The 60,948-nt window shown below is 43.8% G+C and overlaps 2 protein-coding genes across 3 annotated transcripts; both read right to left on the reverse strand.

The window, feature by feature from the left end:
* Window positions 1-20,202: 20,202 nt before the first annotated feature.
* Window positions 20,203-33,280, reverse strand: WDR55 (WD repeat domain 55). Its single transcript, XM_044281037.1, is given in 10 exon segments — window positions 20,203-20,734; window positions 22,312-22,481; window positions 24,961-25,060; window positions 25,464-25,567; window positions 25,569-25,644; window positions 26,621-26,708; window positions 27,555-27,655; window positions 28,237-28,397; window positions 29,926-29,976; window positions 32,589-33,280. Coding segments are annotated over 10 exon segments (1,212 nt in total). The 5' UTR covers window positions 32,607-33,280; the 3' UTR covers window positions 20,203-20,391.
* A 15,728-nt stretch (window positions 33,281-49,008) lies between these two features.
* LOC122926450 (toll-like receptor 2) lies at window positions 49,009-54,803 on the reverse strand. 2 transcript variants are annotated; one of them, XM_044277827.1, is made up of 3 exons: window positions 54,684-54,796; window positions 50,528-50,595; window positions 49,009-50,423 (listed from the first exon to the last, which is right to left on the reverse strand). In XM_044277827.1, the coding sequence occupies exon 3, from the start codon at window positions 50,419-50,421 to the stop codon at window positions 49,033-49,035; it is 1,389 nt and encodes a 462-aa protein (XP_044133762.1). In that variant the 5' UTR covers window positions 50,422-50,423; window positions 50,528-50,595; window positions 54,684-54,796; the 3' UTR covers window positions 49,009-49,032. The 2 variants fall into 2 exon arrangements, with proteins under 2 accessions (XP_044133762.1, XP_044133763.1); XM_044277828.1 differs by lacking the exon at window positions 50,528-50,595 and having other exon boundaries at window positions 54,684-54,803.
* Between the last annotated feature and the right edge of the window lie 6,145 nt (window positions 54,804-60,948).

Here is a 60,948-nt window from a genome sequence, read left to right on the forward strand (position 1 = left end):
TCATGCCAATATTATGATACAGTAAAAAATGGAATCAGGAAAATTAAGAAAACAAATCAGTAAAGGTAACATTTGTTTAAATGTCTGAAAAAAAAATTGCTCCACAAACCATTCCAGAAAGCCCACAAACTAAACAGAAAAAAAGAATAAATTGACTTCCTGAAAAGTCCCCCACCGACCCTTTTTGGTATTAAATAAAATTATTAATTAGCAACTGTGTGGTACGTCTCAAAACAGGGGTAATTGCAGAGGCCTGGTTGTGATGGGCAACTGGAGCAGTCAATTCGGGGGTCCCTGCTCCTTCTGTGTTTGCTACACGCCTGGCATCGTTTCTGAGGATATGTCTTGCTGGTGGTGGCAGGGATGGGGTGAGGAAAATGGTGTTTTGAAAGCCTTCGAACGTCCTCAGATTCAAAGGCTTGCCCAGGTTCGGGGGACTCAAACAGGAGACTCTCAACCACCTTCTCCTGGAACTCAAGGAAGTTGAGGGTTCCTTGGGCCTTTATAAATAAAACAAAACTATTATAGGTAGCAATCTGAATGATGTAGCCTTTTTATCCTAGGTCCTGTTTTTTCGCTTCACCAGGTAGGGTTGAAGCGCTTGGTCCAAGAGGTCTACACCTCCCATAAATTTATTATAGTCTGTCACACAGACCGGTTTGTGTTTGTCCGCAGTAGTCCCCCTCTCTCTAACTGCTACTGTGGTGTCTGTGTGCACTGTGGTCAGCATGTAGACATCCTTCCTGTCCTTCCACTTCACTGCAAGCAGCTGGTCACTTGCAGGGGCGAAGGATGTTCCTCTCTCCAAATGCTTGGACACCAGCGGTTGTGGGTATCCCACTCTTTTTTTGCTCACTGTCCCACAATCCCCTGTGTTTGCAGCATAAGTGGGATTTAAAAAGGGGTATACTGCTATAAAAATTATACGTGTATACGTGGTACCCTTTGTGTAGGAATGGAGCCAATAGATCCCACACAATTTTTTCCGATGTCTCAATATTTTTGGGGCAGATAGGGGGGTTAAGTTGGGAGTCTCTGCCCTCATAAACAGACAGACTGCAGGTGTAGCCGGTTGTGCTCTCGCACACCTTGTATAATTTTACCCCATATCTGGCACGCTTGGAGGGAATAAATTGACTGAAGGAAAGGCGGCCTTTAAAAATATAAAGGGATTCATCGACAGATTTTTTTTCAGGGGTATATAATTTTAAGAATAAATTTATTTAGGCGGCCGTAGGCTGGGGGGGACTTGGGAATTTTCCTAAAAATGTGTAAACCGCATTAGGACTTAATAGCGGCTTTGGGACATAACTGCTGCAAACACAGGGGTTGAGTGGACAGTACTCGCAGCCCAATACGATCAGACAGATGTTTTTTTTTCCAATGCCCATGTCCAGGGTAAGGGTACTTTCACACTAGCGGCAGGACGGATTTGACAGGCTTTTCACCCCGTCAGATCCGTCCTGCCGCTATTTCGCCGTGCCACCGGACCGCCGCTCCATCCCCCTTTGAATATAATGGGGATGGGGAGGAGCTCCGGCGCAGCACGGCGAAAGGCCGCTGGACTAAAACTACGACATGTCCGACTTTTTAGTCCGACAGCCTCTCGCCGTGTACTGCCGTGCTGCGCCAGAGCTCCGCCCCCATTATAGTCAATGGGGATGTAGCGGTGGTCCGGCGGCACGCTGAAATAGCGGCAGGACGGATCCGACGGGGTGAACAGCCTGTCGGATCCGTCCTGCTGCTAGTGAGAAAGTAGCCTAGGCCCCAATTTTTTTTACATTTCAGGGACACTTGGCTTTTGTACAGAAAACTGTGTGGCGTACAGATTAATTTGCTGCACAATTAACTCAAGGACTTTATCGTCCACAAATAAATGAAAAAAATCACAAGGGGTAAAATTGGTGACGTTCACATTAATTTGGGGAGTGGATAAAAATTGCGGTACTTGGGGGGGAAAATGAAAGGGCAGGAACCCACATAATAGAAGGGACGGGACCACTGGATTGAGAATGAGATGAGGTGGCGACTTCTACCACCATAGGACTCTGGGGTCTGGAAGCGGAACTAGAGTCCCCGCTATCTGAAAATATTTCTGCCTCTGAAGCGTGTCAGACTCAGAGTGATCAGAGCAGAGACATTCATATGCCTGCTCTGCACTGAACAATCTCTGGCCCATTTTTTTTTTATAACAAGCTTAGAAAGAAATTAAAATAACTGACGTTCCTAATAGACTAGTGACGGACACCCACTGACCGCCAGTAACAGATGGACACAGGGTCCCTAATGAAAATAAAAATTGACCGTCGCTAATAGATGTCTAATGATGGATGCCTAATGACGTGCACCCACTGACGGACACCCATTGACCGCCGGTAACAGACAGACACAGGGTTCCTAATGAAAATAATTGACTAATAGACGCGCACTGACGGACGCCCACTGATGGACACCCACTGACTGCCAGTAACAGACGGACATGTTTATCATGGAGACCACATGAAAAGGGACCATTATTATTGGTCCCTGATGGTTACTGTGCTGAAGGTCCATATTAAGGACAAGGATCGGACTGTTCTATTAGAGTCCAGCTGTTCCGTTCCGCAAAATATAAAATGCACACGGACGTCATCCATATTTTTTGCAGATCCGGTTTTTGCGGACCACGAAATACATACACTCATGTGCATGAGCCCTTACCCTAGGGGCTTATGAACACAAATGTATGTATTTTATGGTCCGCAAAACACGGATCCACAAAAAATACGGATGACGTCTGTGTGACAACCGTATTGCTTTTTTTTTTTGCGGATCCATTGTAACAATGCCTGTCCTTGTCTGCAACATGGACAAGAATAGGACATAGCTACGCTAAGGCCTCTTTCACACGGGCGTCATGGTTTTGGGCCGGATAAGATGAGGGTGCATCGTGGGAAAACATGGTTATAAGGGAAAATAATAGCATTCTTAATACAGAATGCTTAGTAAAATAGGGCTGGAGAGGTTAAAAAAAAGAAAATAATTTAACTCACCTCTTGCTATCACTGCGCTCATCACATGGTCCATCACATGATCCATCTGGTGATGGATCATGTGACGGACCATGTGATGAGCGCAGTGACATCACCACAGGTCCTTTTCCTACTGCACAGCAGAGATGAAGACAGAAGAGAAGCCGGGCTGCGCGAAAAGTGGATTAAGGTGAGTTAAAAAAAAAATGTTTAACCTCTCCAGCCCTATTTTACTAAGCATTCTGTATTAAGAATGCTATTATTTTCCCTTACAACCATGTTATAAGGGAAAATAATAATGATTGGGTCCCCATCCCGATCGTCTCCTACCAACTGCGCATGAAAATCGCACCGCATCCGCACTTGCTTGATTTTCACTAAGCCCCATTTACTTCTATTGGGCCTGCGTTGCGTGAAAATTAGAGCATGCTGCGATTTTCACGCAACGTACAAGTGATTCGTGAAAATCACCGCTCATGTGCACAGCCCCATTGGAGTGAATGGGTCCGGATTCAGTGCAGGTGCAATGCATTCACATCACAAATTGCACCCGCGCGGAAATCTCGCCCGTGTGAAAGAGGCCTAAAGCTGCATTCCTGGCCAAAGGTTGCTGAGCTCTATTGTAGGCCATCAATACTGATCATAGGGGTTCTCCCACCAATCAGCACAGTGATGCCAAGGATGCGCCACGTTTCTGCAAGTCATGCGCCCTGATTTACTAATCGTTTTATGCCACTATAGTGATGTAAAAAAGTCACTGATTATGGCGCATGACATGTGTACCATAATTTGAGACTTTTTAAGCTTCTTGGTACTTTTCTGGAGCAACGTCCACCATGTCCTCAACCAAGTATGGCAGAGCAGATTAACCCCATAGATGCTGCCGGTGATTAGGCACCACGGCATCTAAAGGGTTAAAAGGGCAGCAGAGTTGATGATATAATCATAATCCTAGTATAATTCACTCCTCAAAAAGAGGGCACCATCTATTAGAAATACAAACTACAAATTGGTGTGGTATTAAAAAGCAGGAAGTGCTCAACCCCATATGCAGTGGTGCATCTATACAGTGGCGTAACTACCGGGGAAGCAGGGGAAGCAGCTGCTTCGGGGCCCGGGCTGCCAAGGGGGCCCGGCGCCCCAAGCAGCGTGTGTGACAGTTTATTTTCAAGTTAGATAAATATCGTGTTCAGGGCCCCTTCACAGCCGCTAGAGTGATCTAATTTTACTGTCTGCTAAAAGTCTCCTGGTCTGGGATTCGAACCCACAACCTCCAATCTATAAGTGAATCAGTGGCAAAGCATTTACCCTCACAGCCATAAAGGCTGCATTACAACTGACTGTAAAAAAAAAAAAAATACATCTATACACATGACAGCTGCCCAAACACACCTAGCACTGCTATATCTGTATATGACAGCTGTCCCTGCACATTCAGCTCTGCTACATCTCTATATATGAACAGCTGCCATGTGTATAGATGTACACTTAGCCAGCTATAACAGTAGAAGTCTCATATTTTTTCACTCAGCCTCAAGGCAGCTCTTATGGTCTAGTGGATAGCTGCTCTGCCTCTGAAGCAGAAGGTCCTGGGTTCGAATCCCAGCAGACTCTTTTCTGAAATACAAGCACTGACTCCATATAAGGGCATACAGGGCGGGACAGAATACAAGGCGGGACACAGGAAGAGGCTGCATCGCATCGCTGACATGGAGGTAAGTAGAAGTGTTTATTATTTTTTTTTTAATACCCGACTGTTACTGCCATGGGGGAGCGGAAGGCACCTGATACTGGCACATGGGGGGAGGGGGGTTGGCACCTGATACTGGCACCTGGGGGGGGGGGGGGGTTGGCACCTGATACTGGCACATGGGAGTGGGGTTGGCACCTGATACTGGCATGGGGGGGGAGGGAGAGAGGCACCTGATACTGGCATTGGGGGGGGGGGGGAGGGAGAGAGGCACTTGATACTGGCACTTTTTTTGTGGTGGTGGTGGGGGGGGGGGAGATGGCACTATGATACTGGGACATAGGGGGGGGGGGAGGCACCTGATACTGGCACCTGGAGGGGAGAGGGGGGGTTGGCACTTGATACTGGCACATGGGGGGGGGCACCTGATACTGGCACATAGGGAGGGGGGAGGGAGAGAGGCACTTGATATTGGCACTTTTTAGTGGGGGGGGGGGGGAGATGGCACTATGATACTGGGACATGGGGAGGAGAGAGGCACTTGATACTGGCACATGGGGGGTGGGAAGGAGAGAGGCACTTGATACTGGCACATGGGGGGAGATGGCACTATGATACTGGGACATGTGGGGGGGGGAGAGGCACTTGATACTGGCACATGATAGGGGCACTTACTGGCACATTATTGGGGGGCATTATGGGGGACACTAGGCCGGCAGCCTATCAGAGGCCGGACACTGAGCGGCATCTACTGGGGCACTATATATGGGGCATTTTATACTGGTACATTTTGGGGGGGCACTAGCAGGAAGGGGGGAGAGGAGCACTATGGGGGAAGTTACTGGGGGCACTATATAGGGGTATTTTATACTGGCACATTTTTTGGGGCACTATGGGGACATTAGCTCAACTGGGGGCATTACAAGGGGGTATTTTTTGCACTGTCACATTATAAGGAGAATTATTACTACTGGGGGGGGGGGGCATTATGGTGGGTTTTATTACTGCCCCATGGTATGACCCCCTAGTAGCGGCACCAGCCTCTCCCTGCTCTGCTATCCCTCTGCCCCTTCTCCAAATCCTTATTATAAAATCTTTCTCATTAGGATAAAACACAACATCAGCTCCGCCGAGCCCCCGGCCAAAGTGTGGAAGTGGTGTCCGAGATCCCCAAGGACCAAGCCATGTAACTGTAAGTGTTCATGTGGAGTATGTTTATGTTATACACATATAGCCTACACTGTGCCACACAATATACAGTATACCGCTACACTGTGCCACACAATATACAGTATACCTCTATACTGTGCCTCACAATGTACAGTATACCGCTACACTGTGCCCCACAATATACAGTATACCGCTACACTGTGCCACACAATATACAGTATACCTCTACACTGTGCCTCACAATATACCGCTACACTGTGCCACACAATATACAGTATACCGCTACACTGTGCCTCACAATATACCTCAACACTGTGCCACACAATATACAGTATACCGCTACACTGTGCCTCACAATATACCTCTACACTGTGCCACACAATATACAGTATACCGCTACACTGTGCCACACAATATACAGTATACCTCTATACTGTGCCACACAATATACAGTATACCGCTACACTGTGCCACACAATATACAGTATACCTCTATACTGTGCCACACAATATACAGTATACCGCTACACTGTGCCACACAATATACAGTATACCGCTACACTGTGCCACACAATATATAGTATACCTCTACACTGTGCCACACAATATACAGTATACCGCTACACTGTGCCAAAGGAGTGGGGTTTACACAGGAGGAGGGAGGTGCGAAGCGCGCTGAGGGGGGCCCTTACAAATATTTGCTGTGGGGCCCAGTCACTTCTAGTTACGCCCCTGCATCTATACCAGGGGGGGGGGGGGGGCAGATCCTGCACTTGTGGCCCACTGCTAATGGCAATCCCCAGCAAAAATGCATACAATGGAGGATGCCTGCAGCGGACCACAAGTACCACAATGGACATCCTACACAGGATAGCAATTGTCTGGATGTGATAAACAGTAAAAATAATATAACAAATGGCTAATCTCTCAATTTTAACACCAGTTTGAGGGCTTAGTAAGACTGCAGAGTGCACCTGTCTTTGTTTTTGTTATATTATTTTTACTGTTTATCACATCCACACAATTGCTATCCTGTGTAGGATGTCCATTGTGGTACTTGTGGTCCGCTGCAGGCATCCTCCACGCAGGCATCCTCCACCGTATGCATTTTGCTGGGGATTGCCATTAGCAGCGGACCACAAGTGCAGGATCTGCCCCCCCCCCCCCGGTATAGTTGCACCACTGGATATGAGGTTGAGCACTTCCTGCTTTTTAATACCACTGCCAATTTGTAGTTTGTATTTAGAATTTTTTGAGGTGTAGAAACTCCTAGTCTGAATGTGCCTTTATTTCCATCTACAGGCAGCATTCTGGTGCACATGTGAGGCCCGGGCTATATCTTGGGTGGGGCTCAGAGCTCTCTGCCTCCTCCCACTCTATGCATGGTCACATGCTGAAGGTTACTGGGAGATTGCTGTGAGTCAGACCTTGCACTCCTGTAATTCGCCCACTGGCTCCTGGTATTGCCCATACGGCCCAGGTAGGTTTAGCGTTAGGTCCCGAGCTACTTGAGAAACCTTGGCGCGGTGCTCGGGCTCAGACATGTCCTCATGTAGGACATGTTGGCTAATCTCTCAATTTTAACACCAGTTTGAGGGCAAAATAAGACCGCAGAGTACACCTGTCTTTGTTTTTGTTATATCACCATCTATTAGACTCTTAATATTATCCTAAGCATTCAGCACAATACTAAGTTTTCACTGTCACAGTGCCATCTATTGGAATTGTAAACTTGATCCTGTGTTAGCTGTTGGAAATGTGGAGAAGCACAGCTCCCTCTAGTAGACATACAGAGTCACTGTCTGTTCAGTCAGGAATTAAATAACAACATTTTGCATGCTGCACCACGCCCACTGCTGCTCATTTACATGAATCTGAATGTTAGTACATCGTTAAAATAGAAATTCAAATGGGCTGTCTTTTTTATTTGACTTTTGGCAGGGAAAATGCCTGCAAGAGATGAAATTGGAATCTCAATCTACCATTTTCAGCTTCTACATGGTGTTTTCATTTGATTTATGATTTTGACATGAAAAACCAACTATAGGAAGAGGAGGATTAATTGACAAAGTGGAAATTTAAAATGAAAAGGGCTATTTATTTTTACATTTATTTTTGGCACTTACGACCCACACTGAAGTTAGAAAAGAAAATTCAAATGGAGAAATTGAATTTTCTTTTTAATTTTGGCATGCCTTTTGCAGACACTAGATGCAATTAAAATGTTAAAACTTTATTTTAATTATAATTTTAGGTTTTTCAATTTCACTTTAATTTTGGCAGGTTTTACCTCCTGTAGCAAACAACTCCCCATAGCTCAACTTTCTGGATTCCTGTATGATTTAGGGATAATGAGGAGACTGTGTCCAATACATTATAAAGTTACTAGTACATTATTGTATATTAATTTTAAAGAGACACTTTCACAGCCTTTAAGGTGCCTTAAAGGAGGGTGGCATAAAGTAGTGACTAACATGCTGGTTTCAGTGGTCTCTCACTCATGAGCTAATATGGGGTGGTTAGAACACCAAAAAAGAAATGGGCTGGCACAAATAGCAATAGATATAAACTTTATTATAATCTCAGTACAAGACGAAATGCAATAAAATACAAATAAGGGACAGTACAATGGTGAATGGAGAACACACAGGACAAAATGGGACCCCACTAGTAAATCAATGTATCAAGGCTGGTAAGATCATATAAATACAACATAATATATACGTACCCCAAACAAGGTGTCTAGTACATATAACCAGCCAGGGCTATCAGGACAGAATAGGAATCCAATACAGTATATAGAAGTATAAAGTGCAGAGTGCAAAAATGCAGAGTACATAAATCTAGCATACTGAACTGTCCACTATAGAGCCATAAAATAAGTACTTGAGTGGAGAACCAGAAAACCCCAACACACATTTCGCGTAAGCTTCCTCAGGGGGGAAGGAGTGTGTACTTACAGGTGGTTGCCAAGTACTTACAGTTTATTGCTGGCAGTACACACCGAGAAGACTCATGGTGTGCACAAAAAGAGTCATGGTACTAATGAGCTGCTTATCTCCACTTACACTTTATTGATATAGATAGATGTGATTGGTTGCCTTTTACATCTCAGCCTGACCTAAAAGGATTCTTCAAAAACGATGTTCTACACATTCAATCAGTACAGCTATATTTTCATGATTGTATAAAGCAGTGAGACTCCTTGTGTACAGGACCTCTGTGCACCTGCGTAGGTTCCACATATTTATTTGTTCCTCCATATTACAACTTGGTGTACAATGCCCTGATGACACTGCTTGGGTCCTAATTTTCAAGCTAAATCATCATAAATTTGTACCTAGACCATGCTGTGAATCATCCTGAGGAGGGTGGTGGTGGCCTTGTGGCATTAACCCTCTTTTTAATTTGGCCCATAAACATAACACGTATTTGACCAAAAAATGACGTCGAATAAATTTAGGCCACAAAGAATTTACCTTTGTTTCAGTGTCGGTTTTATCTCTGAAAATCACGCTTTTGTGGTCTTCGTGAACACAAATCGTTTTTTCTTGTTCTGCAACTGAAGCAAATACGTGTCATAATCTGAGAAATCAATACACAGTGAAGTCCTTTTAATCTAGGATCTAATAATCTACAAATTCTGGTACTTGCAGTACAGAACTACAGTGTGAAGTATTGTCCCCAGAAACTTGCAAGCTCTGAAGAAATCAAAAGTCAAGCGAAGACAAGAAACTATGTAATGTATCTTATTACAGAAATTAGCCTCTTATTCCACTTATTAGCCACTTCTTCCCTCCACCTGCCTCCTACACTGATAATTCACACTCAAGTAATTGCTAAATCCATCTTGAAAGAGGCAGAGATGAGATGGGTTTTCAGCTTCATTGAGGGATCAGTTTACAGCTGATGGCATAGGAGTCTTCTGTCTATGGAGAAGGGGGAGGAGGAAAGAGTAATTTCAAAGGAATCTGTTAGCATATTATACAAGTCTTTATTTTAAGAGAACGGCGGCAGGCAGGGAGTTATAAAGCATACTGTTATGTATTCCTGAAATTAGGACATCACTAATGTCAGTCAGCTACATAACAATTTTTCCCATGACAGAAACCCTTTAAAGAGGACCTTTCACTTGTATAAACTATGTGAACTGAGTATGCTGCCATATAGAGCGGCGCCCGGGGATCTCACTGCACTTACTATTATCCCCGGGCGCCGCTCCGTTCTCCCGTTATGCCCTCCGGTATCTTCGCTCTGTAAGTTATAGTAGGTGGGTCTTCCCTTGTCCTGTGGGCGTCTCCTTCTCCTAGGCTGCAGCTCTGGCCAATCGCAGCGCACAGCTCACAGCCTGGGAGAAAAAAACCTCCCAGGCTGTGAGCTGTGCGCTGCGATTGGCCAGCGCTGCAGCCTAGGAGAAGGAGACGCCCACAGGACAAGGGAAGACCCGCCTACTATAACTTAAGGAGCAAAGGTTAAGTGGTGGTGTAATAATTAAGTTGCTATGCTATACTATATTATTATTACTATTCTATGCACATCCAATAATCCAGAATATTTGATAATCTAATTAAGGAGTTCCTCTCCATAGTAACATTATTTGTGAACTGACAGGTATGTGTTGTTTTGGGGTGAACAGGGTGAGGAAGGGATATACTGTCCCTATTGTTTTCATTTCAATCCAACCCCTCTGTCGGAAATCATGATGTGCGGGTTACCTTCCGTCTGCCAGAGTCCTACAACAGCCTTCACACACACTTCTTGTCCAATCTGTAAAGGAATCAGTTTAGAGACTTTTTGATGTTTTTGTACATGGATCAATAAAAAATATCAGATTTATTAAAATCAAACAGTTTAGAGACTGCTATCTTAATGATTCAGTGTCATCTGTATGGGTCTGGAAGCACTGGAGGTCTTGGGCTACCACAGCACACTCTTGTCTTTTGAAAGTGATATGGATGGGTAGAATATTACAGGAATAAGACATTGCCAATTCAGAGATGGAATTTACATATTTTAATGGATTATGCCCAATTCTAACATATAAGGGATAACGTACCTTGCTGCCAACATCACCCATGTAGAAAAAAACAGTGGCACCTAGAGGTGGACTTACTATTCAGACATTAGTTCAATGCCTTTTCCATGGCCAGAAAGGGGCCCACTAATGTAATGTATAAAATACTTGTTTGGCCAGGCTAACCTCCAAAACTCTGATGTATTTTTATAATCTACCTTAATCTATACAAGGTAAAATTTACTATGAAAACATATGAATTTCTCATATTCAACCAATACACACTGGAGAAAGCTCCTACCTGTCCGATGTCCATCTTGCTGTGAGAGAAAGCTGCCAGTGATCCTGTCTACAATTACCCTAAATTATTAATAAAAGTTTCTCATTTGAACTGATGTCAGATGTTGAGTTCAGGTTGCTTTTGGCTTAATCAGAAAAGCTTAAAAGACAAACTCTCTGTCTCTGGCTTGTGCTAGTGAGTCAATTTATGAAATGGGGCACAGTAGTAATAATTCTGGTGCAATGTGGTATACGTCTATATCTTTTAAAGAGGTATTCTGGTTCTAATGATTACATTTATTTGTTTAGATAGATAACAGGCAATTGTACAATATTCTAATATACATGTTTTTTAAATTTTGCTTACAGACCTTTATTATAGTAGTCGTTTCTCGCTAAAGAAAAAAGAAATTGTATGGCCCATTTTACTCCTGATTGGAGATCAGGGCAATCAGTCATGTGACCCACAAGCCTGTCATGTGATCTCTGGCATTCGTAAAATGTCCAGATATCTAACAGGTGAATAGCAGTTTACTGAGATGCAGCACGAACATATATCTATATATAGCTTGCCAGCTGTCCGTTATTCCACCAGCCTAGCTGGTATTTTGCTCAGACTGCCGATACCAGTATTTTCTCTGTGCTGCTTGAGAGTCCCTGTTCTGACTCCATATATGTCTGTCTCTATGACCCTGAATGGGGAGGTATTTGCAAATACTGTCACTTAAATACCCCTGTGTATTTAACATTTATTGAAGAGGTTATCCAGGAATTCATACTGATGACCTATTCTCTGGATTGGTCATCAATATCAGATCGGCAGGGGTCTGACAACCAGGAACCCCAATGATCACCTGTTAGAAGAGACTTCTCTTTCTAGTCCATTTGATGCCACCGTATATCATCACATCGCCTACTTGCAGTGCAGCCCCATACAAGTCAAAGGGGCTGAGCTGCAATACTAAGCACGACAGCTATCTGATGTATGGCGCCAAATTTGGAAAGCTGCCGGGTGCGCACAGAGGCATCCGGAAACCGTTGATCGACGGGGGTGCTGGGACTCGGACCCCCGATAATGTGATAATGATTACCTATCCTGAGGATAAGTCATCATTATCAATTCCTGGATAACCCCTGGATAATTTGTAAATTGTCTCTGCAGGGATTGAAACCCACAACAATGTCAGCAAATGGAAGATTTTCTATGACTAAAATCCTCATTAGTATTTTCCCATGTATTCAGGTGTACAATGTACGACTATCTGTTTTGCAGTCTACAAACCACGGATCCGCATCGGTTTGTCCGTCCTGCAAATTATAGACCATGTCCTAGTCTGGCCTGTAATTAGCGGTCTATGGATCCAATGAAGTCAATGGATTGGAGAAAAAATGCAGATGGCACATGGACAGTATCCCTATCTTGCGGATCTGATGAAGGCACACTGAAACACAAGTCGGGGAGGGCATCATCATAGACTGTAGGACATATCATGGTTAATGGTTTCTTTTGATTTTACATGTGTACAGGGGAAACTCGAGAAATTAGAATATCGTGCAAAAGTCCATTTATTTCAGTAATGCAAATGAAAAGGAATTGTATTAATGCAGCTTAAAATTAGAATTTTGTGAAAAGGTTCAATATTCTAGGCTCAAATTGTCAAACTATAGTCAGCTAACTAATCCAAATCCCCTGAACAAAAGGTACCCTTAAAATTGAGACTTTGGGGTTTCATAAGCTATAATCATCCAAATTATAACAAATAAAGGCTTGAAATATCTCGCTTTGCATGTAATGAGTCTATTTCATATGTTAGTTTCACCTTTTAAGTTGCATTGATGAACTAAATGAACTTTGCGCGATATTAAATTTTTTCGAGTTTCATCTGTATGTTCTACTTTGCCAACATTAGTTGGGCTGAGTTATTGTTCTTTATACATTTTACATTGGATCTTTTCCTTTCATTGTGGAGCTCATATATATAATTTTACTTGCTACTGCCATTCCTGTAGATGTGTCCCCTCTCCAGTAGTTGCAATTTTTCAAAGCTATTTTTAATTATGTGATACAATAAAGGTTATGGGAGCTGAACCCGGACATACCCATAATTTCACCCAGGCAGTCCCCCCTGACTTGAGCATCAGAGCAGTTCATGCTCCCCTTTGCCCTGCGCTAAATCGCACAGGGAAGCTTCAGCCCGGCTGTGTGTTCGGTGACGTCACCGGCTGTGATGAGCATGCTTTAGCGCTGCCCTAGCCGTTTTACTGGCTAGGGCAGCGCTAAAGCCTGACTATCAGTGCCGGAGATGTCGCTGGGCTTCCTGGCAGACCCATGGAGAGCCCGGTATGTCACCGGATCTCCAAAAAATGCCTTTGCCTTGCCCGATTTAGCACAGGGCAAAGGAGAGCATCAGAGCATGAACTGCTCCGATGCTCAAGTCAGGGGGGCTGTCTGGGTGAAAATGGAGGTATGTCCAGGTTCAGCTCTGAACCCGGACAACCGCTTTAAGTCTTTCTTTACTTTATGTGCCTGTTCCAGAGTACAACAGGGGGTTGCCTGGCGTAGATTGCAACTTTACATAGTAATGAGCAATAATCCAGGTCTAATCTCACTTTTAGCTCTTAACCCCTTCCCGACCAGGGGTTCCCGGGGCTTTAAAGATGGTGTGTGCTCGTGAGTGCAGCATGTTCCACAGCCACCAGGTATCTTTTTTAAACAGCAGAGACTAATGTATGTGATTGACGATAACCTCGATTGCATACATTTAAACTCTTGTGGTCAATTGTGACCACAGCATCTGCAAGTGCAAAAACCCAGAAGCGCATGCATCCAGGGGTGTACCGGTTCCCCATATCAAAGATCAGGGGAGCCACAGTGTGTGTGCAGCATCCTCTGTAGTCCTGAATGATACGAGGCTTCTGTAAATTAGTTCCTATGGAGCCCCTGCCCATGGCAGGGCTCCAAAGGAACATAGTAAAATCCTCATAGACTCTAATGCTAATGCAATCTGATGATTGCTTGTTATAGTTCCTTATAATGATTTTAAAAATAAACTATTAAAAAATATAACAATTCAAATCACCCCCTTTCCCAAAAATCTAAATACATAAACAATAAAGAAAATAAACAGTGTGCGAAAACACCTGTACTATTAAAATATAAAAATATGTATCCCATACGCAAAAACTGATTTGCCGTTTTTTGGTCAATTCACCTTCCACAAAATATGAAACAAAAAATGATCAAAAAGTATACAAACCCCAAAATGAATGGCATCAAACCGAAGTACAGATCTCCCTGCAAAAAATTAGCCCTCACACAGTTCCGTACACAAAACCACAAAAAAGTTAGAGGGTTCAGAATATGACGACGAAAAGAAAAACAAACATTGTCAAGGTTTTTATTTTTTCTCATTATTAAAAAGAAAAACTATATATATTTGGTATCGCCGTGATTGTACTGACCTGGAGAATTAAAGTAACAAGTCAGTTTTATTGCATAGGGAACGCCATAAAAACAAAACTGATTAAACTGTTGCAGAATTGCTTTTTTTCCAATTTCACCCTATTTGGAATTTTATTTTTGAAAAAATAAAAAAATTATGACTCTGGAAAGGCAGGGAGCGAAAAATGAAAACGCAGAAAAAAAAACTTTGGGGCTGAAAGGGCTAAACGTAGAGCAGCAAGCGCCAAATGTCGCATAAAATTGCCATGACTTTTGACTATTTTAAGCCACAAAACTGACATATCTGATTTGATAAATGTCCCTGTATGTATTTTGTGTGCGGGCTAGCTTTTTCTTATAGGTTATGGTATATATTCCTGCAGCCATAGGCACTGTTATTTTTTTGGCCTGAAAATCATAATTTATATGGAATATATTAGTATTCTTATTGGTTTGTGTACAGTTTATTCTGATATAAGAAAGGTATGTGAGCAAAATACCCTAAATGTATATTTGAAAATTGGATAATTTCCTATTATATAAACAAATAAATTAATAAAATAAAAACCAGAATATCCCTTTAAAATACGCCTGGTGCTTGCCAGGTGTGGAGTTGTGACAGTCTTGGGACTTTTGTGAATGTCACAGAAGATAAATGAGACTTAAAAGTGATCTAATCTGCTTACTAGCTTATTCCAGCCAACTTTTAAAAGTGGCACAGGGTAGAGCAGGAGGCCAAAAGTCACAATAATTTAAATGCACTAGCACTTGCAACATTTCACCCAAAAACTGGCATACCAGATTTCAATGCTACCCATCTAGCCCTTGGTCAGCTCCCTTACCAAGGCCCTTCTCCCTTGATTACTTGGTTTGGTGAGGTAGCTAACTCTAGGAAGTCCTGGTTGTTCCAAACGTCTTCCATTTGAGAATAATGAAGCCACTGTTCTCTTTCAGTGTAGCAGAAATGTTTTGTACCCTTTTGGCATGATTCCACACAATCCTGTTTCTGATCTCTACAGCTAGAGAGCTTAAGAGCTAAATTGCAAGTGTCATAGCAAAGAGTATGAATAATTTGTTTTTGTTTTTTACATTTTAATAAAATAGCATAAATGTCTAAAATTCTGTATTAATTTACTCATTATGGGGTGTTCAGTGCAGACTGATGGGGGAAATTTTTATTTATTTTTTCACTACAACATAACAAAATGTGAAAAAATGAAAGGGTCTGAAGACTTTACAAATGCATATTAGTTTTGTGGGAAACATTCAGTAAAACCTGTAATTTACACATTTACATTAATACAAGGCACTTAGTAATGTGTTGTGAATGTCCATATTGCCTCCTATGCTGGCTTTATTCATTTTTCCATCGCATTACACACGGCCACCGCTGCAGCTCCATTCCAACACATTTACCACTCAAGTGTTGCTTTAGCAGTGTTTGGGGTCATTGTCCTTCTGGAAGGTGAACCTTTATCCTAGCCTCAAATCACGCACAGAGGGGTACAGGTTTTGCTCAAGAATATCCGTGTATTTAGCACTATCCATCTTTGCCTCAACTCTGACCAGTTTCCCAGTCCCGGCTGCTGAAAAACATCCCCACAGCATGATGCTGCCACCACCATGTTTCACTGTGGGGAAGGTGTTCTTTGGGTGATGTGTTGGGTTTGCCCCAGACATAGCGTTTTCTTTGATGGCCAAAAAGTTCAATTTTAATCTCATCAGACCAGAGCACCTTCCTCTATACATTTTCGGAGTCTCCTACATGCCTTTTCGCAAACTCACAACGTGCCTTTTTGTTTTTAGCTGAAAGTAATGGCTTTCTTCTGGCCACTCTGCCATAAAGCCTAACTATGGAGCGTACGGCTTATTGTCGTCCTACGTACAGATACTCCAGTCTCTGCTGTGGAACTCTGTAGCTCCTCCAGGGTTACCTTAGGTCTCTGTGCTGCCTCTCTGATTAATGCCCTCTTTGCCCGGTCTGTGAGTTTTGGTGGGCGGCCGTCTCTTGGCAGGTTTGCTGTTGTGCCATGTTCTTGCCATTTGGTTATGATAGATTTTATGGTGCTCCTGGGGATCATCAAAGATTTGGATACTTTTTTTTATAACCTAACCCTGACTTGTACTTCTCCACAACATTGTCCCTTACTTGTTTGGAGAGTTCCTTGGTCTTCATGGCAATGTTTGGGTAGTGATGCCTCTTGCTTAGGTGTTGCAGCCTCTAGTGCCATTCAACAAAGGTGTGTATATGTAATGACAGATCATGTGACACTTAGATTGCACACAGGTGACATCATTTCACTAATCATGTGACTTCTGAAGGTAATTGGTAGCACCAGAGCTTTTTATGGGCTTCCTAACAAAGGGGGTGAATACAAACGCACATCTCAATTTTCTGCTTTCTATTTCTAAACAATAGTTTTATTTATATATTTTTCTCATTTCACTTCACCAACTTAGACTATTCTGTACTGATTCATAATAAAATTCAGATTAGCAAAACATTGAATTTAAGGCTGTAATGTAACAAAATAGGAAAAAAAAAGTCTAGGGGGTGAATACTTTTGCAAGGCACTGTATGTTAGAAAATTAAATTTTTGGTAGTGAAATGGCAGTTACACTTTAAATGTATGCATTATTTGGTCTCATCGTATCTTTTACTTATTAAGTCTTTGGGAAAGCTCTGTTGATCACTATAAAACTAAATTAAATGGATATTAAGCACATAACTCTGGATCTATGTGAATACATAAAATAAAATGACAGTGGCAATAACCGCTGCCACGATAAATCATACAGCATGCACTGTGTCAATGTACTTAAAAAAAATAAAAATAAAGTTTCACATATGTAACTTGAATTTGGCCTAAGGCACACAAGCTCTAACACACTGTACTAATCTATCATTTAAATGCAACTAATATAAAATAATTCAGCAAATGTGTTGATTAAAAATGTTTGATTCTGGGTCTACAGCTCCTATGCAGACTTATGTGTTTGCAAGTTTTTACACTACAAACTCCTTTTTAGGCCTCTTGCACATGGCCATTTTGCATCCGTGTGGCAGCCGCAACAGATCCAGACCCATTTAACTTGAATGGGTGCGTGATCCGTCCGCACCGTAAAAAAATAGCACAAGTGAATGGGTCGGCTGGTGCCCACATATTGCGGACCCGCTGTTTGGGGACCACAATACGGGCCACGGCCATGTGCATGAGGCCTATGTTGTGACATTCTTGTATTATTTCTACTAGAAGTTATGAATGAATTGCTATTAGCCTTCAGTAATGGTACAGAGGGGTGGTAACCAGTTGGGGGTGTGTACCTGAACAGACTCACTCTATCCAATCAGTGCTGCCATTTTCAGACTGAGCAGGGACACCGCCCCAACTTGTTACCACCCCTCTGTACCCTTAATACAGACTGCTAGCAATTCATTTATAACTTCTAGTAGAAATAATAAAGAAATGGCACAACAAAGAGCTATAAGAATAGATGTTCCAGAATTGTTATTACATGGAAAATGCATGAAGCTATTAAAACAGGCATGTCATAAGCGGTGAAAGGTCCTCTTTAAATCCCTGTGGCTAAAAAAGATAAATGAAAGATGGCCTTTGATTTTACCCACAAAATGTCCATATCATGTAGATTTCAAGAAACCAACTACAAGATCCTATCTCGTTGGTACCCGCCACATGTAAGCCTCCAACGGATCTTTCAGCAAATCTCCCTTTTATGCTGGAGATGCTGATCAGCACAGAGCTCCATGCTACACATTTAGTGGTCATGCCCCGTGCTGACTTCTCTATGGAATGATGTTTCCTCTCTCTACAATCACCTATACAGAGATTCCGTGGCCCTCACACCTCCTATGGTTCTCTTGTCTATATTCCCTGGTCAGCTTAGTAGGATACGCAAAGACCTCCTGAGGTTCTTTATCATTGCAACACAAAGGTTAATTCCTAGAGTTTGGAAATCTACCGCTCCTCTGACTAGGCTTGACTGAGGCCCTTAATCAGATCATGAAAATGGAGGAACCTAGAGCTGAAGACTCCCAATCTCAGGAGAGACTTGTATTAAGAGATGGAAGATGTGGTCTGATTTCCGGTCCTCTACTGGTTACACCAGCTGGGTGATGGATGGCACACCATAGTTTTCAGGACTTATGAATGTAATACTGTTGAAGGGGTTGTAGGCTGCCAAATATCTTTTACCCCCCGACTTCTTCCCCATGTACTTCCTAATGTATGTGTTCTCTATATTTGTTTTGTTGCTCTATTTTATATTTATATTTTAAATTGTATGCACCGACAGCAGCATTCTTTTGTTTTACTTTTACTGTTCTATGTATTTGTACTGTGCAATATTGTTCATGCAGACTGGTTCAATAAAAACTATTTGACCACAAATCCCTGGGGCTAAAACAAAATCTGCAATGCAACTGTCTGGACTTGGAAAAATCAGTGCAAACACCAACATTTAGAAATCAAAAATAGGTAATTTCAAATATTTTCTGACAAATACATAAGATAAGTACTGTGCAGAGTAGAAGCAGGCACCAGTGTTTTTCTAGGCAGTAGAATATTTATAATTCGCATGTCCTATGTGCTAGATACAAAGTAAGCTAAAACTGTAGTACTACAGGGTGGCCCATGAAAAAGTAGTATGACGAGATAAACGAGCAAGTGGATCGTTTTCTTTTAAATTACCCACAAGTCACAAAAGATGCAGAAAGTGGTTGCTGTTCACGTCTATGGATCTTTGGACACGTGGGATTATATTTGCCGACACTGCTTACAGCTCTTCAACAGTGAAGAAAAAATGTCCAGCTTTTTCCAACAAGATGAGGCAACATGCCACACCTCATGGGATTCACTGGCACGGGTTCATGAACTGTTTACAGAGGAGTGAACTGTGAGCAAGGGGTAATGGCCATCACGTTCCCCAGACTTGTCCACCAACAATCCACATCCCCTGGAGGAACTCAAGGAAAACATCACAAACACCATCCACAGCATCAGCCAACATAATCCCACGTGCCCAAAGATGCAGAGAGGTGAATGGGGACCACTTTCAGCATCTTTTCTGACTTGAGGATTATTATAATTTTTTTATTACCCACTTGCACGTTCATCTTGTCATACTATCGCTGGAGAAAGGCAACTTTTCCATAGCCCACCTGGGATCACTTTAAGATTCTAGTACAAGGATCAGCACCCTCTGGTACTCCAGCTGTTCTGAAACTACAACTCCCATAATCCTCTTTTCACTTCTATGGGAGTTACAAAAACAGCCGAGTAAGTGTGCATGCTGGGGGTTGTAGTTTCACAGCAGCTGGCGTGCTAAAGGTTGCTGATCCCTTTTCTAATACATAGCGTCACTTCTACCTCCTCCATCCATGTTTTGCATGTAAAACCTTTAATTAAATATTATTTCTATGCATTGTACAAGTTCTTAATAGAATAAGATACTACTGCCACTATCATACTCCTCCAGGAACCGGTGGGCAGAGCATTTGGAAAGATCATTTCGATACAAAATAGACCTTGTAGTTAGAAGGACATAAATGAACACTGCTGATGTGCCACTCACTGGGCAGTGTTAAAAAAGATACAGAGTTTATTTCTGTACCACCTCTGTAAATTTCAAAAATGCCCAAAACAAAATATTTATTACTGTCCTGCTGGGTGAACAAAAATTGGTAACATTACTGTCCCTGGAAGATGGCAGTGACTCCATTGTTCACCACATGTCCAGTGAAGTTTGTGTTGTAGTGTCATTCACTTTAATCACTGTCCGAGTCTTCGCTGTCACTTTCTTCTTCATCTGCCTCCTCCTCCTCTTTTTCCTTATTCTCTGCTCTGTCTTCCTTCAAGTCAGCAAAAAAGTCATCCGCTCCTCCAAATGCTTTCTTGCTCAAAGCTTGTAGCTGCTTGTTCTTCTTCCGCTTCCTGTAAACATCCACTACAATGGAGCCAATGTTTGACACATCCCAGAACTTCACTTTCTGGTCATGAGCACAGCTGGCTAAGAATTTACCATCTCTTGACTTTGCCAGCTGTTCTATGGGCTCTCCTGGATGCTGGCCCACTGTTCCAATTACTCTATTGGGCAAAATGTTAATGGCCCTAGAAAAATGAATGATACCATTGACAATGTTATTGTAGTAAATCACCTTCATAATAACGTTATGCAAAAAAAATACATGTAAAACACATCAGCCTGATTTTCCTATACATGACCTATTTCATCTACTTACACATGCCAACTGTCTGCATATAGGAGTTCCATAAAAAAATGTTTAATACAATAAAAGGTATACACTTTTTTGGTATACAGTAATATTACAGCTTCCATTTCAGTCAACTGAATCGGACATTTAGATTTTTTTTCCGTTACATTGTTGGTGATGCCCTTGATTTTTCCTTATTATTGTTTATGGATTTATTCTAGGGAAAGGGGGTGATTAGAATGATTTTTTTATATTTACATATTTTTTTTTTTACTTTTTTTAAGTCACCCTAAGTGACTATTTTGTATTCTCTAAGCATTCAGTATACTCAAATGCAGTGCTACCACCTAGAGGCCTGCGTTGGAATAGGCGGTGGAATTGGGGAAGGCGGGCCGCGCTGAGAAGCACGTGGCTCCCGGTTTTAGCTATCCCAGATGTCATGTTCACAGTTGACCACGGCACATGAGGGACTAAATGTCCACAATCAGCATTACCGATGATCGCAGACATTACCCCCTGGCCTCTGCTGTGTAAAACAGCAGAAACATGGCAGTTATGTTACGTTTTAAAGTTATTCACACTGCACTCACAATCGGGCGCCATCTTAAAAGACGGGACTTCCCCTATACATGTAAGGCCTCATGCACACGACCATATGTATTTTGCGGTCCACAAAAAATACGGATGACGTCCGTGTGTATTCCGTATTTTGCGGAACGGAACAGCTGGCTCCTAATAAAACAGTACTATCCTTGTCCGTAATGGGGACAATAAGAGGACATGTTCTATTTTTCTGCGGAATGGAAATACAGACACCTTCCATTTTTTTTGCGGACCCATTGAAATTAATAGTTCTGCATACAGTCTGCAAAAAAAAATAAAAAATGGAACAGACACGGAAAGAAAATAAGTTTGTGTACATGAATCCCTAAGGCAGAGGTCCTGAGAGTCCTGCCGCCAGTAAATCTTGGGAGACTAAGGCCTCATGCACACGGCCGTTGTTTGGGTCCGTATCCGAGCCGTCGTTTTGGCGGCTCGAATGTGGACCCATTCACTTCAATGGGGCCGCAAAAGATGCAGACAGCACTCCGTGTGCTGTCTGCATCCGTTGCTCCGTTCCGCGGCCCCGCTAAAAAAATATAACATGTCCTATTCTTGTCTGCACTTTGCGGACAAGAATAGGCATTTATATTGCACCTGAAAATTGCGGAAGGCAACACGGGCGGCTTCCGTTTTTTGCTGATCCGCGGTTTGCGGACCTCAAAAAACGGCACGGTCGTGTGCATGAGGCCTAAGACTAATAATCTGCCATGGCAAACAAATGAAATTCATATTGACTTCAATGGGAGCGCCTAACCGGGTATTCGCATATGGGTAACATATTTCATTAAAACTTGGCACGAAAGCCATTGTCTACCGCTAACGTTTTTTTGTCTTCAATAACAGATAAATATGAAAATTGTGACCACTGACCTAACAATGCCATCCATGGACCCTGTGCACACAATGTTATCGTTAATAGGGATCATACAGTCAATGGACTCGGCCTTCACAGCAAAACGATCACTTGTTGCTCCAAATCCATTCCAGTTGAACAGATAGATCGTCCCCTCGCTTGAACCACAAACCACTTTTTTGCCTCTCTGAAGAAAGGGAAAGAAATAATGTCTTACATATAAAGAGATCAGGCAGAAGTAAATTCTGTATTCCCCACTTACCACTTGGTGTAGTAAATGAGAATTTACTGTACACAAGTTACAATCATTAATATCAATCTCTGTAATATCCCTAGCTCACATATAGCAGGGTCTAGCTCGCACAAACTCAATTAACCCTTCAGAATATTTAAATGTTGGCATGGAAACTACTGTGGCAGAGGCGATATGTCATACAGCTACTTTGTTAACGTTGTCACGCATTAGGTTATAATGCACATGACTGTGTCCGAGGTCTGCAAACCATGGATCTGCAAAATCTGCATGCGGTTCAGGTGTATAACAGATTTTTTTGCCTACCTATTGACTTCAATGGGTCTTCGGTCCGCACTTTGGGGACAACATAGGATGTGTTCTATCCTTTGCCAAATGGATGCACGGATAACCATTTCATTACCGAATGATCTTTCTATTTTTTTGTTTTTTACTCCCTGCCTTCCCAAAGCTATAAAATTATTTTTCCGCTTATATAGACATATGAGGACTTGCTTTTTGTGGGATAAATTGTACTTCCTATTGGCACCAATACATTACATATGATGTAGTAGGAAGCTTACGCAAATTTACTTCTATGGCTGAGGGTCCCATGATGTAGTGGAAAGCTTGCGGAAATTTACTTCTGCTTATAGCAGCTGTAGATTTACTTTTCTTGTGCATGGACAGCCCAGTGATGGCCCCAAAAAAATATTAACCCCTTAAAGGGGTTGTCCGGGTTCAGCCATTTTCACCCCTACAGCCCCCCTGACATGAGCATCGGAGCAGTTCATGCTCCTATGCTCTCCTTTGCCCTTTTTAGGAGTTCCGGTCACGTACCGGGGCTCTCCAGGGGGCTGACAGGAACCCCGGTGATGTCACTGGCACTGATGGGCGGGATTTAGCTCTACCCTAGCCAGTAAAACTGCTAGGGCAGAGCTAAAGCCCACCCCTCAGAGCCGGTGACGTCACCGAACACACTGCCAGGCGGAAGTTACCGTCCAGCAGTGTGTTATTGAAAACAAAAAGGCCCGTGCCCTGAGCGATTTAGCGCAGGGCACGGGAGCGCATCGGAGCATGAGATGCTCTGATGCTAGCCTCAGGGTGAAAATAAGGGTATGTCCGGGTTCATCACACTGCCTCCACCGTGTTTTACAGATGATGTGGTATGCTTTGGATCATGAGCTGTACCATGCCTTCGCCATACTTTTTACTTTCCATCATTCTGGTAGAGGTTGATCTTGGTTTCATCTGTCCAAAGAATGTTCTTCCAGATGTGTGCTGTTTTTTCTTATTCTTGAGGCTTATGAGTGGCCTGGACCGCACAGTGAACCCTCTGTATTTACTTTCATGCAGTCTTCTCTTTATGGTAGATTTGGATATTGATACGCCTATATCCTGGAAAGTGTTGTTCACTTGGTTGGCTGTTGTGGAGGGGTTTCTCTTCACCATGGTAATTATTTTGCGATCATCCACCACTGTTGTCTTCCGTAGGCGTCCAGGTCTTTTTGCATTGTTGAAGTCGCTCTTTCTCAGGATTTACCAAACTGTAGATTTTGCCACTGCTAATAGTGTAGCAATTTCTCGGATGGGTTTTTTCTGTTTTCGCTGATGAAGGATTGTTTATTTCACCTGCATGGAGAGCTCCTTTGACTGCATGTTTACTTCTCGGCAAAATCTTCAAAATGCAAGCACCACACCTCAAATCAACTCCAGGCCTTTTATGTGCTTAATTGAGAATTAAATAATGAATGAATTGCCCACACCTGCCCATGAAACAGCCTTTGAGTCAATTGTCCAATTACTTTTGGTCCCTTTAAAAACAGAGTGCCACATGTAAAGGAGATGAAATGCCTAAACCCTTCATCCAATTTTAATGTGGATACCCGCAAATGAAAACTAAAAGTCTGGATTTGTTCATGTCCATTAAATAACTATAACTTGAATATGCTTTAGTAAACAGGTATAAAAAAATAAAAATAAAAAAAAATGGTGTCAGTGTCCAAATATATATGGACTTAACTGGGTATATGCATATATAGAGCAACATCTGTTGTCACCAATGCTGTATAGTCTTGTCACACAGCTTTTCCAAGACCCTGAACAGCAAGTTGGTCTGGCTATATGAAGGAATTCCTCACTACAAAACTAGGCAAATGTGGAATTCAGCGGTCTGGGAAAGCTGGGTGACAACCTTGGCAGAGATGTAATGGATTCCACTTTTGTTACTTACAACCGACAAATTTTTTAGATTAAGTTACGTTTTGTTGGTTGTTTTTTTCGTTGTTTGAATTCTGGGTTTTATATCCCTTTGATATGTCAGCCCCAGTTACAGGACAAACCATATAAATAGTATTTTGGTTGTACCTGCTATACATCAGAAAAAAAACGTGCCTGGTCATGAAGCGGGTGAAAAGTTTAATGCACAACCAACCTTCATTATAGCTACAGATGTCAAATCTCCATTCTGGTATTCTGAAAGCAACTCAAACCTGCGTCTCTTTATGTTGAACACCCCCATCGTTCCATCCCCACTGAAAGGGAAAAAAATAAAAATAAGATTACTGAGATGTTTGTGCAAGATGAGCGGCAGTATATGCCTGAAATGTGCGATAAGAGGGATTGTTTAATAAAGTTTGACTCTTATTCTTTACTAGACACTGGAGTTTTTCCTTTTGCTTTAGTACAAGAAATGCTATTTGTCTGCTCAAGAAATGAAACATTCAGGTTATATGTGTATTTTATACGTTGCCACAGTTTCCAAGAAGACTGGAGATAGAGGTAAAAAGGAGATAAGTGGGAATGTGATTTTTCAATCTGGATGTCAAGACAAGCAAAGAAATGTAAGAAAAAAACGGAAATGTGGTGTAGGGTGGTTGTATAATGCCTATTATCCTCATAATAACCAACCTCAAGCAAAGTGGTATCATGTAGTACCTGGCTGTAAGGAGCATCTTTTTGTTTTGGTCAATGACCATGTCACTTATGTATTCCTCATGATTCTTCATCTCCATGAAAGCTGTACCTCTTCGGAGGTCCCACTACTTTCAACATCCCACTGTCATCGCCAGTGGCAAAGAGGTTCTCATCAATTAGGAGCAGTCTATTCAGTGCAGAGCTGAGGCAGAAAATAGTACATTTTACTATAAAACACATTTATTATTTTCTTAATTCATTTCAGACAGCAGATATGTCTGTTGAAGAACAAGGTGCAGATACAGAAGATGGAACAAATCAAAACGTGGTGGTGGCCTGATGAAATGAATGTTCAAACAAATAAGAGCAATTATGGCATGAAATGTTCCTAATTACATAGATAAATCTACAAAATTAGCTCCACTTCCTTCTGCTGTCATCACTACCCCCATCACCAGCTGTCATGTGTCACCACTACTATACTGGCATCTAGTGGTCATTATCAAAACTGCATTTTTTTTTTACATTTACAAGACAAAATCTGAAATGTTACAGTTTCCCTGGTGTACATGACTTTTACACTTGCGGCAGAGGATTCCGGCAGGCAGTTCCATTGCCGGAACTGCCTGCCGGATATGGCAATCCGGAAGCAAACTGATGGCATTTGTCAGACGGATCCGCCTGACAAATGCATTGAAATACCGGATCCGTTTCTCTGGTATCATCAGGAAAAACGGATCCGGTATAATTTATTTTTGCAATTCCGGAAAGTGGGTTCCGTTTTGCCGGAACACTTAATGCCGGCACTAATACATTTCAATGTGAATTAATGCTGGACCCGGCATTCTGGCAAGTGATCAATATTTTTTGCCGGAGATAAAACTGCAGCATGCTGCGGTATTTATTCCGTCTAAAAAACGTAAGAGGGACTGAACTGATGCATCCTGAACGGAATGCTCTCCATTCAGAATGCATTAGGATAAAACTGATCAGCATTTTTCCGGTATTGCGCTTCTGTGACGGAACTAAATACTGGAAAACAAAACCGCTAGTGTGAAAGTACCCTTACTGGCTGAACATGCCCATTTCAAGATCATATGAACAGCTGCATACAGCCAAAACGTGTATGTGGAAGGATTTGCGTTTAGCTTCTTGTAAATTGCAATCGGTATCCTTACTCATGGGCTTTGGTGATGCGTTTCACTAGCTTTCCTTCCTCCACATTAAGGATGTGAATAGACTTGTCTTTGGAAACTGAAAAAAGCTCTAAAAACAAAAAAGTTAAAGGAATGGTGAAATACTATATAACACGGCACCAAAATTAAAAAAAAACAACATAAGTCATGAAAACACATCTTGGGCGAACCTGGTGTGGATGTGAACAGGGTCAAGGATGTTTGCATGTGAATGACTGTACACTGCAAAAAGGCGTAGGTGTTCACAGACTTTACAGAGTGCATATAATCCAGTGGACCCTGGTGAACAGCAGTGTGGGAGATGTGATCTACTTCACATGAAAATATAGCCTCATGCACATGGTCACAAGTACGAGTTTTACAAAGCCATTACATAAGACCCCCATTCATTCCGTATGGTTTTATATGTCTGCTTATTTAAAGGGGTTAAGCCATGATTGATGTAAGAAATTATCATATAGTACATGGCAATCTCTTGGTAAAGCTAGAACCAGCCCTGTGCCTCACATGGATCCAGAGATCTCCACATTGACTGCTCCAATTGTTCTGCTAGATCTATTTCAGCTCAGGGGACGTGTCCTTTCTGGTGTAGCTCTTTCCCTGTCACTGACACAGCTTCTAAAAGAAGATATGGCTGGAGACACTTGAAGATTTAAACTGAGATTGTGCAACCATCTCAGTGAGGTGGACAAGAAATAAGGAAAAGAACAAACAGCAGGTGGCGCTATACAGATAGATTTGATTGAATAGCTCACTGGCTATACTACATTTTTAATTACATGCCATTACAAAAGTATTCAGATCAAGGTGATGGCTTGAAAAATGTTGAATATTTTTTGTGCCACAACCCCTTTCATTTCTTTCTTTCAAGTCCATAGAAAATCCTAGAGAAATAAAAGATGTCAGAGTTTCTTACGCAGGCCATCACTGGAAAATGCAACATCCCGACATGACTTCAGGTGATGTCCAGAGGACCAGAGCTCTTTGTTCCCATCCTCTAGACACGAATACGAATATCTGAAAACAGAACATAGATTCATGACATTTCTGGTATCTGAAAAGTTGAGGTCCACAGATTGACACCCTCAGGTACTACGTTCCTCAGGTAAGCAACAAATCTGATATTCCTTCACTGCAACATGCATTTATAGCACTGTACAGGAAACTCTTCCAGCCTGTGGTGTGCTAGTACTACTGAACGGGAGGGGGTTAAAGGCTGCTTCATTTTGGCTTAAGCTAGGTTCCCATATATCAGTTGTCTGGCCAGCTACTTCAGGCCGGGAGCCAGACATAACTGATATATGTGTACTGAACTATAGTGCACAGATCCAGTGTCTATCTGCTAATTTCACTGGACAGAATAACTACGCAAGCAGCGTTTTTCTTTCAGGCATTATTTAACATCCAGCATGGATATCCTGCGTATTCTGCATCACTTCGGAGGGGAAGTGAGCCGGATAACCAGACATATGAGAAGGTGGCCTTATTGGATCTCATTGGATGCATTCTTATCCTATTCTGCCATTCTGGGAATTCAACTGAAACACGTTTCATACACATTTAGAATCTGATGCACTTGAATTATCCAGAAGACTTACACAAACACATCTCCATCTAAATCTCCAAGTGCGAGGATGTCCTGACTTGGGTGGAATGCAATGGTATTCACAGCAGCCTCAAATGATATGTCCATAGGCGTGTCCCTCACCCGGGGTTCCGCTGGGCCTGGAGTATCATCATCAAGCTCTTCAGACTCCTCCTGGAGTATATTGATATTAGAGAAAATGCTGATTTTCAATAAACATCACTATATAACTATACTTTATTATAATTTTCCTATTACTGTATTTTTCAGACTATAAGACACACTTTCCCCGCCAAAAGTGGAGGAAAAGTGGCAGTGCGTCTTATAGTCCGAATGCTAATGACTGTTTCCATCAGCATGCAGGAGACACGGGAAGGTGAGGGCAGCACTGCGCTGGGTGTCACTCACCTTCCCTGGTCTTCTTCAGGGTCCGTCAGGTCACAGTACACAGCAGGACCCATAAGAAGCGATGTGGGAAGTGGCGAGTCCTGGATCAGCGATACCCGCCGCAGCAAGCAAGGCAAGTTTTTTTTGTAACATCTGATCTGAGATCTGATGGGGAGCTGTTCTGAGGCTGATGGAGGCTGGGGGGGGGGGGGGGGCGTCTGATGGGGAGCTGATTTGAGGCTGATGGGGGTGGGGGATCTGATCTGAGGCTAATGGAGGCTAGAGGGGTTTTTCTTATCTTCCTCCTCCAAATCCTATGCGAGTCTTATAGTCCAGTGCGTCTTATAGTCCAAAAATATGGTAAATAATTTTATGGGATATTTATAATTAAATTATAAAGGTGCAACTGCTGAAATCCTAGGTTTTAGCTGAGTAGCACCCATACATGTGCAGCCATTATCTATTGTAGGTTATTAACGTAGCCAAACTTTTCTGCCACAACTACATTACAATAGCTGGGAAATAAATTAAGAAAAAAAAACACACATAAAATGTGGGTTATGTCTCAGGCATAAGGGCTCATGCCATTGTTTTAGTCCGCATCCAATCTGCATTCTTTGCGGGTCAGATGCGGACCATTAACTTAAAAGAGGCTGCAAAAGATGCATACAGCACACTATGTGCTGTCCGCATCTGTATGTCCGTTCTGTGGCATCTGCAAAAGCACAGAACATGTCCTATTCTTGTCTGCATTACGGACAAGGACAGGAGTGTTCTATTAGGGGCCGGACGTTCCGTAAAACATGGAACGCACATGGCCAGTATGCGTGTTTTGTGGATCCGCAATTTGCAGGCCGCAAAAATGGCAACGGCCGTGTGCATGAGCCCTAAGAATATGTTTGGGATCCATATCACACAGATCCCTAATAAGGTGGTACTGCATTGCAATGGGACCCTACATACCAGCCTATCCATATATGGGACCAAGTTCTCCTCTAGAGGCACTGTGCATAAGTGGGAGTCACAGCAGCTCTCTATTCATGGTTACGTTGATCATTTCTGACAGATTCTTGTTTGGGCTAAGTTCACAGATTTGTCAGAGGTTCCACTAGGGGCGTCTGTCGCAGAATCCATTTAAAAGGCCGGAGAAAAAAAAGAGTCCTGCATGCAGCTTAAATTCCACGGAACCTATTATACTCAATGGGCGCCGCCTCGGTTTCCGATTCTGGTACATCTGCTTCTTAGGAGGGAGCAGAATAAAGGAATGAAAGGAACCAAGCAGCAATGGAAACGCGTCATGTACAATAGTACTGACCTGCTGGCTTTCTTCATTGTTTGCATCCAAGTCTTTACTGATTGGCACAGTCTACAAGAACAGAATAAGAAGAGACACATAAGGCAAGTGACAACTCAGACTTAATATATGTTATAAGAGAGGAACCTAATGGGTTGTCCAGGTTCAGAGCTGAACCACCTAGCAGTGTTGCCAGAGATGTCACCGACACTGATGGGCGGGCTTATTAGTGCCAGTGACATCCCCAGGCTCACTGCTAGGCGGAAGCCTCCGTCTAGCTTTACCCATGAAGTGCCCGTTACGTCACTGGATCTCCAGAAAAAGCCTAATTCAGTGCAGGACAAAAGAGGGTATCTAAGCATAAAATGCTCCGATTCTCATGTCAGAGGGGCTTCCTGGATATGAGCTGAACCCAAACAACCCCTTTAATATATTCCAGGCTGGATTTCCAAAAAGAAGCTTTACTGGAACTCTAAAAGGGTTGACCAGAACTAGAGAGACATGATTCCTTTCTTCCAAAAACAGTGCCACACCTGTCCACAGGTTGTATGTGGTATATCATCTGCTAAGCCCGAGTCTCATCAACTGCAATACCACCAACACAACCCACGGACAATTATGTTGTTGTTCCTGGGAGACATGTCAGATTCGTTGTAGTGCTGGAGTTGAGTTCAGGACCGTGAACATATTTTTATTCATAAACAGTATTATAATAATTATTTTTTATGTCCCTGGCGGTTTTCAGATATAAAAACTTCTATACAACCCCTTTAAGATGCATCATGCTAAACATACAGAGGGAGCCACTGTGAGAACTTTGCCACATCTTTAGACTACCTATTTAAAGGGTTTCTCTGGGTCTTCTATACTCAGGATAGGCCATCAATATCTGACTCCTGACACCCCCACCTATCAGCTGTTAAGGTTGCAGCACTCACTGTGAGATCATGTCATCGGCCACATGGCTTAGGCCCCTTTCAGATGAGCGAGTTCCACCCTCCGGACTCGCAGTGAGAGTATGAGACAGCTCCTGTCCTGACCTATGTAGTACTGAAATGTTCGCATAGCATTATATCGATTTATGATGCTGTGTAACCCTTACAGTTCTGGAAAGTATTGGATAACACTGACAGCATTATTACGAAACAAAAAGGTACTAGACCCCAAGTCCCATGATAAAACTAACATCTTTATTGAAAATTCATATTAAAACATAATAGACCCACATACAATACAGATAAGGAGGGTGCGCCTGCTTACAGAATACAAGACTGTTGGTGAAGTGGGCGAGAGCCTTGCGGCTGCAGTTATGTAGGGGTTGTAAGTAAAGCGTGCCCAGTAGTGTGTTACCTTTGGCAGGTGCCTGTATCACATATTATCAATCTTATTTTTTGGGATTGCTTGTATTGTACTGTTTGGTACAGTCTGACTTATGTTTATTGGGGGCTTCAGTTTCTGCTGTGGACCCGCTTAGCTCTACTGAATGGAGCTAAACCTCAAGCGGACCACCTGCCAATGCTTCAAGAGACGTCCTTCCGGACACTGTGTCATTAAAGGGAACCTGTCATCAACTTTACGGAGATCTCACTGAGGGCAGCATAAATTAGTGACAGAAATGCTGATGTCAGCAGTGTGTCACTCATGAGCTAATAGTAAGTGGTTGCCGAGAACCAGCATCATAACCATTGCAGCCTGGGCCTTGAAAAGAGTCAAATCTACCTGAGAAGAGTCCTGGTTATCCATAATCTGGTGCACTCTCACCCATCTGCTGATGATTGGCAGTTCTCTCCTAGAGAGAGGGAGAAAACTAGGTAGAAGCCTGTCAGTCATCAGCAGGAGAGCAGGGATTCATGAATAACCATGACTCTTCTCAGGTGGCTGGGACTCTTCTCCAGGCCCAGTCTGCAATGATTGCGATGTTGGTAAATGACAGACCGCAGAAATCAACTCTCCTGTCTCTATTCTGCCGTTAGTATGGGCAGCATAAGGCTCCATTTACACATCCGCAATTCCATTCCGCATTTTGCTTTATGGAATTGCGGACCCACACTTCCGGGTCCGCAATTCCGATCCTGAAAAAAATAGAAGATGTCCTATAAATAGCGGACAAGAATAGGCATATTCTCTTAGTGCCGACAATGTGCGGTCCGCAAAATGCGGAACGCACATTGCCACTGTCTGTGTTTTGCGGATCCGCAAAACACACATGGATGTGTGAATGGACCCTAAAGCTGATGACAGGTTCCCTTTAAACCAGGGAACTGAAGCACTGCTTCCCACTGAAAAGAATGCGAGGCGGACACCATGCAGCGACCGCAGGAATTTAGTTGCAGTTTCTGTGCCATAATTCCACTTGCCCTAAAACACTGCAGATTTGCCGGCCGCCCACCAATTCACTGCATTTTCGCTACAGGTGAAAATATGCCATAACGATAAAAAAAAATAAAAAAAAGTATAAGTAGACTGCGTCCCCACAACTGGCGAGAAACAGGTAGCAGAATAGAGCTTTCGCTCACAGAGAAGACACTGCACACTCTCACTGGGGAACTAGTAAAGTGACGTGAAGAGTCCTATTCAGACCATCCCTGACATGCGGTTTCCTTAGCTTGTGGTTCGTGAGCAGATATTCAGCGCCACGCTGCAGGCTGCACCGATCACTGTACCAGCGCCATTCTCGTGCTTACCTCCAAGGGCGCCGCCATCTTGAAAATGCCCAAGCCAGGTCCTGGCAGCTGTGTAAAACAAAGTGCCGTTCAGAGGCTGAATACCAGCTGCTGGTTCCTACAGCCTGCAAGGACCTTCTGTGACAACGGAGGCGTCATGTGTCACATGACCGGGGGAGGTTCCTGTATGAGTCTATGAGGCTGCTGTATGGGGAACACTTTTTAGTTTTTGTTTCAGTCAGAAATTTTGAGATGGCCGCATTAACCCCTAAAGATTGGAAGACACATTCTACATACAAGTTTTGCAAAACTCACAGGGGGGCCACGTCAGCTAAAGGGGGCCAAGGACACTGTTCTACACTAAGCCATGTGTATCCTTGTAGTGTCTGACAATAATGATGCACTTAGTGCCCAGGCCAGGGTACACCTAGTATGTCCTCTTAACAGTATTGTGCCCATTTAGTGCCCTCAACATAGTATGATGACCCCTTACAGCCTCCCATGATGCAGTATAGTGCCCCCCACTCAATAGAATGGTCTGGGACCCCCGTCGATCAGCTGTTTGAGAAGGCAGCGGCGCTGGCAGTAAGTGAACAGAGCTTAGCCGCGCCCAGGACAGTGATACTAGTTGTGACGTCACTGGGCCTGCGGTAAACAGCGAGAAGATCACGGTGCTACTACCAGCGCTGCTTCCTTTTCAAACAGCTGATCGGCGGGGGTGTCGGAAAAGAACTGCAGAATCCCTTTAATGGGGTCATTTATCAAACTGGTGTAAAGTAGAACTGGCTTTGTTGCCCATAGCAACCAACCAGATTCCTCGTTTCATTTTAGACAGCTCCTTTGGAAAATGAAAGGTGGAATCTGATTGATTGCTATGGACAACTAAGGCAGTTCTACTTTACACCAGTTTGATAAATGACCCCCGTACGTTTTTTTGATTCCAGTATATATGAATATATAATACATGAGAAAATACTAATGAGGTTTTTAAACTTAAAGGGATTGTCTCACTTCAGTAAGTGGCATTTATCATGTAGAGAAAGTTAATGAAAGACACTTATTAATGTATTGTTAGTGTCCATATTGCCTCCTTTGCTGGTGTCATTAATTTCATGGACTGCTCGTGTCCATGTTTACCCTGCTTTTCAGCATTGGTGGCAGGGCCGTCTTTAATATTTATTGGACCCTGGGCAAGAATTTACTTGGGCCCCCTGGATCCCGCCTTCACACACCCTAGCATGCGATCACGCCCTCCACCACAACACACACAAAAAATAATAATCCACACACCTAGTAGAGTAAACCGCGGATCCGCAAAAAACGGAAGCCGCCAGTGTGACTTCTGCAATTTGCATAACGGAACGGGCGGCCCATTGTAGACATGTCTATTCTTGTCCACAAAACGGACAAGAATAGGACATGTTCTATTTTTTTGGCGGGGGCACGGAACGGAGCAACGGATGCGGACCCAAAAACGGCCGTGTGCATGAGGCCTAAGCACATGCAGTCTCATGAGTGGTCCACACCACACCCCTGCCTTGCAGCCTCACAGGAGTACAGGACCAGTATCTGCACACGTATGTATGGCATAATTGGGATGCACATCACACATGACATGACACAGGTCTTTACCAGGCTGTAGGCCAGCAGACACATTATTATTGCCACATGTGTCACATGCCACTACTGACTGTACAGCCGTGCACTCCAGCGACTTGCAGATAGAGGCAGTGGCGTTGCTATGGCTGGTGTCACCCATTGCTCAGGGGGGCCCTCATGGTGTGGTGTGGAGTGGTCATTTTTACTAAGGAATATAGTTTGACCGTTTATGCCCAAAAGAGAAAAATCACTAAATCAGCTCCAATCAGATATCTGCACATAGACCAAGACTCTTGGTCTATGTGCAGATATCTGATTGGAGCTGACTTCTAATTTTCTCTTTTGCACATAAATGGTTAAACTATATTCCCTAGTAAAATGACCATTCTACACCACACCATGAAGGCCCCCCTGAGCAAAGATTAGCAAATGTGGCCGGCCGGGTGGCCCCAAGCCACAGTTCAGCAGTAGAGAGAACCTAACCCCCTATGTCTCCCGTCTCTATAATAATCCCCCAATAATCGTTAATTTCTAACGATAATTTGTTTTCCCTTAGTCCTAACAGCAGCACAGATGGGGTTAACTGCCCCTGTGGACTGGTAGGACCGGCGGAATTTTAATGAGCCCAAGAACCAATAAACGATCTTCAGCTCCCTGAAAGGGAGGAGATCACCCCCCAGCCCACCGTGTTTTTAACAAGCATAATGTATTTAGGGTGGGATATTTGTGTGCTGCTGTTAGGACTAAGGGAAAACAAATTATCGTTAGAAATTAACGATTCCCTTACGTCCTCAACAGCAGCACAGATGGGGAGATAGCAAGAAGAATCCCCTAGGGAGGGTCCTCATGCCTGGCAGAACTAAGAACAGTCTGCCCAAAAGCCGAAAACTCTGCCATCCTAGCATCTATCCTATAATGGGAGATGAAGGTTGACTCAGAGCTCCAGGAGGCCGCCTTACAGATCAACTCTAAGGGGAGGAGTCTTCTCTCCGCAACCGAGGTGGAGACCGCCCTAGTAGAATGGGCCCTCACAAACTCGGGAGGATCTAAGGATTGGGAGACGAAAGCTTCCAAAATGGCCTCCTTGATCCAGCGACTAATGGTGGCTTTAGACGCTTTACGGCCTTTAGACTTACCGGCAAACAGGATAAGAAGATTCTCATCTTTCCTGAACTCACTAGATCTATCCACATAGATCTGGAGGCATCTTGAAATATCCAGCGGGTCTCTAGCTGGAGTATCAGAGGAGGAGGCTGTAAACAAAACTGATAAAGATATTACCTGATTGATGTTCTGGAAAGTAGGCACCTTAGGCCTGAAGTAAGGTAAAAACTTCAGGAGTACTCTATCCTGTAGAAAAATAATGTACGGGTGATTTGCGGAAAAAGCCTGCAATTCAGAAACTCTTTTGGCTGAAGCTATAGCCAGAAGAAAGACCATCTTTAAAGTCAGAAATTTAAAATTTACCTCCTCCAAGGGCTCGAAGGGGGGAGATGCTAGCCCCCTGAGCACTACTGAAAGATCCCACTGGGGGATAGGTTTCAGTATAGTAGGCTTTAGTCTTTCAGCTCCCTTCAGGAAGCGTTTGATGAGTGGGTCCCGAGAATGTGGCCTGTTGAGACAGGCCGAGATGGCATAAACCTGTACCTTCAAGGTAGCTGGAGATAGGCCTCTATCTAATCCATCCTGAAGAAATTGAAGTATCGCAGGAAGGGGCGGATCTGCAGACGCCACCTGTCTGGAATCACACCATGCCTCGAAGATTCTCATGATCCTGGAGTAGGCCTTCTTTGTAGACTCTGCTCGGGAATGCGACAAAGTTCTCAGGACCGACTCGGAAAGCCCTTCTATGTTGGGAAGGGACTGATCAACCTCCAGGCTGTCAGGTTGAACCTGTGCAGATCTGGGCAGAGGTGAGTGTCCCACGACACCAGGGTCTGCTCCGGGGGGAGTCTCCAGTATTGTCCCCGACTCATCTGAATGAGCTGGGTAAACCAGGATCTTCTGGGCCAAAACGGTATGATGGCTATTACCGAGGCCTGATCCTGACGGATTTTCATCAATACCCTCGGTATCATGGAAAAGGGAGGGAAGATGTAAGCCAGCCTGAACCTCCACGGTATTGACAGAGCATCTATCGCCAGGGGGTTGTCTTCCCTGTAGAGGGAACAGAACCTCATCACCTTGGCGTTGAACCTGGTTGCCATGAGATCCACTTCTGGCATACCCCATCTGTGAACTAGCTGCCTGAAGATCTCCGGATGCAGAGACCACTCCATGGTCGGTAATCCTCGACTTAAGCGGTCCGCTATCATATTGAGGGAGCCTCGAATATGAACGGCAGATAGATGGGAAAGGTTCAGCTCTGCCCACCGAAGAATTACCCCGATCTCTGACAGAAGGGGCAATGATCTTGTGCCTCCCTGTTTGTTTATATAGAGGACAGCAGTCATATTGTCTGACTGGACTTTCACTGCTTTGCCCCGGATCTGAGGCGCAAAGTGAAGGAGGGCTAGCCGGATAGCTCGCATCTCGCGAAGATTGGAGGAAAGATGCCGCTCCAGAGGAGACCAAGATCCCTGAATTGGGGATCCGTCCAGGTGAGCGCCCCAGCCTACAAGGGACGCGTCTGTAGTCAATATGACCCAAGCTGGTTGGGTCATAGACTTCCCTGCTGGTAGCTGAAACCACCATCTGAGGGAATTTCGGGTTTGACCGGACAGGGAGCACAGGGAATCTAGCCCCGCAGGGCTGCCGTTCCATAGGTGTAAGACCTCCGACTGAAGAGGACGGAGGTGCCATAACGCCCAAGGGACCGCATCCGCAGCCGCTGACATGAGCCCCAGCATCTTCATGAGAGTCCGGATAGAGACTCGACGAGGGACATAAAGGACCTTTGCCAGGTCCTGAATCCGCGCTCTCCTTTCTGGAGTCAACCGGAGGGACATCTCCACAGAGTCGACCACGAATCCTAAGTAATGGATTGAAGTCGATGGGCTCACATTCGACTTCTGCCAGTTGATAATCCAGCCTAGGCGGAAGAGAAAGGAGACTGCGACCTGAAGATGGTGGGTAAGGATCGGAACTGAAGAGGCTATGAAAAGCCAATCGTCCAGATAAGGAATAATAGTCAGTCCTTGGAGTCTCAAAGCTGCCACCACCGAAACCACCACCTTGGTGAAGATGAGGGGGGCAGAAGAGATTCCGAAGGGAAGCACGGCGAACTGAAAGTGCCTGCAAACCCCTGAGATCTGGACCGCGATCCTGAGGAGTTTTCGGGAAGCGGAATGGATCGGAATGTGAAGGTACGCATCCTTGAGGTCCAGAGTAGCCATGACGTCCCCAGAATTGAGGATATGGCTGACTGACCTTATGGTTTCCATGCGAAACCTTGTTTTCCTTATAAATCGATTGAGGAATCTCAAATCGATGATCATCCGGAGATCTCCTGTCTTCTTGGGAACCAGGAACACTGGTGAATAAATCCCTAGGCCCCTCTCCCCTGCCGGTACCTCCTCCAGGGCTCCCTTGGAAATATAGTCCTGAATGTAAGATTCTAGGACCACCTGTTTGGCAGACCCGAAGCTTCGTGTGGCGATGAATCTCTCTGGGGGGAGAGAGATAAGATCTACCCGGTACCCGGCGGAAACTATGTCCTGGACCCAGGGGTCTGCAATCAACCGGCTCCAAGAGTCTTTGAAATGGGTAAGACGGCCCCCTACGGGAATCTGGGGGAGGGGTACGGGAAAATCTAGAGGAGACACTGCAGGGGCAGCAGGGCTTATCCAAGAGCCTCGAGGAGGCCCATAGTCAGGGGGGTTTTGCCTCCCTGGTGGGTTTGCGGGGGCGTCTCGGATATTTACGAGATGGCCCCCCCCAATCTCTGCGCCTAGACTGCTGCCCAGAACGACCTCCACCCTTCTTTTCCTGTCTGGGGCGTCCCCGAAAGGGCTGCTGGGGGAGGCTCTTCCCTTTTTTATCGGAGAGCCCCTCCATTATTTTGTCCAATTCGGACCCGAATAACCTATCTGGTTCGAAGGGGAGCCCACAAAGGTTAAACTTGGATGCGTTATCCGCAATCCACGGTTTCAGCCAGAGTGGTCTGCGGGCAGCTGAAACTAGGGCCATAGTTTTGGCGGCCAGCTTTAGCTGCATCTGGGAGGAATCAACTAAAAAGTCCATAGCCAGGTTGGCTGACTTGAAGGCTGCCAGGATGTCGTCTCTTGATACGCTCTGGTCCACATCCGTCTGGATTTGATTAAGCCTAGAGCGTAGATAGGTGGCTACCTCAGTGGCCGCAATGGAAGTAGATGCGGAGGCGGCGGCCGCCGCGTAACCCCTCCTAAGGGTGCACTCTGCCCTCCGGTCTAGGGGGTCCTGCAGGCTAGACCCATCGTCTGCAGGGACTAGAGTGCGCCGGGACAACTTGGCTATAGCCATGTCCACCTTGGGAACGGAACCCCACGATTCCACCAAGGGTTTAGCCATCGGGTACATGAGTCTGAATTTTCTGGTAAGCACTGGACCCTTCTCAGGCTTCTTCCACTCTGTGCGCATCACAGAGAGGAGGGTCTCATCCGCTCTAAAGACACGCTGTGTCCGACCGGCGGGATCGGAGGACTCCCCCATGTCAACATCCTGGTCCCCCGACCTGATGGACTTGAGTAACTTCTGCGTCTTTTCTGGAGGAAAAAAGCAAGAAGTAGATTCTTCTTCCTCAGAAGAAGAAGACCCCACTGAACAGGGGGTAGGTCTTTCGACCGGTGCGACCACCTCCATGGGAGTCTGAGAGGGACCTGGTAGCCTCTCATTAAGTAGCTGAACTACTCCCTTGATGGAATCATCCACGTATGTCTTGGTCCATTGGAACATCTCCTGCATCGTGGGTTCCGTGGATGCCGTGCGACAACTCTCACATCTGGAGTAAGGACAGCTGTCAACTAGGGGTGTGTTACATTCGTAACATGCCAAATGCTTCCTCTTGGCCCCAGCCTTCCGCTGATCCTCCTTAGGGGAAGCCATAGTCTGTAATGGAAGAAACAAAACAGGTCATAACACCTACAACATCAGGAGGTGGAGAAAACCAGACCTTAAGGGGGCCCACCAGCACTAGAAGAAATAGAGCTGAAAGAAGAGGAAGTACAAAACCCAAGCAAAGCAATACTGCAGGAATATCACAAAGCACAGGAGAGCTCTGGAGCTAACTTGTGAAAGCAACGCAACCAGAGCACTGACTGATGGGCTCTGGGCGCTTAAAAGGAGGAAACCCCGCCCAATGGGCGGGTTCCTGAAACGAGATCAGCACCACTCCCTTTTTTTTTTTTTTGTATATGTGCTGCCAAAGCAAGCACTCAGAAAAACCAGAGCCTATACTGGCTCTACCTAAACGAAAAATTGTCTCCCCAGACTAATCCTAAGTCCAGGATGTCATTCTAGGGAGCCAGTTTAAGAAAAGGTGAGTTTTATACATCACCGCATCGCTTCGGAAAACCGGAAGTGACATAGCGCACCTAAGGCGCGTCACTTCCGGGAAATGGCGGCGCCCATAGCGCCGCACACATGCGGTAACAGAGGAACGGAGCACCGTCTACAGATGATGAAAGAAGAGGGGAGGGGACGCCCCCCTCCCCAACGGTACCCCAGACCGAAATCGCCATGATCAGGCCTAAAATAAAGGCACTGAGATGCATAGAAAGCGAGCTAAGCTTTAAGGAGGGAAAAAAGAACCCCTAAGCAATCTTCAGCTCCCAAAGAGGGAGCGACACGCCAGTCCACCTGTCCAGAGGACAGAAAAAAACACGGTGGGCTGGGGGGTGATCTCCTCCCTTTCAGGGAGCTGAAGATCGTTTATTGGTTCTTGGGCTCATTAAAATTCCGCCGGTCCTACCAGTCCACAGGGGCAGTTAACCCCATCTGTGCTGCTGTTGAGGACGTAAGGGAATGGGGTTATTTAAATTACTGGTGGATTATTAGAGTGACGAGAGACCTAAGGGATTCTCTCTGTCTGTCTGCTGAACTGTGGCCTGGGGCCACCACCGGCCACATTTACTAATCTTTGCTCAGGGGGGCCCTCATGGTGTGGACTGGACTGGTCATTTTTTACTAAGGAATATAGTTTAACCATTTATGTAAAAAAGAGGTCACTAAGTCAGCTCCAATCAGATATCTGCACATAGACGAAGAGTCTTGGTCTATGTGCAGATATCTGATTGGAGCTGACTTTTTATTTTCTCTTTTGCACATAAATGGTTAAACTATATTCCTTAGTGAAAATGACCAGTCCAGTCCACACCATGAGGGCCCTGAGCAAAGATTAGTAAATGTGGCTGGCTGGGTGGCCCCAAGCCACAGTTCAGCAGCAGACAGAACCCAACCCCTTATGTCTCCTGGCTGGGGCCGTCTGTCTCTATAATAATCCCCCACTAATTTATGAATGGTCCTGGATCTGGGGTTAATTATTAATTCGGTGACCAGCCTGACCGGTCTAAATTTCTAATGTAAAATTAAGTCAATATATATGCATGCTTTTTGCTTTAAAGCCTTTAGCTACCGAGTCCTCCCCTCCTGGCGTGGCAGTGGCAGGTCTGGTCTGGCTGTGTAAGGTAAGGTGAGTGAGATTCTACTCCTCAGCAATCCCTCCCTCCAAATCAAATATGCAACACACACCTCAGGTCCAGCACCTATCTTGAATGCCCTATTAGGACTTAAAGGACCTGAGGATCACTTGACAGAGGCACATGATTGTATACACGCCATACAACATGAGACATCACCCCGCTCTGATTTACAATCTGTACCAGTAGAAGGGGCTCCTGATGTTTTTGTTGATGGATCCTGCAGCAGACCAAATGACAACACTTATCATGCAGGATATGCTATTGTTATGCTATTGTTATGCTACCCGTTGTTGTCCTGGAAGCCAGACCCATCACATACCAATCTGCACAAGCAGCAGAATTGATTGCACTCACGAGAGCATGCATACTACATGAAGGCAAGCCAGTCACCATTTACACTGATAGCAGGTAAGCACATGAAGTGGTCTGGGACCACGGGGTCATTAGGCAAAGGAGAGGATTCATTGCAGCTGATGGTAAGCACATCTCACATTCACAACTTGTCATACAACTTTTAGAAGCCATAAGATTTCCCTCACAGATTGCAATTGTCCACTGCAGGGCGCATATTGGTGGTAAAGATCATGTGTCCCAAGGCAATGCCCTGGCAGACGCGGAGGCCAAGAAGGCTGCACTGATGGCCCCGGTCACATTGCAAATGGTGAAATTAGTACCTCCTTCACTTGAGTTAACTCAGATGCTTGTGGATCTCCAATCCTCAGCTACTGATGATAAAATCGCCGATTGGTGTTATCCAATCTTGCCGAAAGAATCCTAGGACAGGATTAATCTGCAAAGAGGGGGAAACATGCATACCACAGCACAGCTCCCCTCTGTTCATTGCACATTTTCATGGAGTAGGACACAACAGCATTCAAACAACACACATGCTGCTAGCACAGAATTTCTATATTACAGGCATTAAACAGTTAGTGTCAGATTATGTGGGAAGGTGTATCACATGTTTGAGGAACAACCCAAACACCATTGTAACCAGATTGATTAAAACCCTAAGTGAAATTGAGGAAAAAAAGTTGCTTGTAAGTCTCCTTGTCTTCCACAGGAACCAACTCACCCATTCCAAGTGGGAGATATCGTGCTGATAAAGAAATTAAAGAAAGGAAAAGTCGCAGGAGACTTCACCTACGAACCACCGACTACAGTGGTAGCCGCGACCCGCGCAGCAGTACTCATGGAAGAAGCACCTACTTGGATCCACACCACTAAAGTGAAACTGGTAAAGGGGGCACCCCAAAATGAGGTACTAACGGGGACAGACAGTCCTGACCTCGAAAAAGGACAAAGTAAGGTACTAACGGGAGCAGACAGCTCTGACCTCGAAAAAGGACAAAGTGAGGTACTAACGGGAGCAGACAGCTCTGACCTCCACCAGGATGCACTCCCTCAATTCTGGAAGATGGCACAGATGGTCCCCTTGGACTGTGGGATTACTGACGATCCTAAGGACTCTGCCGGAGGATAACAAAGCTGAAGTTGCTATAACTCAGAAAAGTGGAATCACTACCTTCTAGTACAATTCCTCCAGTACTCATGTTGCAACTTACTCCTTCTGTTTATGCAGCATAATGAAGTGCAGTCCTTTCACGAGATGCGGCAACCACTATAAGAGTGGACATACCCTCAGAAACAAACAAACCCCCTCAAACCCCATATCTTAACTTTTAACAATATGAGAGCAATATCTGACCCAACATATGAGGAGGCTCTTGCAGCAGAAACTGGGTTCTCTGATGCCAACCTATGGTTAGAATGGATGAAGTACAATGCAGCTTCAGTAAATAAAAGTAATTGTTATCTATGTGGGACAGCTAAGCCTCACCTAGGTACTGTGCCCTTAATATTGCCCTCTAGTGTTGAGGAATGTTTTTTGCAATTATTCTCAAATTTATCTAGTAACCAGTCTGCATGTGAAGAATGGAAGCAAAAATACCCACTCCTCATAAAAGCTCTCCGCCCTGGTGCAGGTATACATATCTATCCTGGTAACTATACCTGACACAGAGGGGGAGATCAAGGAAGATTCCTGGGTAATTTCACTGGAGGATACTGTGCAACTTACAGTGAAACAGATACCTCCCTCACACAGAATCAAGTATACTCGATTGGAGATGTACACTCACCTAAAAAATTATTGGAAACACCATACTAATACGGTGTTGGACCCCCTTTTGCCTTCAGAACTGCCTTAATTCTACGTGGCATTGATTCAACAAGGTGCTGATAGCATTCTTTAGAAATGTTGGCCCATATTGATAGGATAGCATCATGCAGTTGATGGAGATTTGAGGTATGCACATCCAGGGCACGACGCTTCCGTTCCACCACATCCCAAAGATGCTCTATTGGGTTGATATCTGGTGACTGTGAGGGCCATTTTAGTACAGTGAACTCTTTGTCATGTTGAAATGATTTGAGCTTTGTGACATGGTGCATTATCCTGCTGGAAGTAGCCATCAGAGGATGGGTACACGGTGGTCATGAAGGGATGGACATGGTCAGAAACAATGCTCAGGTAGCCCGTGGCATTTAAACGATGGCCAATTAGCACTAAGGGGCCTAAAGTGTGCCCAGAAAACATCCCCCACACCATTACACCACCACCACCAGCCTGCACAGTGGTAACAAGGCATGATGGATACATGTTCTCATTCTGTTTACGCCAAATTTGGACTCTACCATTTGAATGTCTCAACAGAATTCGAGACTCATCAGACTAGGCAACATTTTTCCAGGCTTCAACGGTTCAATTTTGGTGAGCTTGTGCAAATTGTAGCCTCTTTTTCCTATTTGTAGTGGAGATGAGTGGTACCCGCTGGGGTCTTCTGCTGTTGTAGCCCATCCGCCTCAAGGTTGTGCGTGTTGTGGCTTCACAAATGCTTTGCTGCATACCTTGGTTGTAACAAGTGGTTATTTCAGTCAACGTTGCTCTTCTATCAGCTTGAATCAGTCGGCCCATTCTCCTCTGACCTGTAGCATCAACAAGGCATTTTCGCATACTGGATGTTTTCCCTTTTTCACACCATTCTTTGTAAACCCTAGAAATGGTTGTGCGTGAAAATCCCAGTAACTGAGCAGATTGTGAAATACTCAGACCGGCCTGTCTGAGTATTTCAACCATGCCACGCTCAAAATTGCTTAAATCACCTTTTTTTCCCATTCTGACATTCAATTTGGAGTTCAGGAGATTGTCTTGACCAGGACCACAACCCTACATGCATTGAAGCAACTGCCATGTGATTGGTTGACTAGATAATCGCATTAATGAGAAATAGAACAGGTGTTCCTAATAATTCTTTAGGTGAGTGTATATTAGATCTGTGTGGATGGAAAGATAAGATCTAGACTAGAGGGTTCCTGGAAAGGTGAATGTGCCCTTGCTAAAGCCATCATGAACATACACATCTTCACTGAAAATGAAAAAGACACCAACACACATATACGCAACCGTCGTGCCCTCCCAAAAGGTAGCTTCAACCCACACGTGTATATTGATGCAATCGGGGTCCCAAGAGGGGTCCCTGATGAATTCAAGGTCAGGTGGCAGCAGGATTTAAATCCATAATTCCCCACATAACAATCAACAAAAATGTAGACTGGATCAACTATATTTACTATAATCAACAAAGGTTTGTAAACTACACCAGAGATGCGTTACAGGGTGTAGCTGAAGAGTTATAGGCAGATTCCATTATGACATTTCAAAACCGCATGGTGCTCGATATGATACTTGCAGAGAGAGGTGGTGTCTGTAAGGTATTTTCATCCTGCTGCACGTTCATACCTAACAACACCGGCCCTAATGGTAAGGTCACACTGACAATAAAGAAACTCGAGGATTTATCAATCCAGCTCAAAAGAAACTCCGGTATCGAGAACCCTTGGGATCAGTATTTTGGCTGGTTCACTACCTGGAAACAGGCACTTGTACAGTTGGGAATTATTATCCTGATAATTATTATAGGAATAGCAATAGTTGCAACATGTATCATACCATGTGTACGGAAACTGATATTGAAAGGAGTATCAAATATGTCATTTTATGAGACTGCTGCCTAATCCTGAAGACAACTCACATAAAGGATATAGAAAATATCTGGCGGTATACAGGGAAAAGGGCAAGGATAAGAACCATATTATCTAAGAAATTTGGTTCTAAAAGGGGATTGAAGAGAAATGTGTCCATCTTGTCTTCTCTTACATGTACAGAATTGTTATAATATCTCACCCACGTACTGTTCCCCCCCCCCCCCCCCACCTCCCCCCCGCTGTGAGTTAGGTTCACTTATCTGTCTCAGGACAGATTCTGGGAATCTCCCAGAACTAGAACAAATGTTCTGTTTCACTCTGGGTCATTCGGCACAAATGCGTACATTCTTATATGTGACGTATTACATACCCATAAAAGGATGTTCCGGTAGTATCTGTGTGACCACCAATGTTTATCATTTATGATTGGTTTAACGCTGTTGTTATGCAAACTTTTCCACTGCCTATATAAGGCCAAGCTATAACATAATAAAATTAGAGTGTTTCTCAGTGACTGCCTGTGTGTGTGTCTGTTATTGCCAACTGAGAAACATATCTCCTGACGTCAGTGTCTCAAACCAAGGTTGTCGTAGAGGTCCAGAAAGGTCCAAATCCTTTCAGTGGTCTGGTCACGTGAGGCCGTGACTCACCACCCAATCCCTTTAGCTCCGGACCGGAGGGGGAGACTTAGTCCCTGCTGCTGGCTGCTCCGCCGTGGTGCCACTCACCAGGCTGCGGTGAGTCACATCACACACCCCCTTTTACCACGTGAAGGCGGGGAGCCAACGTGCTTGCTAACTGCGCAGCGCAGTCGTAAGTTGTTCTGAAGACTGCTGCACTGCTGCAAAGTGAATCGGAGTCGCGAGTCGGGACTCGGGAAATGGAGCTCCCTTGGGACCCCAGGAGCAACTGGGCCCGGGGCAGCTGCCCCTTTTGCCCTGCGGCAAAGACGGCCCTGTTTCTACCAGGAGTGTTGCAGGAGAAGTTTGCCTTAACTGTAGATCTTTTTTTGTCAAGATTACATCATAAAAAGGTGACAGGGGCTGTTATGCTAATATACTGTAACCTACTGTATAGTGGGGTGCTGTATACTGTGGGGGCCTGTATACTGTGGGGGGCTGTATACTGTGGGGGGGACTGTATAGTGTGGGAGGGCTGTATACTGTGGGTGCTGTATATTGTGGAGTGCTATACTGCTGTACTGTATAGTGTGGGTGCTGTATAATGTGGAGTGCTATATTGCTGTAATGTATACTGTGGGGGGCTGTATACTGTGGGTGCTGTATATTGTGGAGTGCTATACTGCTGTACTGTATAGTGTGGGGTGCTGTATACGGTGAGGTGCTATACTGCTCTACTGTATACTGTGAGGTGTATACTGTGGGGTGCTGTATACTGTGGGCTGCTATACTGCTCTACTATATACCGTGGGGTACTGTATAGTGTGGGGTGCTATACTGCATACTGTGTAGTGCTGTATACTATAGGGTGCTATACTGCATACTGTGGGGTGCTGGGGTGCACTGTAACACTAGGGTGAGCCGAGCTCTGGTCTCCTTCCTGCGGAGCGGTTCCCACTTCCAGCCTGAGCCCAGCTGCCCAGTGCACTGATCCTGAGCCGCTGGAGTCTTCAGAACTGGAAATATTTACAGTCATTCACTGTACTCCAGATGTGTGGATATTTTGTGTGTGTGTTGCGGTGGAGGGCATGATTGCCTGCTAATGTGTGGGAAGGCTGGATCCAGGGGGCCCAAGTAAATTTTTGCCCAGGGTCCGATCAATATTAAAGAAGGCCCAGCCCATAAGTGCCTTCTAGTAATGTATCAGTGGGGAGAGAGGAGGCGGGGACACTGGCAGCAGGGCCGGTGCAGTGACTCTACTCTAATACACCGGCCCCGCACACAGCTGTAAAGTATATTCATGTAAAGCTTAATCTTTGTAAAAGTACCCCAAACCCTGCTGTACTTACTAACTAGGGTGGCATGCAGACTCGCAGCTGCGCCGGCAGCTTGAGCTTAACATCTCTCCCTCTGTCATGCGCCTCCTGCCCCGCCTGCCTGCTTCATTCATAAAGTGGGAGGAGCCGGCAGGAGGCGCATGACAGAGGGAGAGATGTTAAATCAAGCTTCCGGCGCAGTCTGCATGCCACGTGTCTGACACTGTCACTGCACTGACTGCTGCTATTTTGCCAGCAGCTTCAGTGGCGCGATGTGGCTGAGCGGGGATTATAAAGTTGTGAGCGGGGCCACAATAATTGCCGCAAGGCCGCCCACCTGTGCAGCTTAGAGGGAACACTGCCTGCAGGGGCCAGGGGGGTCCACAGGCGGCCAGGCCCGGTTGCAACTGCGACCCCTGTATGTACGCCACTGGGGCACAAGTTATAAGAGGGCATTTTTGTACAGGCATACAGAAGGGGTAATTTTTTGTACTGGCACACATTATAAGGGACATTTTTTTTCTACTAGCACACCTTATAAGGGGGTATTTTTTGTACTGGTATACGTTATAAGGGACATATTTTCTACTGCCGGACATTATAAAGGGGTATTTTTTCTACTGGCACATGTTATAAGGGGGGATTTTGCACTGGCACACATTGTAAGGGAGTTTTTTGTACTGGTGCATATTATAAGGGGTATTTTTTTGTACTGGCGCTCATTAGGGGGCATTATGGTGGGACTATGGGTAATATGATTACTAGTATGTGCACTATGGGGGCATTATTACTTCTGGGGGCACTATTAACACTAAGAGCACTCTGGCTGATAATTATTACTATTGGTGGGAATTTGGGGAGCACTATTACTGTGGGGGGCACCCTGGCACAGTATCAGCTTAGCACAAACATTTTTTGGGGGACAATATGTTTACGACACTATTAGTGTTAGAGATACTATTTGCTGGCCGCAGTTATTTCTTAGGGCACTGTGTGCCAATAATTATTGAAGGGGGCACTATCTATGTGATACTAATATTTTTAAGGGGATTACCTGTTTCTGTAGTATAGTTTTGAGGCATAGTCGGCTATATTGGAGATGGCAGCATGGGATGTTCAGAAGGTGGGGAGGGTGTTGGAAAAGAAGAAAACTAATATGTCTCTGTGTCAAACTCTGCAGATACAAGAGATGGCTGTCTGGTCCAAATGGAGAAGATGAGGAAAGAGAACGTCTATATCAGAGGAGACATCACTAGAAGTAAGAGGTATGTGCGCTGTATTATCCTGCATGTTTTGTAGCGCTGTATGTAAAGTTTTGCAACTAAATCTTTAGTAGTAGGGCCGAAGAGAAGGGGTTAGGTTCAGAATTTGGCATGGGGAGAGGGTGGCTGTTTCAAGGCAGCAGAAAAGCTATATACACCCCTGGGTGCAGGGTGTCAGACCCCTTCCAATAAATATTTATGGCTTATCCTAGGGATAGGCCATTACTATGAAAGGACCAGAAAACCTATTTTATCTGCCAAATGTTCTTAGGGGAAAATGTATAGGAAAACTACTTTTGCAGGCTCAGACTACACAGACTTTGTTTGTAGTCTGCAACCTTGGTAACACACATGAGCATATATATGCAGCTGCTTGTCTTTCCAATACAGTTGAAAAAAGGTATGCTATTGCATACTGCCCTATTGTATCCCTAAAGGACACTCTTTTTACATTCATCAGGCCCATAATATGCTATGGATATGCTGAGACAAATGCTTAGCTTTGTTGAGGTATTTGGAGCTGAGAAGTCCTTACACAAAGTTAATATAAGATATATGAATCTTGGTTACTTAAAGAGGTTTTCCATACCTTTAATATGTCATGTGACTATAAGATTGATAGCCTGTCCTTAAAATAGGCCATTACTATATGACTGGTGGGGCTCTGAGTTCAGGCACCCCAACCAATCAAATGGCCTAAGGTGCTGCATCCCCTTTATTGTCTAACAGACATGGTGGTATAGATTTAGTAGTAGCTGTGCCCTGTATGGCACCTAAGTCCCATGTATTTGAATAGGACTGAGCGACATCTGCTGTACCATATACAGCCACTGCTAATGTATGATGCTGTAACTAGACTGAGCTTGGTCCATTAAATTAGGAAATTAGTGTAAAACACCCGTTTTGTGGTCTAGTTCATGGGACAGTACCAGGAAAACCAAGACCATTGGTAAGTATGTTAGTCATTAAGAAAACTAAAATCATCTGTACACATTTATTTCCAGTTACATAGTATTTGAATTTCCAGCTTGCATGCATTGAGATCTTGTTTTGTTACTCTGGCAAATTTTTACAAAGCAAATTATTATAGCTACACACATTATTAATATTACAATACATATGACAATGGTTAAGGGCTGTGTGTGGCACTCAAACAATGAGTAGTTCACATCATTGATCACCATACCCCGCACAAATTCTGGAGAGTCGCATGTGTATTCATCTGGCCACCACTGAAGTGTCAGACCAGACTTTGCCATTTCTTTAATTTCTTTTATAAACGAGCAAGAGCATGTGTATGGGATGTTATCACCTTTAAAGCTACTCAGAAGCTTGAATGCTTGTATCTGACTAACTTCTAACTGTTTGATGGGATTCCCATCTACAGCTAGAATTTGTAGAATAGGGATATGGCCCATGGAGGGAAGAGTAGAAAGCCTATTGTAGGACAAATATAGCTCTCTCACTATGGGCAGAGAAATATTTAGGTATTCAATCTTGTTGTGACTTAGATCTAATACTTCACAATTTGGTGGTAGATTAATACTCACATGTTCTAAGCCTGTATTAGATAGATTTAAGTGACTTAAAGATGGCTGCCACTCACATAAAGAGTTTGATATAAAAGACAAGTCATTGAGACTTAAATCTAAGTGCCTCAGTTCGTTATATCTGCTTAACGCTTGGCATAGAATCTCATAATTACTAAAATTGTTACTTCTTAGTTTTAGGATTTGTAGCGTAGGAAAGGCATCATTACAAAATACAGCGAACATATTGTCATCAGACAGGAGGCTTTCTGATAGCTCTAAAGTCGTCAATCCCTGAAAATGTATACCGATGTCACAAGGACCACCTGTTAATTGTGACTGTTTCACAGTAAGGTTCCTCAGAATGGACATCCAATTGCCAAACCTTTCAAAGGGAGAGTCTCTCTGGATTAATGGGTTTGAAGATGTGTTGATGAACTGTAGAGATAATATATTAGGAGGTGATCCTCTCAAATTATTCAGAGATTGTCCAACAAAGGTTGTGTTCTCAAATGAGAGGAGGTCAACAGGAACCTGGTGTATTACATCTATAAAAGCAACCAAGAATTCCTCAGACAATACTGCATTGGCAAAACTGATCTTGGCCAATGAAACATGGATCATGTTCATAACCAATTTCATGTCCAGTTTAGCAAAATGTTCATGGTTGATGAATGTTCCACCATTGAATTCAAAACTTAAAGCCTCGACACATGGAAGGATGGTCAAAATGTTGGTCAAGTCAAGTAGTGAACAGGAACAATGTCTGAGGTATCTATCATATGTACAGTCTCCATCTGCCTTGTGAATCTTCTGAGAACATAGAAGAATGAGAAAAAGTGTAGAGCAGATCTTTGTCTTCATCTCTAGGAGAAATAATGACACCATTAAACACTAAGATATTACAAACATAAATGTGTTATACGGATTTGTAATACAATGCTTATATTACTTTAGGACTATACTGTACCTCAGTGTTCTTCAAATTTTCTTCAATTTTCCTAAATATTTTTTTTGTCACGGATTCATATAAAATGTCTGAGGAAAGAAATTAAAGACATGTTCCAATCTGTGTTATATTAGGCAGATATTCTACCTAGGGCATGGACAAGGGATAGACTGAGTAGGCATCTGCCATCTTGCAACTGGTAGGGGTCAAATTCTATTGAAAATTAAAAAAGGACCGATTGATGTTCGGTGCAATATTGTATTATTTATTTATTTAATGCACTTATATAGCGCCACTATATTCTGCAGCACTTTACAGACATTAGCATCCAACTGTCCCCAATGGGGCTCACAATCTAAGGTCCCTATCAGTATGTCTTTGGAGTGTGGGAGGAAACCGTAGTACCCCACGCAAACACGGGGAGAACATACAAACTCCATGCAGATGGCAGATGCCATTGGTCGGATTTGAACTTAGAACCCCAGCGCTGCAAGGCACCAGTGCTAACCACTGAGCCACCGTGCTGTGCCCAATTGTAATGGGACATTCAATGCAAAAATAAAACCTTTTAAAGCTGCTCTCTTAAAGAACAGAAGCACACTAACCAATGAGGATCTCCCTTTCAAAGCTGATGGAAATTCTCATTTAGTGCAGGTGGCTCAGTGAGTAATAAGCATAGTTGCTTGTATCCAATAATAAACAATGGTCTTCCTGGTCTGGTATGGTGTCTTTTGAATACCTAAAGTTGTTAAATTGTCAATTACCAAATCATTTATGGTACCCAACAGACACATCTTAGGATTTGCCGGTATTTCTACAGTGAACACTTTTTAATATAGATAAGATTTACTTTGACATAATCATATATGGGACATTCAGAGTTAGTGCCTTCTAGTGACTTCTGTCTTATGAAGTAAATATAGGGGAGATTTAACATAAGAGGGATTCAGTTTTTTAGGACTCTGCTTGCCTTAATTTTGTGCCAAAGTTATCAAATGTCGCACAATGTTTGATAAATTTCATGTATCTTCAAGTCTAAGATTTCTGTCCTGTTACTCCACTTTCTATGCCACCCATTTACTGAAGTAAGATTAAGACAATTTTTGTAACCTTTTGTAAATGGTCTGACAAAAGTTGTTTGTAAGTAAAGGAAATAAAGTCCTTAAGCTATACAGCGATCTTAGCATTGACACCCATGACACAACCGAAGATTGAACTTTCACTGCGCTATATTACAGTGTAATGGAAGTGAAAGTCACGTTGCGACTCGTGGGTTGCTGCATACACAGCAATACAGTTGCAAGAAATTCAACAGAGTTGCAATGAGACTCCATTTACTTTCACTGTTATTTGATGTAGCATAGTGAAAGAGCAATCATCAGTAGCGCAACAGGTATTGTGGCCAAGATTATCATGTACCGCCAGCCTTACTGTCTCTCATTGTATCCTGCAAAAGCAGATGCTCAGCATGTGCACTGTTTAAGTGCTGCATGTGCAATGACTCACAGGCCACTTTTAAAGAGGAGAACTGTACCAATCTGATTATCAGTGGGTATTTAAGCCAAATTGTGGTATTCCTATGTTGTGTAAACTTCTGGCTAGCACACTGACAGTTACCAACCTGTGTTTTGTAGACTCCAGGCAGAGGCAGGGACAACCCCTGGGTCTGGCCTGCTTGCTAACTTAGTTGGGAGTTGTAAGTTGGAGTGTGAGCAGTAAGCAGCTCTGCAGGAACCTGAGTCCTGAGTGGAAAAACAGCCAAATAATTGGGACCCAAAAAGGACTCCAGTCATCCATCCACATTGAGGATACGGAAAGCAACTTTATTGAGGGTTCAGCAGTCATGCTGCTTAGTGAAGGATGACAGTCTGTGAAGGTAATGCACCTATTCTAGCTTATGCACATCACAGCATCTTTTGATGTAAATCTGTTAAAGAACTGCACACCAAGTTGGCACTGTAGAATGACAATTGGGAAAAATTTCGCTTTTGGGATTATAGTGCACCACCAGGCTGCCAAAAGTTTTCAGTAAAGTTTACTTCTTCACCAAGTCGGCCTAATCATTGTTTATGTAAACTATCTCTTTTTCTTGCCTTGCATACCACAATCCGCCAACACCAAGAGCACCCAGCCACCATCAGGCAGGAGATCCCAAACCAGGATGTGCCCTGAGGGGAGCAAAGGGTGCGCCCCTCTCTTCTCTGTGCATGCGCCCCTAGGGGAGTTGCTGAGTAAGAGAGCTGTGTAGAATGTGATGGAAAAATTAATCTAGCCAACAAAGGAGGGAATATGGACAATCACAATACATTAGTAAGTGCCTTGTATTAACTTCCTCTACATAATAAATGCTACTTGCTGAAGTGACGAAAGCCCTTTACTTATGTGACTTAAAGAAGAATAAAATCATTTCTACAGTTATGATCATGTGTTTACTTATGAGCTAAATAGAGATAACCTCTGTATTTGTGCCAGCAGTGGAAGTCTCCAAAATCATGAGATCATTGTACCATCTAGTATTTTACTGTTTATCTGGGCTACAGCTTAGAAGTTAAAGTATTACTTCATTTCCTAGTTACTCACATTTATTCAAATACAAAGGAAAACCTGCTGGGAAACCTGTTGAGAATTAAGTATGCTTGTCCTTCTTCTTAGATAATCCTTCACTCTGGAAAGTATGTGTCAAACACCTATATCACACCCAGTGAGGCCATGTTTACACACTGCCGTCTTTGTCTTTATTCCGTAAAGACAATGTCTGAAAATCAGACATCATATAGTACATGACAAAATCTTTTTAACAAAGTTAGAACCAGCCCTGTACCTCACATGGATCCAGAGGTTGCCTATTCATTGCTCAAATTGCTCTGCTAAATTTATTTTAGGGTGGTATCTCAGGGTGTGTGTATTTTCTACTGTGGTTTAAGGGGCATGTACTTTCTGCTGTAGCTCTTTCCACGTGACTGTCACAGCCTCTAACATGTGCGACCACCTCAACGAGGTGGACAGAGAAATAAGGGAAATAAAACAGTAGGTGTCACTATACAGATACATTTTAATGAATAACTCAGTAGCTATTCAAAATTTTTAATTACATGCAATTACAAAAGTATTCAGATCCAGGTACTGATGTATAAAATATAGAACATTTTTCGTTGGACAACCCCTTTAAAGATGAAATCCCACATTATGCATTGTATTTCATCACTTACCATACATTTTGAGTCTATGGTATTTTTTTCAAAACACAGGCCATGACTATGGTGTTTTCTCATAGGCAGAAAAGCCTGAAAAAACGCATGTCGAAAATCTTTGACCAAAGAAACGCTTGTAAAAAAAAAAAAAAGATGAATTTCATGGCATTTGTTACAAGCCCAAAAATACTACCACAAAAATGTGGTTTTCTTTCCGTCATGAGATGCAGAGAAAAACGGATTCGGCATGATCCACATTGCAAGTCAATGGGGACAGCTCCGTTTTCTCAGACACAATAGAAAATTAATCCGTCTTCTATTGACTTTCAATGGTGTTCATGACGGATCCATCATTGCTATGTTAAAGATATTACAACCGGATCCGTTCATAACGGATGCAGACGGTTGTATTATCAGTGATAAAAGCATTTTTGCTGATCCCTGCCGGATCAGGGAAAAACGCAAGTGTGAAAGTAGCCTAAAAGAAACCTTATGATGGTTTTTTAGCATACCACTGCGCTTTCAGTTTCAGCTTTTGCAGCAGGAAGAAAACCCATCAAGAAGTAAAAGTATAAGGCTATGTTCACAGGGGTAGGGTATCTCAGTGCTGATTCCTTGACAAAATCTACATCAAATCCAAAGTCAATTCTCCTTCAATGCAATTGAATGAGGTTTTCTCAACCCCATTCATAAGCATCGGAAAGTTTCCACATGGAATGGGGCTAACGTAAATTGTATATCTGCGGCATAAATCGAAGGTAAACCTCAGAACTGTGCTGTAGAGATACATGTTGGATTATTATCTGATGTGTAAACATGTCCTAAGTCCTTCCTTTATGTTTCCAATTCCTTTTCAATCCACTCCAGGCTACGTAAAAAAAATGCTGGGTGTGAAACCACCCTAATTAAAACCAGATGGCCGACTGACTACTGAGCGCAACACAAACATGCAGCATCACATAAAAACCTGATAACATGGGACTTACTTTCCGTCAGAGACCCAGACTTTTGGTCTAGTTGTCAAATTCTCTTCTTCACTTCCCCTCCTCTGTGCTGCTGGAAGTGAAGCAGTTCATTTTCTGTCTCCCCGCCTTCCCCAAAAAAGTGCTGGCACAAGAGAACAGACTTCCTTTTGAGATTTTCATATTGCGTAACAGTATTTCTGACATTACTTCTCCAAACAGACCTAGACTTAAAAATAATAGTTCACAGATAGAGTGTTAGAAGAATTGCTCATGTTAGTCATGGTGGAGGCCAGGTAATTCCAGACAGTGAGGCCATCCCAGTGCTGCAGGCTACGTGGCTGCACGCTATGTATGAGAGCGTGCAGCGCTATATGTTTGTCTGTTTGTTTCTAAATGCTACTCTGCGCTCCTGATGACTAAGTTGCATAACACAGCAACTAAGAAACGCGTCGAGCAGAATAGGGTTAGATACCTTAAGTGATATAGAAACCAATATCCTTCTGATAGGAATTATAATCACATTGTGGCCAGCCTCTATGAGTAGGTACACCTAGGGTAGCAGTTCAGGGCTCAGTGATAGTGTGGAACCCTGCTGATGAGTAGTGTGTTGGGGCACCGTGTGTGGGGGGTTGAAGTAAGTGTGTATCGTCGGATATACACCCCGCCGCCCTGCTGACACACAATCTGCTCCACGTGTGTGTACACAGTCCTAGTAACTGGTCTGAGCACATGAAACAATTCTCAGACCTAGTGCTATTGTGATCTAGGACGGCTTATAGTTTTAACACTTATATACGTGAGTTGAATTGCCCACATTTGGATGTCATAATAAAAGTTATATTTTAGCGACAGTCAATCCATTTGTTAAACATCACACTTGCCCTGTACACTGAAGCAGAAATGTAAAAAAAACTGACTTTCAGCAGTTACACTTACCGTAGAATGAATAATCCCCCAGAGCTTTTAGCTTGGGGGACACATGGGGGCACAGGCACCTTATGTGTGTATATATATATATATATATATATGTGTGTGTGTGTGTGTGTGTTTGCTTTTGTTCCCCCCTTTTTCCCGCTCTTTTTTTCGTTTTCAGAATTACCTGAGATTGCGGCCGAGGTGTTGAGGTAACCGGTTGGTTCCAGTTTTTTGCTGTGAATGCTGGGTATTGGAGATCCAATTCTGATTGTGCTGGCGGTTGCTGGGTAAGAAATCCAGCCCTGGGATTTGTTGACATGTTTGTGGCGGGAAACTTGTCCCCTTTATATTGCAGGTGCTTCAGAGGTTTGGGGCTAGTTTCAAAAGGAAGAGGAGAATCGCTGGACCTGCGCCATGGACGTCCTGCTGCGCCAGCTGATTGAGAAGGCGGAGGCTGCTGGCAGAGAAGACTGAAAAAAATCTGGCGTTTAGAATTTATTGAAGTGATGTCTTTGTTACCTTCAGCAAAGGAACATGTAGTTTGTGCTGATAGGAAAGCTGAGGACGATAGGAGACATTCCTCTCCTAAGTCCTTTAATAACTGGTTTCAAGCATTTAGTATTGTTGCAGCGGTACTTGGTGAAAAACACCCAGAATATAGTTGCGGTCTGTTTCAGCATTTAGATATTATTCTGGAGGCTTACCGCAATTTTGGTCGGATGGCTTGGTTTTAATACGATGAAATGTTTCGCCAGAACTTGGCGATACATCCGCCGCTGAAATGGGGAGTGAAAGATATTGGCTTGTGGGTTAATCTGATGTTACAACAAAAATCATTACCAGTCAAATCACCAAGTAACCCACAATCTAATTTGAGAAAAAGGGTCTGCTTCGCATTGAATGAATCCTGATGTAAATAGTTGTCTAATTGTCGGTATAAACATAAGTGCTCTTTTTGTGGTGGTACTCACCCTATGGTGAGATGTTTTAAAAGGAACTCACAGCTCAACTAACATCAACCTAATACCAAGGATCAGGTTTTTAAAAGCCTGGACTCCAGTGAGGCTTTCAAAAATGCTGCCATGGCTAAAGCAGTACCCAAGCGAAAGCTAAATTAATATTTGATGGTTTTGATATTGGATTGGAAGTTCCTAAATTCCTTGGGGAAGGTTGTTGCTGGGTTGATAATTTAAAATCAGTAAACCACTTTAAGGAAGTGGTGAAAAGTAAGTTTCAAAAGGAATTGGTGCTTGATAGAATTGCTGGGCCTTTCTCAAATTTAGATTATCACCATTAGGGATTGTTCCAAAGAAAGAACTCGGAGAGTTTAGACTTATTCATTACTTGTCGTTTCTTGAAATAGGTTTGTTAAATGAGGTGGTGGATAAATCTAATGCTGCGGTTGAATATTCTTCTTTTGATAACGCATTATCATTACTGAGGCGTTTTGGTGCAGGGGCCCTACTTGCTAAGGTTGACATAAAATCAGCCTTTCGTCTACTTCCGGTTAATCCTTCTGGTTTTAACTCTTTAGATTTTCAGTTTGATAGAAGTTTTCATTTCGATAAATGTCTTTCAATGGTTTTTTTGTTATCTTGTTATTATTTTTAATCTTTTCCACATTTATTCACTGGGTGATTCAGTCTCAAGTTCCTTCGGGAGGTGTGCTACATTACTTATATGACTTCTTATCTATAGGTTTTCCATATTCTGTTTTATGTTCTAAATTGTTAAATAAGTTTCTAGAGATTTGCCGTTTATTAGGGATCCCTGTAAAGGGGGAATGTTAATCACCAATATTATGCGAATATCGATAATTAATATTCCTAAATAGGAGGAGCCGTCTAGTGATGACTCCGCCTATTTATGCCTTTATATAATAATTACAACAATACTTCCGCTATACTTTACACTAATCACTACGCTAGCTGCATGCGCCTAACTAACTCACTACCGCCAACAAGTACACGCTACACAAAGGGTACAAATATAACGGTATTTATTAACACCTGACACACACGATATACAGTAAATACACAGCCTAAACTACACTACACGTTCCCAAATTCCACCCATAAACTAACTATACAGTTCACACATACAAGTATATAACAACCCACCCCACCTGACTAATTCTATCCCTAAGGTACGACAAGGGTTAACGGTGGCACTGCAGGGGTGTATGCAGGCCACCGACACAAATACAGCTACACAGTAATGCAAGGGTTAATACCCTACAAATGTAGTAACCAGGGGTTAAAGCACAGCAAGGGTATCAGGGCAGGGACTAGGGTTAATTAGGGGTGGTAGGTACAGAGGGTTAACAAGGGGATTTAAAGGGTAAAACGTTGGTGGGATAGTGGTAGGGATCAAGGGTATAATAAGGGGGTGAATCAGGGGTTATAGTATTCAGTGGGATAGTGGTATCAGGGGTTATAGTGGGGGTTCGTTGGTGGGATAATTGGGGGTTAATGGAGATAGTGGGGGTTAAATGGAGGTAATTCGTTGGTGGGATAGTGGGGGAGGATACTTAGTCCTTCCGCTCGTTGTCCAGGGGATGCTCGTCGTCCTGGGGATGATTCTTGGGGGTGGGCGGCCGGCTCTCTTCCGGAGCGCAGGACGCGCTCCCCTATCAGGTGGGGGTCCTAACTAACTTGAGTGCCGGGGCCGCCGGATATTTATCCCCAGCCTCCCACGCCGCGCCACCCATCATCCACGTGGGCCGGCGAAGTGATATGACGTCACTGCGCCAGCCCGCACATCGAGGACGCGCTGCAGCCAACAGGCAGGAGAAGCCTTTGATCTCCCGCCTGTGGCACTCTGCATTCCGGCCAGCGAGATGTTAATTTCGCTGCCGGAATGCGCATAATAGAAGGAGGGGAGGCTTCTCCCCTTCTTCTATCATGCGTAATTATCTTCAGCAGAGCTGGAGGTAATTACAACAAAGGGCTCAGATTCTGTTGAATCTGAGCTCTTTGTATCCATCAGGATGACCGGACCCTTGTCCAGTCATTCTGATGCAATTAGCCAGATTGCATCGGTGTGAATGCTTGGGGCACATTCACACCGATGCACCTGGTTTCAGGTGTAGGGGGGGGGGAATATTGTATAATATACATGTGTATGGATGCATGGGGCACATCCATACCCATGTATACACCAATATAAGGGATATATAGACATATATATATAAATATATCTATACACATCAGGGGGCATAAGGGGCACAGTTATATATATGCATATATATCCTAAACACATATATATACATATATATACACACATGTACACAAGGGGTCACAGCCCTATATATTATAAAGGGGGATTATTTGGGGGCACGGCTTCCAGGGACCACATATTTCTCACAGGGGCCACCATGAGCCCCTGTGGGCCATTAAGGGCAGATGTGCGCAGATGCTGGGCACATCTGCGCACATCCTCCCCCAAAGTGACCATTAATGCATGCATATATATCATACATGTATGCACGTGTTTGCATGCATATATGTATATATATGCATGCGTCTCAACCCTTCCTCAACATTCCCAGTAGCAGATAAACAAATAGTGCTACCTTTTCATTGTTTGGAATTTTTAGGTATTGTTATTGACACAGTTATTATGGAGTTTAATTTACCGGTTGAGAAGTTAGATAAGATTAGGTTGTTATTAGTTTCTTTGTCGAGGAAAAAGAAATGTATGCTGAAAGAGATGCAGTCGTTATTAGGCTCGTTAAATTTTGCCTGTAGCATCATACCGGTAGGTTGTGTGTTTTCAAAACTCTTGTATTTTTCCATGAGAGGTCTTAAATCTCCTATTTTACATATTAGGTTGTCAAGGTGTTTGAAAGATGATATTGCAATCTGTTTGGAATTTTTGGAGAATTTTAATTGGTCGAGCTGTTGGCAGGACACATTTTTAGAATCAGGTGCCTTAGGTTTATTTACGGATGCTGCTGGAACTTGTGGTTACAGTGCATTTTGGGCAGGTACTGTAAATGGTCTGCTGAAGCTTAGCCGAGTTCTTGGGTAGCTAATGGTATGACAAAAAAATATCATTTTATTGGAACTGTTTCTGGTAGTTGTATCCATTGTGATTTGGGGTTCTGAATTTATTAATAAGAGAATATTATTAAGTGTATTATCAAATACATTATTAAGTACAGACAATAAAGGTGTGCTGACTGCAATTAATTTTTAATTATTGTCAAAATGTGATTTGGTAGTTAAGCTCTTAAGACATTTGGTCCAGTTTTGTATGAAGCATAATATTTGGATAAAAGGTATTTAGAGCGGAGAAATAATATTTTAGCGGATTCTGTATCTGGTTTTCAGTTTTTGAAGTTTCGGGAGCTAGCGCCACATGCGGAAACAGAAGGGATCCCTTGTCCTCCTATATATTCCCAGCATAATTATATTCCCAGCACAGCTCCGAGACCTCCTAATACAAGCCTCAGCTGCTCCAGAACCTCTTTGAGCTTTATGTCTGTTCATCAGTGATGGACATTTAGCTCCCAGGCAGGGCTGTGTAAGGTGCCGGGATACGGTACCGCAGTGGTATCCTGAGCGGACGGCCAGTCTGGCAGGCAGAGGAAACACAACAATGGCCCAACACTGTGCACAGCAGCAGCAATCAGTTCAGTTGTCAGAAGCTGGCCAGGGGGGTGGGTTAGTAATGAAGGCGGTAGGGGTCACTGCCCCCTGGAGGGAGGCGGGACCAGGGCTAAGGAGCCGGGCGGTGCCACTCTTCACAGGGCAAAAGGGGAAGGCAGGAGTGGAACGTTCCTCTGGTGAGAGAGAAAGGAAGACCAGGCAGACTGGCTGGGCGTGGTTTTTCATCAGTGGGCGTCTCTGATTTCTCACAAAAGCCTTCAGTGTGGAATTGAGGAGGCGTGGTCGCACTCGTTGAGTAGGCGTGGGAGGAGGAAGGCACCACTTGCAGGAACCGGAAAGGGGGAGGAGGTAGGAGAAGGTGCTGAAGGAGGGGAGAGAGGAAGAAAAAAAAAAGACAATGTAGCTTGTGTGCAGCTGCGGGAGATTAAAGCTGCCTCCGAGCATCAGAGCGGAGCCCCCAGCAAGAGTGCGCTCTATGCGGTTGCTTACTTTGCTTATGGGTGGCGCCAGCCCTGACGCCATTAGTAGGCATGGCTGTGATGGCTTCTAAGGGCACAGAGTTAAACGCTTGTTGATTGGCTCTGTAGCCTTTCAAAAAGTGCCAAGAAATCGCCAAACACCGAACCCGAACTTTTACTGAAATGTTCGGGTTCGGGTCCGGGATCTAAAAATCCTAAATTTTACGGTTCGCTCAACCCAAATTTCTAGGATTACCCTGTATTTAGCTCTATTCATCTTCCCATCAACCCTGACCAGCC

Source organism: Bufo gargarizans, chromosome 2, assembly GCF_014858855.1.
Source record: "Bufo gargarizans isolate SCDJY-AF-19 chromosome 2, ASM1485885v1, whole genome shotgun sequence".
Classification (NCBI taxonomy): Eukaryota; Metazoa; Chordata; class Amphibia; order Anura; family Bufonidae; genus Bufo; species Bufo gargarizans.

Coding starts and splice junctions, on each gene's coding strand:
- LOC122926450 (XM_044277828.1), bottom strand. CDS start 50,421: ATGAAGACAAAGATCTGCTCTACACTTTTTCTCATTCTTCTATGTTCT.